The 72,089-nt window shown below is 42.2% G+C and overlaps 2 protein-coding genes and 1 pseudogene across 2 annotated transcripts in view; 2 read left to right on the top strand and 1 right to left on the bottom strand.

The window, feature by feature from the left end:
• Window positions 1–22,305: 22,305 nt before the first annotated feature.
• On the top strand, window positions 22,306–31,437 carry LOC117491097 (annotated as a pseudogene).
• Window positions 31,438–31,901: 464 nt separating this feature from the next.
• On the bottom strand, window positions 31,902–43,853 carry LOC117491096 (gamma-taxilin-like). Its single transcript, XM_034140947.1, has 11 exons — window positions 43,816–43,853; window positions 41,549–41,657; window positions 40,564–40,714; window positions 39,274–39,365; window positions 37,570–37,740; window positions 36,588–36,782; window positions 36,163–36,282; window positions 35,960–36,034; window positions 35,756–35,848; window positions 35,585–35,680; window positions 31,902–33,431 (listed from the first exon to the last, which is right to left on the bottom strand). Exons 2-11 carry the CDS (start codon window positions 41,639–41,641, stop codon window positions 33,024–33,026), a joined length of 1,494 nt encoding a protein of 497 aa, XP_033996838.1. The 5' UTR covers window positions 41,642–41,657; window positions 43,816–43,853; the 3' UTR covers window positions 31,902–33,023.
• Window positions 43,854–50,291: 6,438 nt separating this feature from the next.
• ccdc102a (coiled-coil domain containing 102A) overlaps window positions 50,292–72,089 on the top strand; it is a 68,170-nt gene continuing 46,372 nt past the window's right edge. Inside the window, exon 1 of the mRNA XM_034140946.1 lies at window positions 50,292–50,422. The gene's annotated coding sequence lies outside the window, so the exon portion shown is untranslated. The remainder of the gene's footprint in view (window positions 50,423–72,089) is intronic.

The raw sequence follows: 72,089 nt of genomic DNA, 5'->3' as shown, positions 1-72,089 counted from the left end.
GGACACTGTCACTAAAAATAAGGTCAAGGAACAGCGACGTGTTCTTACCAAGTCTCTTAGAGAGCTTCACTCAGAGTACAAAACAGAGGTAGGAGTGGCACATTCCATATCCTACAGGCAGTTTGTCCGTCTGCGTCCATTTTATGTCACAGAGCCAAAGGCAAGTGACCGCAACACCTGTGCGTGCATTGATCATGAGAATGTCAAGATTCTCATTGACAAATTACATAAAATTGGCATTTTAGGAAGCAAAAGCATTTCGGAGACACTCTCTCAAATTGTGTGTAATTTGAAAAACAAAAAATGCATGTTCAGGCAGTGTGCAAAGTGTTGCTACTGCGACATTGAATCAGCCATCCCCCAAAACACTGAGCAGATTACATGGCACCAATGGCAGAGAGAGAGGGTCTGCTCAGAGGGGAAAACCTATTCCCATTTTGTGAAGAAAGCTGTAACAGGAACATGGGAGGATCTCCTGAAAAGCTTTAATGAAAAGCTGGACGCACTGGCAAAGCACCAGTACATATGGATCCATCAAGTGGAACAGTGCAGGGCCCTCAAGAACAGCCTCCAAGACCATGAGGCTGTAGTCCATATGGACTTTTCAGAAAATTATGCCTGTAAGCTGAATGTTGAGGTTCAGTCTTTTCATTTTGGGGGTAGTAGAAAACAGGCAACAGTTCACACATGCATGGTCTACACAGCTGGGAAATCTCAAGCCTATGCCACCATTTCCGACTCCCTCCGACATGACGAACGGGCAGTATGGGGACATCTGAAACCTGTGTTGGATGAGGTCCTATCCAATACAGGGATAACTACAGTGCACTTCATGAGTGACGGCCCACTCACCCAGTACAGAAACCGAAAGAATTTCTACTTGATGTGTACCATGCCTTTCCTTAGAGGCATTAAAGAGATAACATGGAACTTCTCAGAGAAGGCCCATGGAAAGGGTGCACCAGACGGTATTGGTGGTTCAGTCAAGAGAGGTGCTGATGCATTTGTGTTGCAAGGAAGTGATATTCAGCAGCCTCAAGATTTGTTTTCCTTTCTGGAAAAATCTAATTCAAATGTAAAATTCTACTGGGTATCCGAAGATGACATCACCAGAGTGGATGAGGCTTTGCCGAATGACGTGCCGGTTGTTAAAGGCACCTTGAATATTCACCAGGTAACTGCAAACACCCCAGGGAAGATCATGTTTAGAGATGTGTCCTGTTTTTGCCATCGAATGGGACTTACCTGTGAATGTGAATCACCCTCTGAGGTAGACTTTCATGCCAAAACAGCTACACCCTCCACCACCATTTCAGAATCTGATGACATGGTTGGAAAGATGGTAATAGTGTCTTATGACAAAAAGCTATTTGTAGGGCAAGTCCTGAAGGTAGTTGGTGATGACGTCGAGGTGTCCTGTATGCAACAGTCTGGCAGAAAGAATTGCTTTGCATGGCCCCAACATCCTGATGTCATCTATTACTTTCAATCAGATGTGAAAACGCTTATCTCAGAACCAGAGCCATCTTCTAGTAGAAGCTCCAAATTGTCAGCTGAGGACTGGGATAAGTTCTTATCAGTCTGAAACAGTCAGTAAATAACACTGACCAGCCTTCAGTGGTACTGTGTATTTCTTAACACTAATGAGTTCATTATTTAGTAAAGTATAAATGGCAATAAAACAATGTTAAATTATATATTTCATATGCAATAAGAAAAACAGAATTGCCGTTATTGTTGCCTGTTCACTTACCTGTTGATAGCAGCTGAAATAAAAACATGGGTTGTTATTGTTATTATTCTGTTGTAGTGATGAAAAATAAACTTTAATCAGATACTTACTGGTTCATATTTCACTTGACATCATTATTGTGTTGAGAATGGAGAACGATGTTATGAGACTGAGTCTGTTTTTTGATGTCAATAAATGTAAAGTTCAATTATAAAGTCTTTGGTATCCTTTTGTTTAATTTAGGACTACATCCAGTTATTGGATATATGTGCAATGGCATATTGCAGTTGCAGTATGTCATACAGTAAAACGAAAGACGCCATACAGTAAAACAATGAATTTTACAACAAATATATAAAATAGTGTCTTACTTAATTAATGAAGGGAAGTTAATTATAATAAGAGGTTTTATATTATTTGAAAGCATTTTTACCTGCACTGGAATAATGTAGGAAAAAAATGTTGACGGATGAAAAGCTATTGCCTTAAAAGACAAAATATTTAATATTTGTAGTTTTGGTGTGAAAATGTTATACCTGGATATAGATTCCTGATAGATCAATAATTACATTTTTCACTATCTGTGACTGTGTCATTGTCATTGGAAAATAGCCTTGTTTTGCCGAATGACATTTTCAAGGGGTGTATACAATGAAATGCATAAAAATGCCTTATAGTGTTATCTTTTTCAGTGGGCACATTGAAAAATACATATTTGAATTCACTCAGAAAATGTTGAAACTGACTTGCTGTTTCATTTTAATTTTTTTGCCATTTTGAAAATATAAAATGTCACTGACCCATATACACATTTTTTTAACAAATAGCAGGTTTATCCATAGGCGTTTTTTTCCTTCTCCTCCATGTCAATAAACAAGCTTATAGCTTGACTCACGTTCAGAGTTCTCTTCATCATTACTAAAATATTAGTTATATCTTCAAAACTCTAAATATATCTCTCAATTCTCAATATTTGTTTCACTTTTCTTCAATCGCCCTCTCTCGCCGTCTGTCTTCGTCTATCTTCGTGTATCTTCATCTGTCTTCGTCTCGTTTCGTATCACTCCGTTTGCCAGATTACCCCACCCCCTCCCTTGTAAATACATCCTGTTGAGCAGGATCTACAGTTTCCAGCATAATTTTCAGTTTCGTAAAATGATAAAATACCACGAAGATATAAAAATATGTAATGTCCGCCACATTCAATTTTTCATACTTTTGAGCGTGCGAAAACAAAATATGTTTGTATCAACTTTAAATTATCGTATCTACGTTTTTACTGGGTGTATTTGCATGAAACAAAGACTGGCATAGAATTTCAAGCCAGTACTTTCGACAGAAGCAGCCGGCAATGTTGGCCAGACTGTTGTTTTGATGTGGTGCCGGCTTGAACAGGTAACATGACCTGATCACGCCGGCGTGACGGTCGACTCATAGGGGTCCATTAACAATGTTTTACCTTTGGTATAAGCAGGGGCGCTGTAAGCAGGGCCGCCTTAATGCACGGGCTGACCTGGGCTGAAGCCCAGGGGCCTACGGAGATCGGGGGCCTATCATGAGCCAATACATTTTATTTTTTTTTAATTCATTTTTTTTTATTTTTAAATCACACGATAAATACATTTTTGAAGCTTGTAAAGGGAAGAAGACAGCTCTCCCTCGCCACTCTGCTGTTCCACAGCGCCGATTCCCCTCCCTCCGGCTGAAATTATGAATGTAACGCGTATAGTAATCATAGATAACACGGCAGGGTCCGTTACAGTTTGTTTTCATCTGATTTCAAATAAACAAAGTCTTGGCTTTCAGAATATTAACCTGTTAAGCCCGAGAGACCCCGGTACCGGGGCACTGCCGCAACATCTTGCAGGAAACAGTGTCTGAGGGCATGTTCATTTAATAAACTATGAATGTTTTATATCCATGTAACGGGAAGAAACTCATCTAACTGATCATTTTATTTATTTTTCAAAAGAAAACCCAGAATGCTAACACTGAGCCTCTGAATTAGCAACGAGCGAAAAATGCTAACAGATTACTGCACCGAAAATCACTCACAAAACCTTATTATTTATCTTTTCACCACATCCATGACATCGATTCACATCGTGAGGTGACACAGAATCGATGGGTACCCTCATTATCACTGAATTATACGGATTTGCGACGTTATAAACAAAAACAGACATCAAAACAGGTGACGCTAGGTAGCTAAAAATGCTAACAAGGTTACCTTGGCTCTGTAGTCTCTCCAAAGTGGTCTTCAATGGCATTAAAACGATAAAAACGCTGCTGAAGTTAATCCATAGGTTAATCCAATGCGTCTGTGTCCCTTTGAAATGATTTCTGATAATCCATGATCAATAAAACGGATAATCCATGCTATTCCGTTTCTAGATGTCAGAGCTAGAATGTAGCTTCACTCTAATGCATGCGCGAAGCCCCCACCTTTTTTTTCACAATGAGTGTGTGTGGGGGACTCCTTCTTCGATTCTATTGGCTCTAACGGTCAGAAAGAGGTGTCAACCATCAACATCGAGCAAGGGGGGCCAGAGATATGGAAAATCCACCCAAATGACTCCAGAAGTGGTTTCTTTTTGCTAAATCTCTCTATAAAGGTCAAATGTCACTTGTTTTGCATCAATCTTGATACAGGGTACTTTATTATATGTTGTACTTTGGATTCCTAAAGCTTTTAGTCTACTAACCCATCATCCAAGGGTAGTTTTCACTATAAGTAAAAAATAATTTTTGGACTGGAGGCTGTCTCTTGATCACGGGCAGATCACGGGCCTCGCGTTTCAAACTACTGGGTCTTTATGCATGAAACAAATGGCGCATTTCCACCACACGGTCGGCCTCGGCCACACTCGGTACTGCTTGGCCGCGTTGGGCCTTAACAGGGCCGGCTCACTTCATGCTGCGCTTCCATTACAGTTTAGGAACTGGGGTAGTTACTATAGTAACGCAGTGTAGGCGGAGCCGTGACGTCATCTTCAATGAGAACCCCAGAAAAACAACACAGCCGTTAGCTGTTAGCACTCAGAGCTCACAGCTCCTTATATATGTTCAGAAACTCGACAAAAATTAAACAAGTACACACCACAGACTGCCTGTGTCATGGTGAATACAGTCGCTGCTTTATTTATGTCTGTATAGGCCGTTGTTGTGAGTGTGGACGGTCGGAGCATATACTGCGTTAGCTTAGCCAATCTCCATCTAGAAAACACGCATTTTAAAAGGTTTTTCGCCTGCCGTCTGTCTGCAAACTTGCCAAAGCATTAATTCATGGTTTTTACTAACCGGTATCAGTATGTTGTTACTTCGGCATCATTTTGAAACGTGTATTACAATTAAATCACGGTCAAATATGTCCATCTTGTTGTAGTTGTAGCCCCCTTGCCAGCGATCCTCTCTCTAGTTTAGCATACTCAGCCCGACTCAGCCCTGTTTGTTGGCCCCGATAGAACCACAATTTTGTCGGGCCAGAAAAGAGGTGAAAAAGTGGCCCCGGGCCGGGCCGGGCCGTAACTAGGCCTAGTGGAAGCGCAACCAAAAACGGGCACGGCACGACACGGCGCGCTTAAACCGCGCTCCGCGCCATGGTGGAAATGCGCCAAAAGACTGGCATATAGTTTCAAGCCAGTACTTTCGACGGAAACACACATACATCCTATCCTGTTGAGCAGGATCTACAGTTTCCAGTATTTTCCGTATGATAAAATACGGCAAAGATATTAAAATATGTGCTTCCATTTTTCATACTTTTGACATATATTTGTATTAACTTTATATCATCGTATCTCCGTGTTTACTGGGTCTTTTTGCATGAAACAAAGACTGTACTTTCGACGGAAACACACGACAATTTTGTCCGGACTGTTGTTTTTATGCGGCACCGGCTTGAACAGGTCATGTGATCTGATCACGCCGGCGTGACGGTCGACTCCAAAGGGTTAAATAATCATAATAATAATGTAAATGTTTACACTTATTTATTTGTTATGCTCATACTTTTACCTTTACAATAGTTTGCTTTAAAGTGGACCTATCATGCTATATTTGAAACATATATTGTAGGGCCATACCTATATAAAGCATGTCTGTGAAGTTTTTTTTTCAAAATACCAAACAGATCATGCATTTAAGCCATGCCTCATTTCGCTCTATTTGCTCTTTTCCAGCCCTGTTTTTGCAAGGGCTGATTCTGCTTTTGTGGCAGACTACAGCGCCACTTACAGGCCTGGCATATGTACTACAGCATCTCCAGCGCTTTAGAGCGGTCTCTCATTCCCCTGATAGGTGGAGAGTTGCCCATATAGGCGGAGCACCCCTTTTCTGAAGTCAGAAAAATTCAAATAATAATCAGATCCGTTGCAGTCCCGTTTTTAGAGATTTGGGTATGGAGGAAAAGAGAGGGTTGTGTTTTCTGACACTTGGTGAGTTCCCTGACACACCGGGGACACATATTCATGTATAAAAGACGTACAAAAGTGCATTTTGCATGATAGGTCCCCTTTAATATGCAGTATAATTTTTGTAATATTGTTGTGGTGTTTTTACAAAGTACAGTAGATCGAAGTAAATCAACTTATACATTATCATGTATTATATTGTGAATAAACTCAATTTGTGATTTTTATGGCAATAATATTACAAACATGTTCACTGCCTCAGCTTGCAATGTTTTAATTGTTTTATACCATTTATCAAGACCTGTACTTAAGTAATACATGCACTACTTTACTTCAGTATTTCCACAATGGTACATGGTCAATGTTTGTTTAAAAATGTTTGCAGTCGCGAAAGCTCTAAGCCAATCAGACATGGACAAAAAAAAGGATCTATGTGTCGAGGGGGAACTAGAGACGCCCTCAAAAATCGTACATCCAAAACGGAAAAAATATAATTAATTATTATTAATACGTTAAGTCTTGTTCATTGTTTTTCACTTTTATTAAATGTTTGATATTTCCACAGACCCTTTCATACCGGCAATGCGAGATAGAAACAACAGGAACTGCGACAGCATAAATATGCAAACCCAAACCTAGTTACATTTTACTGCTGGAGAAGAGCGATCACAGGGGGGGTGGGAGATCACAGGGCCATCAGGTGTGTAAACAAATGCCCCTTTCATACCAAGGCGGTTCCTGTTCTAGCTCCGTGCTTGCGCTCTTCTGGTTCGGAACCGGTTTTTCTTTTCAGCCCCCGTTTTGTTCACACCGTCCAGAGCCCGACTGGTGCTGCCATCATACGAAGCCAGATTAAATTAAATAACTATTTCTCAACCCTTATAATTTTCTCCATTTTCTTCATTGTGTATTAGAATATGTGTTTCAGCGGCATTTACCGACCGCTGCTGTGCTGCTCGCTGTTTGGCATCACAACGCTGTTATGAATGTTTCTCTGGTATAAAATGGGTGATGTTAGCATAGCAACCGAAGCTAAACTGACTATCTTGACTACTTGTTGCTATCCTATTGTGGCATAAGCCGTTTTCTACAGGCACATTTTACCGGCTTATTTTTCATTATGATTCTACTTGTGATAGTCGGAGATGACAACCTGTGCAGCCCATGTATTGATTCCATCCGATAGCTGCTATAATACAACACAAAACGTCTGCCTGCTCTCCACAATGATCAATGACAGCGAACGGATGGTCAAAGTAAGGTACAAATAAACAGAATCACACGAAGCCTGGTTAGTGTGGCCTGACTTTATAAAGTGTGTTTTTTTTTATTGCGTTCTAGTCACTTTGCTCAGTGCTACTGCTTGTTACAACTTGTATTTGCCGTACTCGCCATAAACTGTTTCTCAGGTTGTTGTTTGAGTCGGGCTGCATTTCCTGATGAAAAAACAAACCGATTGTTTTTGTAGTTGTAGTTGTAAGAAATTAAAATCAATGTTTAATGACGTAATTTTGTTTAAACATACAGTAAGCTTAAAACTGTTTTATTCTGAAAAAGTTTCCGGTTAGCATTCGTCTGTGGCTAACGTTGTTGCTAAAGTTTATTTTGAAAAGCTTTACCGGAAGAAGTCTCCGGATATCAACAGTGACGTTAGCTTCTGGTTTTATGTTAAAAACTATTACAGCCGTTAAAATGCATTAAATAAAAAGTCAGGAATGAGTCCATGAGGAGAAAAGGCGTGTGGAGTTATGCAATAAATACACAACGTCTAAATCCTCTGTTATGCGCGATATCGGACATAGAAGACAGAGGAGGGCGGACCCCCACGTCACAGCCCCGAGAGAGGAGGAGCGAAGGAGAGATACAAGCGGGAGAACCAACGTGTTCACGTCCTCTTTTCCACGGGACCAGCTGCGAGACAACATCTGCTTTTGTCTCCTCACTACCTCTGTTTGTTCCATTTCCGCGCTACTTAATTAAAGTACCCATTTGAACCTTTTGAGAGACTCCATTAGTCTCCTTATTTTAAGCTTCTCTCCTGGACGCGAGAGCAACGAACAGATATCAACATAGTACACCAACGTGGATTAAACAACATTATTTTGTTAAATAAAAACATGGTGATGTTTTGTAAATTATTACATGTCTCTTATTTAGCACGGAATGTGACATATCAACTTAACAAAGGTCTGCTATAGTAATCAGAGATAAATCTATCAGCTGTTTATTTCACATGAGTTCCAGTGTGGCAGCTTTTTAATCACTGCTCAGAATCCATGATCCATTGCAGCTGGTTTCATTATAATTTATCAAGGGGGCGTATCAAGTCTGAAACGTATTTACTACGTCATGCCAACACAGTCTCACGGCATTTCGTGTGATTCATGTTCACCAACACAATTTCCCAATTTTTTTCGTGTCACACATTACAATTATAAAAGCAATGTAAATAATAACAAATTAGAAGGAAAAATAGATTTAAAAAAATACAGATTTCAGTATTCTGACAGGAACGATTTTAGAAGCAATGTATTTATATTGGTAGTATGTTTTGTGCCTGCACCAAATAAATAACAAATTTGAAGGAAAAAAAGATTTAAAAAAATACAGATTTCAGTTTTCTGAGGCTCTGAGCCCCATTTATTTTCCTCGCGGACGGCAAAAAAACTCAGACATTATATACTATTTAAAATAAAAGGGTTAGGCTTAGGGTAAGATATTGAGTAAGAAAATGTTTTTATGAACCAAACAGCTTGCGGTCTTCCAAGACCCGACTGGACAAAAAGACGTGGTGCTGGCACGCAACATACTACCAATAGAAATACATTGCTTTTAAAATCGTTCCTGTCAGAATACTGAAATCTGTATTTTTTTAAATCTATTTTTCCTTCTAATTTGTTATTATTTACATTGCTTTTATAATTGTAATGTGTGACACGAAAAAAAGGGGAAAATCGTGTTGGTGAACACGAATCAATAGATTAAATTAATTTCGTGACTATAACACGAAATGCCGTGAGACTGGGTTGGTCATGCGGGGGGGTTTTCCTTTAAGCGAGGATCGACTCCGTGCCGGTCACGGCCCCACTGAGGTAGGGACTAGGGATGCCAGCGATTATTCGATTATTCGAATATTCGATACAGTCTCCATAATCGAAGATTATTTTTAAAATTCGATTTTATTTATATATTTTTTTATTAATATTTATGTTTTTCTTTTTTTTCCTGGTTTGGTTTCAACCAAAATATAGACTAATGCTAATAATAGTAATAGTATTAATAATTGTAAATGACCATTGATCACACCACCAGTTTGTTTTACTGTAAACTTGGAGGAAGCCAGCAGTGCAGAGTGCAGACTGCTGCTGCAGCCTGCTACACACCGACCCCGCCCCCTCCCTCTCCGTCACACGTGCGATTGATTTATTGGCAACAGAACAGTGAGAACACAACGAAAGATGAACAGAGCGGCACGTCCACAGAAGAGTTCCTCGTGGAACTACTTCGAACTGACAAGTGCAAATGAAGTCAAATGCAAGCTCTGCGAAAACGCGCGTACTTAGGTGCTACATCTGTATTTACTTGCACTATTTTAACTATTTTATCTGTGACCTAAGATATATACCCTTAATCGTCCCACAGAGGGGACATTTCCATTCTGCATTTGACCCATCCTAGTGTAAGGAGCAGTGGACTGCCATTATGTACGGCGCCCGGGGAGCTGTGTAGGGAACGGTGCCTTGCTCAGGGAGTGGACTTTGCCACCACCGCCCAATAAAAGCCTTGAAACCTTGAGGTACTCCTGCTTCCACTTTTTCCAGAAGGTGTTTGACAAGCTCTGGACCTGGCGCTACTGTGCCTTACACAGGTTCAAAGTCTCCTTGGGTTGTGTGAGTCACGCTCGCCTCATGGGTTAAAAGAGTAGCAGGTGAGAGTATTTCAGGAATGTCTGCATCATATGACATGGAAACCAGAGGTCTGGTGTTCATTATGTCCAGAACTTTGGCCATCTAAGTCGTTAGGATGTCCAGGGTAAGTGTAGTATCTCTATTCCTCACCAGCAGTGCATCAAGGATGCATCGAGCCACACCAATCTTTTTCTCTCATGCTCCACCCAGTGGCGGCCGGCCCATCTCTTCCCACATTCTAGATTGTCATTAAAAAAAAATGTAATTGGTGTTAGTTTAATGTATAATCTACGATAAAATAACGATAACAATTGTTTTACGATGTCTAAAATTACTGATAAGTCACGTGTTTCCTGCTTGGGGCGCAGAAATCTTTGCCCATCTACTCTCGTTATAAGTGGTGCATGCGCAGTCCGCACCTCTTCAATGCAAGTGATAGGAGCAGCTCGGGGCGCATCAAACTGCGCCCAAAGCAGCTGTTGACACCGCCAACAACTAGGGAGCAGCAGGAGCGCCAGAGTGAGTGATTGACGTTTGAATGAGAGAGAGTTAGACGGAGACGGTGTGTAAACAAAACTAGATAGCAAATATGGAGAAGGAAAATGATGTTTAATCACTTCAAGAAACAGCCTTTGAGAGGAGGACACTGGAGGGAAAGCTGAAAGTGTAAGCGCTCGGACCTGATCAGCCTGACATAGGCAGGAGTCAAGGACAGAGGAAGGCAGTATACATGCTCTTTTTCAAGGAGCTGCTTTAGCAAGAAGGCTAACTACCTGTAGCAACACCAGTGCTATATTTTGCTTCCCCTGCCTCCCTTTTCAAACGTCAGGATCAAACCAGTCTATGGACCAGACCCAGCATGGATCCAGACAAATGTGAGTGACTTAAAGCACATATCAGAAAAAACTAAAAAGTATGGACAAACTAGAGTCCACATAATGCTATGCGACTAGCCATGTTTAGGAAAGTAAACACAGTTCTCCAATGAAGGCTACAGGATAGGGATCAGTAAGCATAATAAGGAGGTTGACAAAAACAGGCACTAAAATAATAGACTGTATCAAGTGCTGTGTGCCTTTTGATATGGGCTTAGATATGTCTCATCATTTGTGTGAACATAAAAATAATTTGTGTGTAAATATGTGATTTTAAATGTAAAACACCATCCACAAATGCATTTAAAAGATTTGCAAACTCACAAATAAATTTGCAAATGTAAAACGGATCTGCAAATACGCAAAAATATTTTTACAAATAAAAAAAAGAGCTTTGAATATCTCTTTAACATTTACAACTCGACCAAAAATGCGCTTGTGGATCTCACATTTCTGCTTGTGGATCTCAAATCTCTCCTCGTGGATCTCAAATCTCTGCTTGTGGATCGTCTTTTTACACACACAGAGTTTTGAGACAAACTTTCTGCCGGTCTCGGCTAAAATCTACTCGTGTCACTCGGTTATTTTCGGAAACCACGTGATGGCCTGCTGATGATGACATTTCCGCATGGTTTTCAAAGTAAGAGCATGATGGTTTGTTTAATGCGCTGTTTTTTTAATGAACAGCGGAACGTTAGATGCATTCTTTATCACCATCATCATGTTATAGTGATACAGTTAGTTAGTTTTAATCTGCCTAGTTTTACCTTACCAGTGCAGTGGTAAGGTAATCTGTAGAAAAGCACCTTATTTAGGTCAGCCTTCATAGTAAGGCTACATTAAATGTTATGATATTCATCGTGTCCTTACCTACCTACCTACCTACCTACCTACCTAGGGGGGTCAACATTTGAGAGCAAAATTAAGAGATCTATGGATACATCTCTCAACACCCATATGAAACAGAACTGTAAACAGATGTACTTTTTCTTTAAGGATATTTTACTAATCACTCCCCTTTTAAACTGTATTCTTGTTTTACTGTCATATAGTATTTCATACCTGTTTTTCATTTATTCTCTTATTGTTTTATAGCCTAACTATAATGATCATATGAAGGTGTGCCTCGGAAATACTTGATTACATAAATGGTGATCAAACTGTTTTGAGACCCACTGAGATAACTTAGACTAAAGTTAACTATCTAAACACTGAGAGAGTCCTTTACCTCACTGAGCTGACGTTATCTGACAGGAGAGGACTTTCCTTTCACTTAGTTATAGAAACAGCTTCTAATATCCGTTAGCGCAGCAACAACAATCTTGCTCTCTCTCTCTCTCTCTCTCTCGAAATACTTGTTTACATAAATGGTGATCAAACTGTTTTGAGACCCACTGAGATAACTTGGACTAAAGTTAACTATCTAAACACTGAGAGTCCTTTACCTCACTGAGCTGACGTTCAGCAGGAGAGGACTTTCCTTTCACTTAGTTGTAGAAACAGCTTCTAATATCCGTTAGCGCAGCAACAACAATCTCTCTCTCTCTCTCTCTCTCTCTCTCTCTCTCTCTCTCTCTCTCTCCTCTCTCATCTCTCTCTCTCTCTCTCTCTCTCTCTCTCTCTCTCTCTCTCTCTCTCTCTCATCTCTCTCTCTCTCTCTCTCTCTCTCTCTCTCTCTCTCTCTCTGTTATCTTTGTAAAGAACTTTGTTCTAATGTCTTGGTATGTTTGACAGTGCAGCAGGAAGTGTTGTTCTGTCTCCACCTGTCTCTGTGGACAGAGCTGACACAGCCTCTCTTCTCTGGGCAGTGTTAGAAATTAAAATCAATGTTGATATGGCGTAATTTGAATTAAATACACTGTATTTAATTTAAATCTGTTTTATTCTAAAAACCGGAGATTCACACGTGACTTCTGGTTTTCCGCTGGTGAATTTCGTCATTTCCGGTTAGCACTGGGTTTAACACTCATTTATTGACGCTGGAATGAGGTTTAGTAGGGAATGTTTAAATAACCACAGACATCAGAGTGATGTAATTCAGCAGCAGAAACCGACAGGATTTGCATTGGACACGCCCCCGTCGACGCCGGCCAATAGGAGAAGACTACAGTTGTTACCCGGGAGGCGTCTATCGTTTTTCCAACCCAGTTTAGATCCCACTTCCGCATTACGCAAGCATCGACGCGGCGTTACGTCACAGCATCAACCTGGCGTCACATCCCTATGGTTACATCACTGCCTCACGCGACACACCCGCGAAATCTGAATCTGACAAGCGAAATACCGTCCTTTTAAACGCCGCATAATATACAATATAATAGTGCTTCTTTGTCAATATGACTGACGACCACACTTATGCAGTGCTGAGGTAATGTTAATTCATCATTTAATATTAATTCCTGATGGATATAAGAGGGATACATTAGCAAACATCTGTATATATAGCCTATATATATATATAATGTTTCGTTTTTTTGTTTGTCATGTAACATATTAACGTTTTGACCTTCTGTTTAGGATGTAAAGGTATCTATTTAATATTTTATTTAAAGGTAGACATTTATAATATGTTATAAATGTCTATTTTGTTATATAATACAACATATAACATTTGACATTAATAACATATTAACGTTTTGCCATGTAAAAATGAAATGTTGGGACATTTATAAAAATGTATTCCTTTACATAAAAGTGCTTTCCAGAGGTGTAAGAAGTGATAAGATCTTGTACTTGAGTAAAAGTACAAGTACCAGAGTGTAGAAATACTCAAGTATAAGTACTAAAGTATTAGCATCAGAATAGTACCTGAATAACTATAAGCTGTTTTTTTTGCTTTCATTTCAGACCTCGTGTTTTAGTGTGCTCTGGAGGCACACAGAACAATATAGAGGAGTACCCGCAGTTGAAGGTATCTGATAAGACCTATCTCTCAATACTATGATGAACATCAAATTACATTGAATGTGTTTGCTCATATCAATGCCTCACCTACACATCATCATCATCATCATCATCATCATCATCATCATCATCTAAACCAGGGGTCTCAGACTCCATTTACCTGGGGGCCGCTAGACGTAGAGTCTGGGCAAGTCTGGGCCGCTTCAAGTATTCCACAAAAAATGTATTCAAAAATACAACATTAACAGTTCTTCAACATCTTCTTAACATGAACGGTTCTTCACAACATAACTATTTACAGTTGCTCTTGCCTACTCCTTGCTGGTAGAGACCTGGCAGCGCTTCCTCTCACACAGCTGAGCCACATTTGGTTTGAGGGAGGAAGCAGTTGAAACCCTCAGTATGGCTTGAAGATGTTCATCAGTAAGTCTGGACCTGTACTTTGACTTATTGAAGTTCATGGTGGAGAAGAGCTGTTCACACATATGTGCTCCCAAAAAGGCACATGGTCCGCTTGAACATCCTGGAAAGCTCAGGGAAGGAGGGGGGCAATTCTCTCATGAACTGTCCAAGCTTGTCTGCTTTCCCATTCACTTCCCTGAACTTGGCTTTGAGCTCAGAATTGCACTGCAGGTCAATGAGCTCCATTTGAAGCACACCAGGGGCATTTTCCACATCAAAGGAGAAGGGGTCTGCAAACATTTGGAAAGTGGCTCTGTGTGTCTTGAAGTCTGCAAACCGCTGATCAAATTCCTCCTGTAGCTTCACAATGGCATCAACATACTTCTCACCACTGAATGCTGTGCCCCTGTCCATGAGAGCCTTGCATGCTGGGAAATGGCAGAGGTTTTTCTGAGGGAGCTGGGCTTTCCATAACACCAGTTTTGTAGAGAATGCTTTGACATTGTCATATGCTGCACTGACAAGCTGGCCCTGGCCCTGCAACTTCTTATTCAGTGCATTCAGCTCCTGTGTGATGTCAACAAGAAAAGCTAAGTCCATGAGCCATTTGGGATCACTCAGCTCGGGAACAGCCATCCCACCCTTCTCCAGCATGAATACTTTCAGTTCTGTTCTCAACTCAAAAAACCTCTTCAGGACGTTTCCCCTGCTGAGCCAACGTACCTCTGTGAAGTAGAGCACATCCTCATATTCTGACTCAATTTTCTCCAAAAAAGCACGGAACTGGCGGTGCTTTAAGCCCCTGGATCTGATATGGTTGATGCATTTCACAACGACAGACATCACATTGTCAAACTTCAAGCATTTGCTGCAAAGGGCCTGCTGATGGATAATGCAGTGCAGAGCAATAGCCTCCTCCACACCCTCCTCCTCCAGTTTTCTTTGAACAAGTGCCACCAGCCCATTTTTCCTCCCTGTCATTGATGGCACTCCGTCGGTCGTTATTCCAACAAACCTCTTCCATGGCAGACCGATATCCGCAATGGCATCACACAGTTGCTGGAATATCTCCTGAGCGGTGGTCTGGCCATGCATTGGTTTCACTGTAAGCAACTCCTCTGTCACTTCAAACTTGTCATCAACACCACGGACATACATTGCGAGCTGAGCGGTGTTAGTGATGTCCGTGCTCTCATCAAGAGCCACAGAGTATGCACGGAAAAGTTTGGCTTTGTCGCACAGCTGATCATATATGTCACTTGATAAGTCAGAAATGCGCTCTGCCACTGTGTTAGCTGACAGGCTGATGTTGTTAAACTGACCCTTCTTTTCCGGACAGACTATACTTGCAGCCTGCAATGTGCACTTTTTTACAAACTCGCCTTCCGTAAACGGCTTTCCCGCCTTAGCAATCATCTCACTCAGCACATAGCTAGCTTCGACTGCTAAATCAGCCTCATTGCTTCCTTTCTTGAAGAGATTTTGTTGCTTCCATAGACATTTTTTTAGCTCTGTGACTCTTTTCTCTCTCTCGTCTCCCAGGTATTTTGCATACTCTGCATGTTTAGTTGAGTAGTGACGTTTGACGTTATACTCCTTGTATACAGAGATTTTCTCTGTGCATATAAGGCATGTTGCGTTTCCCCTGTACTCGACAAAAAAATATTCAGTCTTCCACTTCTCCTGAAATTTTCTGTGGTCATCATCGACTTTTCTTTTCCCTGAAAGTTTTGATGAAGACATGACTGGGCGATATATTTTCCTTGCACTCGTGTCACTTTTGGATCACTCTGTGATAGATTCCGCTGCGCGCATTTGATTGACGTGTGGCGGAGTTCCCTCGAAGGGGGGAGGGGCGAGCAGCGGGATCAATCCAAAAATAAAATCTAAAAGCGCAAATGTAAACGCGGGCCTGCAGTCTGAGACACCTGATCTAAACTATACCACTTAATAACAGACTTATTGTCCAGATAAAAGACAAGGCATTACAAAGAATAACATGCAAACACATGCAGTACATTTAAAGAGAATATAAACATGTTAGCATAACTATACCAATGTTTTAGGATTTTGAGGGTTGGATTTTTATTTTTCAGACTTTTTAAGCCTGCAAGTATAATGTGTATTCTACTCTAGTTCTAAGTACAGTCAGTACATTTTAAACCTCATGGTCCTCTTTAGTTCTTCAGATCATGGCAAAACTCTTACTGGTATTCTGAGCTTACACAGTATTATGTGTGTGGATTTGAATGAATAGTTGTCTGTTTCCTTGTAGGGTTGGCTACCAGGTGAGTTCAGATACCACGTGTGCCAGTATGAAGAGGTGGTTTCACTGGGGGACCACACTGGTTTTGAGGCCACTTTGAGGCTGGATGTCCACACTGTGGAACAGGTCAAGGAGTGGGTACAAAAGCTGAAGGGGTCATCAGGGGTGACATGGAGGGTGGATGTTAAAAATGCACACGATACTCAAGAGTACTCGTGGGGAAATGAAGTGAGTTTACTGATCCACATACTTATTATTTCACGTTTTGCTTTTTTTACATAATATTGATATATATATTGATTTATGTTATAGGACCGAAGACCCACACATGCCTGACCTACCATTTAAGGTTATTCTAATAAACAGGCACAACCACAATCTTTTTGTTGCGGACGCCATCCGCCACCGAGATGTTGGGGAAAAGGCAAACAACATACTCACAGGGCTCTTTGAAATTGGCCACACTCCAACATCTGCACTGGCGGTCCTGAAACACGACCTCCAAATGGAGTATGGGCAGCGTTATGTGTACGTGTCGGCCAACAGGGAGATTTGCCCCGACCTGCCTTATGTACAGAGGTGGGTATCACATCTGGAAACATGGTCAAGATACCTACTACCCACTATATAAATAACGATGCAATAAAAACTATGATGTATTCAGTGAATACAAATACGCTTTTCTACTGCATATAAGTGACACCCATACCAACTAATTCATTTTCTACCCAGACTGTTCCACAAGGTGTGTAGGGAGGAGTATGGCACGCAAACAGGTCCCACGATGTTGGCAGCGCTCAAGCTTCAAGTGGAGATTTACAACAATAAGTCAAATGACACCTGTGCTCTCCTGGGAACAACTTCCCAGGGAGCTCCTCTTGTGGTTGTGTGTTCTCCACTCATGAAGAAAGTGCACCAACTGAAGCACAGTGGGGAGCTGTGCTTCATAGATTCCTCAGGGAATATGGACAGGGAGAACTGCAGGGTATTCCTCCTCCTGACCCACAGCTGTGCAGGTGGCCTCCCTCTGGGCATTCTCCTCTGCCAGTCTGAGGATGAGCAGACTATTGCTCAAGGGCTGGAACAGCTCAAACAAGTTGTTGGAGAGAAGGGCTTTGCTGGCAGGGGACACGAAGGGCCACAACTGGTCATCACAGATGACTGTAGGGCAGAGAGGGGAGCTCTGGGAAAAGCATTTCCTAAGGCCACACTTCTCCTGTGCTCCTTCCATCTGCTACAAGCAGTTTGGAGGTGGCTGTGGAGCAAGGAGAGTGGGGTCACTCACGGAGACAGACCGGCACTTTTTGCCATTGTAAAAGAGATGCTTTACTGTCAGGAGATAGGCAGTGTGGATAGGCTTTACAGCGAGGCAAGAGGGCATCCAGTTGCAGCCAGGTTAGTGTTTAATGCAGACAAGTTAGTGATGTTTTGTTTAGCCATATGAGATAAATTGACTTATTCTTATCAAATAACATCCAACACCCAATGTAATGAAGTGATTAAGCTTTACTGTTTGGATAATTTTTAATTCTTTTAACCAATTGCAGGTATGAAAAGTTCCTCAGGTACTTGGACCGGCTGTACGCCAGAAGAGTGTTGGGCCCTCAGTTATAGAGGCAGTTTCCTCACCAGAGGAAACAATACCAACAATTTTGCAGAAGCGGCAATGCGTATCCTCAAGGACAAAATACTGCAGAGGACAAAGGCCTTCAACCTTCCTCAGCTGTTTGATCTGCTGACCTCGAGGCTGGAGACCTATTATGAGGCACGCATTGTTGATGTTGCCCTTGGACGCTGGGAATCATTCCAGCGAGCAAAATTCCTCCCCCAAGATGGCAGCATTGCATATTCAGCAGGTAATGGATACAACAGCTGAAAAAACATAACATGCTATAGGTTTATCACTACAGAATCAATACGCACATATGTCACTTGTGTAACAAATACATTTATCCTTGTTTGACTTGTGATTTTGCAGATTGAGGACAAGAAGTTTGTGGTGAAGGGATCTACACAAACGTATGATGTAGACATGGATTTGGAGCTGTGTTCTTGCCCTGCAGGACAAACAGGAGCGCCTTGCAAACACCAGGCAGCAGTGATGAAACATTACAGCTGTTTGTCACACTCCTTTCTACCAATAAACCCAGAGATGAGAGCAGAGCTGATGAAACTGACATCGGCAGGTAAAGTCAATATTTTAACAATAACTGGTGTAATGAGACTGCCAACATTTCATGTTTTGATTACAAAATAAGGGATATACACTGTTTATTTTTTCATTTATGTTGATCCCTTAATGTTTTATAGAAACCATCTCTTTGGATTTCCTCCAACCCCTCAGACTTGAAAGGCAATCATGTCAGTCGTTTAGAAGTAAGTAATAAACTAAACTTACATTAATAATGGTGTAATTATATAAAATAATTGAAACTTTAAATCAAAATAACAAAGTAGTTCTATATTATCCATGTCCATCACTAATACCATGTGAGACACACATAATTGATGTATCTCTTGGTATCTGTAGTCGCTCATGAACCAAGCACTACGCATCGGGAGCAACAAGATGAAGGTTTGTTATGAACATTTCAACTGAACAACACAAGCACACACACACACACACACACACACACACACACACACACACACACACACACACACACACACACACACACACACACACACACACACACACACACACACACACACACACAGCGTTAATTAGAGTTTCAAAGTCTCAAAATGCTACAACTACTGTCACAAACTGGATGAATATACACTATATATATATATATATATAGTGTCATATACCTAGACTTTTCTTTCCCCTTGGACCATAACATCAGAAAAGAGGCACTGAAATAGTTAATACAAATTAACTGAATACTATCATATGCTACTCTTCACAGGTGTATTGACAGCACAAGTCCAGCCCTCCAGAAGTGTCACTGGTGATAGGCCACAAGAAGGTGAGTTGTGAGTGTGCAGGTTTATGTTCACACATCATTTTGGTGCTTAATAGATTGATGAATTAATAAATTGTTACTATATGTATAATATCAACTTAAAAAATAAACCTTTAATTTAAATATTTTTCCCTCTTAGATATCGCATCAGATGACGTCTCTCTTGTGGATAACATGATGGAGGAAATGAAAAGTCGTTGCCAGGATCCACATTTCACTGCTGGGCTACTGGCAATGGCTAAGCAGTACAATGTCCTGAGAAGCAACCCCTCCAAACTGCTGTCAGCCTTCCATTCCTTTGGGAAATCTGGCAGCCTGACCAGCAAAAGGGCCGCCATTTTAAGGCGGGCTGCCGGACGTCAAGGCCCGATGATTGGCTGCCAGCCTACAGCTGTTGCACGCAGGAAGTCAGGCGCTGGCTCAAGACGGCGTTTATTTTCTGGGCGCCCTGTGAAACAGCACAGTTTAAGTTTGGCAGTGGTGTTGAACACCAGCCATTCAAAAAAACATTAATGTATTTATTTTATCCCTCTGTTTAGAGGCAGGACACTTCAGTGCCCCTCTACACCCTCTGACTCCTCTTCACCCCCATCCCTCTGTTTAGAGGTAGGACACTAGTCAGTGCCCCTCTACACCCTCTGACTCCTCGTCACCCCCATCCCTCTGTTTAGAGGCAGGACACTAGTCAGTGCCCCTCTCCACCCTCTGACTCCTCTTCACCCCCATCCCTCTGTTTAGAGGCAGGACACTGGTATTCGGTGCCCCTCTACACCCTCTGACTCCTCTTCACCCCCATCCCTCTGTTTAGAGGCAGGACACTAGTCAGTGCCCCTCTACACCCTCTGACTCCTCGTCACCCCCATCCCTCTGTTTAGAGGCAGGACACTATTCGGTGCCCCTCTACACCCTCTGACTCCTCTTCACCCCCATCCCTCTGTTTAGAGGTAGGACACTATTCGGTGCCCCTGTACACCCTCTGACTCCTCGTCACCCCCATCCCTCTGTTTAGAGGTAGGACACTATTTGGTGCCCCTCTACACCCTCTGACTCCTCTTCACCCCCATCCCTCTGTTTAGAGGTAGGACACTATTTGGTGCCCCTCTACACCCTCTGAATCCTCTTCACCCCCATCCCTCTGTTTAGAGGTAGGACACTATTTGGTGCCCCTCTACACCCTCTGACTCCTCGTCACCCCCATCCCTCTGTTTAGAGGCAGGACACTTCAGTGCCCCTCTACACCCTGTTTGTATCTGTTTGTAAATGTGTATGCCTTTCTTTCTCATTTGTTTTTCACCTTATGTCTTTGTCATGTCTTATCCCATGTATGACCTGTACCTTGTAAGTGGGCTTTTTACCAAATCAGGCCTCAAGGTGTATCTCAAATGCTGAAATATAACCTCCCTGTTAATACAAATCCATTACCCTACATCACAGTATTAAATGACTAAAGGTCCACTGCCCTCTGCAGTCATGAAATCTTTCCAGAGGCTGGTGTTGATCCAACCTAAAGGACATCACATGACCCCTGCTTGACCTCCTGCAGTTGATGCAAACAGGTAAGTGGATCATGCAGTCAACTTGGGATTGTATCCTGGGACTTCAGCTCAGCATTCAGCAGTCCCCTGCTCCTACCTCACCCCTCCCACTGTCCCAGCCTTCACCTGGTGAGACATATACACCAATTAAAAGGCATGATTATTACACAGTCAACCCTTATTCAGAGTGCCTAATAAATGTATATATTTTTTTACAGTGCAGATTTTGGCTTTTTTGGGACCATCGCACATGTGTGTAAGTAACAAGTAATGCTGTATAATCTGCAACAACTGTCAGGTGGTGTTATTGATAATCTTTGCAAAAGAGCCCCCACCAATATTGATTTTGACAAATATCTTTTAATTGAAATATGGGAGCAAAAACAAAAGGGTAGAATTGATCATATCATATTATGTTATTATTATTGCAACTGTTTTTATTATATTGTGTTGTTTTGTTTGTGTGTGTTTATTTATACACACATATATATATATATATATATGTATGTGTGTGTACAAATGAATTAATATAAAGTGTATATGTGAGTGTGTGTATAAATGAATGAATAAATCTGTGTGTATAAATGAATAAATACACGTGTGAGTACGTATAAGTGTGTGTTTATTTATATATGTTTATAAATGTGTGTATATATATAAAAACAGTATGTGTGTATATAAATGAATTAATAAAGTGTATATATATATATATATAAAATAGTATCATTAAATAATGCTGTCAGATAAATGAAGTACACAGTAATAGTTAAGGTTATATTCAATATTCTGCACTTACACAGCTGATAAGATCTTTAAACGTCTTTTGTTTGTCCTGAAACGAAATTTGAGGATACACACAGGCCTATTTATAGATGATAAAACACCAGTAATACAATCTCAGGACTCTTCGATATGGCTTTGATTATAGGATCGTTTACTTTCAGTCAAACCAACTATCAATATTCTGCTTTACCGCGACAGCTATAACTGCCCGAAGATGAAGTATATGACGCTATCACGTAGAGCTACGTCGATGCTTGCGTAATGCGGAAAGTGGGCGTGGTTAAATCTAAACTGGGTTGGCAGAAACGATAGACGCCTACGGGCCGGACCTGGGCGAAGGGGTACATTGGCCCCCTCACTTCATGCCATCGGTCCGTTTGCTGTTGCCCTTAAACTCTTGTGATCCTATAGCAAAATTGTCTCTAGTTCTTTATTTTTCTCTTAAGTCATGTGGTAACGTTTATCTGCATGGCCAGAAGTAGAGTATATTTTCAGAGGATGTGCTGTCTGCGCAGCACCCTTTCCCCATGCGCAGTCCGCGCGCAGCATTGTCCCTCGTTGGCACTCGCACGTTGACGCATGCGTAATAGTTACAGAGATATTCGGCGCTGAAAAGGAAGGAGCCTACTTTTGTAGTGGTGTACAACCAAAGCAGTATTAGCTAGGGGAACAGGAGTGTCCACTAAAACAGCGTCTACTTAGTTCCTTTGCTTTCGAGCATCGTGACAAAGTGCAGAGTGTAGAACATGGCGGATAAAGAGGGTAGGTTTACTAGAACTACATATGGTGGCCCGTTTTCCTCGTGCACCGCTTTGTGTTAGCGGCACGGCCGTTTAACTCTGCTATGGATGCTAGCATCATATGCTAGCTTAGTGAAGCCCTATCAGCTGGAGTGTCGATGCTTTGAGCATGTCTGTGTGCTGTTTTCGGTTGTGTGTTTTAAAAAATAATGTCATGTCAGTAATATGCTCTGTTAATTCAGTCCTAATGGCCCAGACAGGAATGAATTCCATTGAAAGTGTGTGCATGTTGTGACGCTTGCCCACCAGCCCCCCCACCTACACCACACCGTGACGTCAGTGGGTGGTAGCGAGCTGTAAAAGTTATGAAGGGAAAATGGTTAATTATATAGAGTAACCTCCCTATCAGCTATTTTTATTGACGTTGTTATCAAACTTCTGTCACATATCAGCGGTTAACCTGTAAGTAAGATAGCTTGAATAGTTTGAAATAGACCCTGATGTAACCATAGCCTGTATCCCCTGCGCATCTCCCGGACTGAACCTCGTTTCTCCATCAGCACCAGAATGCTTATACTATGTAACCCTATCCTGTGTGTGCTTAAGACACAGTACATCAATCTCCTGATTATAAATACACACTAGTTGCCTCTATTTGCTGTACCTGACTCTCATACCATGTTGTTCTATTAGTGTATGACGATGCAGTGGAAGAAAGGGTCATCAATGAAGAGTACAAATATCTGGAAGAAAAACCACACCCTTCCTGTACGACCTGGTGATGACCCATGCGCTGAGGTGGCCTAGTCTTACCGTCCAGTGGCTCCCAGATGTCACCAGGTATTTACATTTTCCCCAATACTGATCCTGAGACGTGGTTTGAACACTAACAGCAGTGTCAACAAGTGTCGTGTCAATCTACTAATGGCGCATTTCCACTACACGGTCGGCCTCGGCCACACTCGGTATGGCTCGGTACGGCTTGGGCCGCGTTGGGCCTTAACAGGGCCGACTCACTTCATGCTGCGCTTCCATTACAGTTTAGGAACTGGGGTAGTTACTATAGTAACGCAGTGTAGGCCGGAGCCGTGACGTCATCTTCAATGAGAACTCCAGAAACACAACACAGCCGTTAGCTGTTAGCACTCAGAGCTCACAGCTCCTTATATATGTTCAGAAACTCGGACAAAAGTAAACAAGTACACACCACAGACTGCCTGTGTCATGGTGAATACAGTCCGCTGCTTATTTATGTCTGTATAGGCCGTTGTTGTGAGTGTGGACGGTCAGAGCATATACTGCGTTAGCTTAGCCAATCTCCATCTAGAAAACACGCATTTTAAAAGGTTTTTTCCGCCTGCCGTCTGTCTGCAGACCTTGACAAAGCATTAATTCATGGTTTTTACTAACTGGTATCAGTATGTTGTTACTTCGGCATCATTTTGAAACGTGTATTACAATTAAATCACGGTCAATATGTCCATCTTGTTGTAGTTTCTAGCCTCTTGCCAGCGCTCCTCTCTCTAGTTAGCATACTCAGCCCGACTCAGCCCTGTTTGTTGGCCCCGATAGAACCACAATTTTGTCGGGCCAGAAAAGAGGTGAAAAAGTGGCCCCGGGCCGGGCCGGGCCGTAACTAGGCCTAGTGGAAGCGCAACCAAAACGGGTACGGCACGACACGGCACGCTTAAAGCGAGCTCCGCGCTGTAGTGAACTGCGGCCTTATTATGGCTGTGTCCTCCGGCCCCCGCTGTCCTAGCTGAGTGGCTCTGTGCACCTGCATAACTTGACATGGTTATGGAGCTAAGGGTTCTCCCTTTTGGATGTTTTCCTTCAACATCCAGTTCTGGTGGTCCTCTCCTGGGTTCGCTAACAACACAACTGTGCATCAAAGTCAACATCTGGTCAGGAGTTGGACAGACACAACCCATTATTGACATTTTTATCGGAACTCTCTAACAGTCCAGGCTTGTCGGTGAGAACTTAAAGTATCACATTTGAATGGTGTACAAATAAAAAGCCTCATGTTGAACTGAAAGGGAAGCTATCTTTGTTACAAAGTGTAGATCTAAAGCCTTTTCTGTTTGGCTCTCTGCAGGCCCGAGGGGAAGGACTACGCTGTTCACAGGCTGGTTCTGGGGACCCACACATCAGATGAGCAGAACCACCTAGTGATTGCCAGTGTGCAGGTACCAAACGATGACGCCCAGTTTGATGCCTCGCACTACGACAGCGAAAAAGGAGGTAGTTACACCAGGAGTCACCCTGCAGGAGAATGCTTTTCACAACACGTCTGAATAGTTGCTTGTTAAACTAATAACCATTTGTAAGGTCAAGAGTGTAGGTGTGCATTTTTCATATAAAAATGGACAATGCCTATATTAGTATTACATTCAATGATTCACTCAAAAAACACACTGTGTGTTAGGCCTCGCATGCATTTCCCAGAAACTGGTTTGAACACTGTGTAGCTCAGATTTTTGATAAAGTTGAGGGAAAGTAATAATGGGTCATGTTTCATTCAATGGTTTGTGCTGACACTGTTATTCTGTCTTCCAGCAGGTATGTTGATGGGTGCCCTGCTGTTGGGGGGGGGGGAATGACTGAAGGCTCACTGCTCTGTTGGTGGAAGTGTTAGTATGTTAGTCTGGCTTCCGAATAATTTTAAGGTACAGTTTACATTTCCTTACACACAAAACCGGTCGAGCATACATTTCAAATAAAGCGGTATAATCTTAGTTTATTTGTTTGGGAGTCTCTCCTTTTTCATTTTAAGTCCAGTCCTGCTTTCAAATGGTGCCTGAGCACCGCTGCCCTAAGCTTTGCCCAAAAATCAGCTCTGATGATGGCACAATTACACATATCGGTTTCTGTCATCTGGAAATACAGATTTTGGCAAGCATGTCGTTCCTTGTAGTGAAGTCTACTGGCCCTCAGTAGCAAACAACACTTACTCTGCCAACATGATATCAAATACAGAGAGATGCTTTAACTGGGATTTAATGGCCAAAAACAAGTAATAATTGTTTGTTTGTTGTGGCCAATACCAATATGGTAGTTGCTAATGTGCATCATACAAAGGCAAAAGGTTGTTATGTTAGATAGTGGCCTGTATAATATTGACAAGCATGTGGCTTAGAAAAAACATTAAAAATGATCATTTTAAAATGTTTGACTAATGAACTGTTTCCCGGCAGATTTGGTTGCACTTATGAATAGAACAGAGAGACATATAGCACACATCAAAAAGAGAGAACAGGAGAGAAAATTAGTGAGACAAAAATCCTCTTTCAGAACCTAAAGATGTCGAGACCAGGCTCCACATCATGGCACGCAATTTCCGCTCACAACAATAATTGATCATGTATGAGCTAATAAAAGATCAGCCCCCACTAATATGAACTAACTGACCGAGCAAGGGTCAAGCATTGTTTGCGGGTGTCTGGTGTCAATGAACCTGCTTCGGGTGTACTAAAGTCTTATTGGATCTCTTATCAGAATTCGGTGGCTTTGGTTCTGTAAGTGGGAAGATTGAGATTGAAATCAAGATCAAACCACGAGGGGGAGGGTGAACAGAGCGCGCTACATGCCTACAGAATCACTGCATCATCGCCACCAAGACCCCCACCCTCTGACGTGCTGGTGTTCGACTACAATAAGCACCCAGCAAAGCCAGGTGAGATCCCTGCTGTGCTCGTCTACTGATGACTGAGTGCACGAGAATGCACATAACTCCAGGTAATCACACACCCTGAAGGTAAACACAGTCTTGCTTTGTGTGTTTCAGATCCCAGTGGGGAGTGCAGTCCTGACTTAAGGCTGAAAGGTCACCAGAAAGAAGGGTACGGCCTTTCCTGGAACCCAAACCTCAGCGGCAACCTACTCAGTGCCTCTGATGACCATGTGAGTGTACAACTGAAAGCTAACATGCCTTTTTACCCCTCATTTACTGGTTCTTTAGTGCAGAGAAGAGGCTGTGCCAGAAAAGAATCCCCCTTCACATTTAGGCTACCAGAACTACCATTTGGGATGTTTGCACCTGTTCCATGCCATAACTTCATTTCAATTCCAATTCATTGTGCAGCCCTATTAACGCACACAAAAATGGAAACACTCAAGTAAAGTTCAAGTACTTCAATACTATACTAATATACTGTACTCAAGTAAATATACTTGGTTATTTTCCTCGTCTTGGCTGTGTTTTAGCCTTTGCTGTATTCAAGACAGCAGTATTCATCCAAATGTTTGAAGCTTTATTGACTTATGTACTCAAAGTGAAGGAGCCTGCCTTCATACTAGACCTCCTTGTTTCTGTTACTCTTCATTCAATCCAATAAACCAAATATAACTTGACATAGCTGACAAACAGCTCCACTTCACATCATTCACTGTAGTTTGCCACATGTTGCCATATATTCATTGCCCTAAGTGTTATAGTTTTCTTTTTGCTTTTAAGGTTCTTTGTATATTTACATTTGTGTGTAAATACCTAAATAGTTTCTTAAAAATACCTATTTTCCTTGTATGTGTAAACATACCTGGCAATTAACTTGATTCTGATTCTTCATCTTCTGGACAGAGAGAAATGTGCTCTACTGTGACTCACTGTCGCTTCTAGAGGAACACGTGGTGTCACAGGACGAGCTGCTGCTACCTGCTACGCATGCTCATTTCAGGAGTGATCTCTGCCTCAGAAAACATGGACATCTTTCATATATCATCAAAACTGTAGCCCCTTCACATTCTGTTCATCATGTTAGTTCATTTGTTGAAATGTCGTTGATTTACCAATACTAGCTATATTGTTCAGATGGCACTTTTTGAAGAGGAAGATAAAAGCAGTGTTACTAATAGTGACACAGTGCCGTCAGACCAGCTCACCAGGATACCAGTACACCTGTTTAGTGCTGTAAGGTTAGACACAGTGAGGGGCTGAATGAAAGTCAAACGTTTGAAATGAAGCTGTACCGTTTACAACTCTCTGAATTCTGCTGAAATCTGGTCTGAACTCACTCAGCGAACACGTCTCCCACCAATCTGGATCAGTTGTTACAAGTTGACATTGCCTGCTATAATTGCCAGCCTGTTGAAAACGCAGCCATGCCACTGGGAATATGAGACTATCAGAATTGAAAACAAACTTGTTTAGCAGGGATTCTATCATCCCACTCTTTTAGTGTAAGTTGCGATGACGGATGTTGGTATGAACAGTGATAACAAGGGGTAAAAGAACTGACTGTGCTCCCCCATTTGTTACTCTGCAGACCATCTGTCTCTGGGACATAGGGGCGGGCACAAAGGAAGGGAAGATCGTGGACGCCAAGACCATCTTCACCGGTCCCACAACAGCCGTGGTGGAGGACGTCTCCTGGCACCTGCTCCACGAATCCCTGTTTGGCTCTGTGGCTGACGACCAAGAAACTCATGATGTAAGTGTGAATGCTGAATGTGCAGTTTGTGGTCTGGTTCTGCTCAAAGTTTGATTTCATAGTTTTGTGCTGCTGACTCTGACTCTTGAACCCTGCACCAGATGGGACACTCGGTCCAGCACCACGTCCAAAGCCAGCCACGGCAGTGGACGCTCCACACTGCTGAGGTTCAACTGTCTGAGCTTCAACCCCTACAGCGAGTTCATCCTGGCTACTGGCTCCGCTGATAAGGTACAGGAGGAACAATGGACTCTGAACTCATAAGTTTGAATAAATGTGACTGAATATTTCATGCTCAGCTTGTTTTGTATTTCAGACTGTGGCACTGTGGGATCTGAGGAACCTCAAACTGAAGCTCCACTCCTTTGAGTCCCACAAAGATGAAATCTTCCAGGTAAGAACGTCAAAGCTTCAAAATGTTTTTTATTTGTTAGAAATGTGAGCCTGCAGTTAGAAAGAAGGTGTCATTATATAGAAAACACAACTAGGTTAGGTTATGATAAGCGGTCAATTCAATAGTCATAGTCTAAATGTATGTAATCACAACAGACCAAAGTCAGGGATTGAAAACGTGCTCCAGCTAGCTTGTGCTGTGGGTAACAATGTAAATGAATCCTGCCAGCTAGTGAGCACGAGAACTACCGGCTCCTGTTCCTGCTTTGAACCAGGCCATGGTGCTGAGATGAAGTCTAACACTAAGATATAATGTACTTCACTTTGTTGACACAAGCGCGCTGTACATTTACCGTTAGGCTTTATCTTTTGATACCAGAACAGTCTGATATCCGTCTGATGGACAGAGGTCTGTGGCAGTCCACAGAAACGGTGCTTCTGACCCCAAACAAGCAGACCCCTGTTTGTGTGAATGTTTTCATTTATGGAGCACAATCCCAAAGTGTTACTAGTTTGAAACGGTTTTGTGAGTTTTTACAAAGTGTCCATGCATGTACACCTCCATCACACTGAGGTGCAGTGACTGAGTGTCCCCCCCCCCCTCAGGTACAATGGTCTCCTCACAACGAGACCATCCTGGCCTCCAGTGGCACCGACCGACGCCTCAACGTCTGGGACCTCAGGTAAAAACATACCCATAATCCATTTCTTTAAATGTACATGCAATTGTTTTGGACAGTTTTAACTAAATATTCAATAAGCACTCTGCTCTCTGGCAGAGCAACATGCTGATCATGAATGCTTCATTCTTTCCCTGACAGCTTCTCTGACCATGAGTAGGGCATTTAACACAGGAACAAAACAGTCAATGCTCTGAAGTCTCTAATGGACACTCAAAATGAAGCGGGCATTTCTGTATTCAATTTAGCAATATCACTATTTGAGCCCCCCAGCTGGTTGATCATGTATCAGTCTACCTCTAATTCTGACTTGTCTGTTTCCTAACATCACATGCATGTTGATGCTAATGTTTACTTTACATTTGCCAAACTGAAAATCCCCAGACGAAACATTTGATAACATCGAGCGTATATTCAATCGCTAAGGGATAATACTGCAGGGTATTCAAGTTGGTAACATATGGCTGTAATGATATGCTAAATAGCTTAATACAACAACCAATTGCTTTTAATAATGGTGACCAACGCTCTGGTGTTAAAGAGGAAAAGGCAGACTTTACATGCAGCACATGCTGTTGTGTCAATTACACCTTTTGATCACTTTTCTTTCATCTAGTAAAATCGGAGAGGAGCAGTCGGCAGAAGATGCTGAGGACGGCCCCCCCGAGCTGTTGGTGAGTGGTGCTCTGAAATGACTTTTGAACACACACACAGCAGGGTGTGAGGTGACGATGATAATGTCTTTTATATTCTCATGGTCACATGAGAGGTGTGTTGGGTTAGGACAGGTCACAGTCCCGCTTGCCTGTTTACCTCTGGCTCTAATTTCCTCCATCAGTTCATCCACGGGGGCCACACAGCCAAGATCTCTGACTTCACCTGGAACCCCAATGAACCCTGGGTGATCTGCTCCGTGTCCGAGGACAACATCATGCAAGTCTGGCAGATGGTGAATACAGCCGCCGTTCACACTTCAGCTTCCTGATGAGATATTTTAGGGTTAGAGGGTTAGTTAACCCTAGTGTTGTAGTCGAGTCAGTCATCATTCCCTGTGCTCGAGTCCAAGTCATCACTACCTTTGCTCGAGTCCAAGTCATCACTACCTTTGCTCGAGTCCAAGTCATCACTACCTTTGCTCGAGTCCAAGTCATCACTACCTTTGCTCGAGTCCAAGTCTGAATCACCCAAGGAGAGTCCGAGTCGGGGGTGTTTCTCTGCACATCTTTAGACTGAGAATAATGGGGGCGCGTGGTATGGGAACTCGCCTCACAGCTGCTCGAGACTATATCTCTGTCGGGTCGTTAATGTCCAAGTCCGGGTCCATCAGTGCGCGAGTTCGAGGACTCGAGTACTCCAGTCTGATAAATACCCCACTGATGGATGTTGAAGCTTTTGTGTTAAAAGCAACAACACAGTTTGTTTGCCACAGAGATTACATTCTGCAATACTCCAACCTCTCATTGCTTTTTGTGGTGATGATGCTAACTATCACTGTAGCCCTCCAAAGTAGGATCAGGGGTTCTGATATTTAACACTGTCAGATGTGTGCTTTGTCTCTCTACAGTTTGTACATTAATGTGTGTGTGTGTGTGTGTGTGTGTCCTCCCTCTCTTCTCCAGGCCGAGAACATCTACAATGATGAGGAGCCAGACAACACCCCCGCTTCAGAGCTGGAGGCTCAGGGATCATAACCCAGCTTGGCATTGGTCTCCCTCCATCAAGCCCCCCCCCCCCCATTCCCTGAGCTCCACACCCAGCCCGTCGTTTCCCTCTCTGACTTCAAGTGAAAAATGAAAAGTGTACTCCCTCCGTTCTAAATGAACAAAGTATAGAGTTAGAGACAGCCTGGACTGTGGCTCTGCAGCAGAACAGCAGGAGGAGGTTCTGCCTGTGGAGGTGCTAGTGCCTCCAGAGTTCAGGGAGCAGAAGCCCCTGTTGTTAAGGTCGGATCATCTTATTGGGCTCGTGCAAAAACAACATGAAATCAAGAACATCTCTAGCTAGTAGGCTGCCCTTAAGACACACATATGTTCTGAAACCTGGACAGTAGAAGACTGAACTGAAACGGATCCACATCTGTCCAGAGTGAAAACCGTTAAAAGCCAACCATGGTCATGTCCACGGGAGCTTCCGTTTCAAACTTATTTTCCCACGTATAGCTGTTATTCCTCTTCCATCATCTTTTGAAGTGGCTGTTCTGTGAAGAGGAAGCTGTGTTCCTCTTCACAGGGTACATAAGCTCTTCAGTTTGGTAGGGTGAAGGCTGTGGGACTAAATTAGTGCACTTGAGGGAAACGGACATATTTTTGCTTTTCCTCTTTTTGTTGTTACATAATGTGAAATTGTTCTTGTTTCACGCACCACAAATTGCAATAAAACTTTTATAACTTTTCAAAGAGAAGTTTCTCATTTATGTGAATTTTGAGTTTCTTTAAAGGTGGGGTATGTCATTTATTTCAGAAACACTTTGTTATATTCCATGGAATGCTCTTAACATCCCGATAGCAATGAATAATGCTTTGACAATAAATACATTAAATGTCATCTGTGTTAGCCGTAGTACTGTAAAAAGCACGACCAATCATTTTAGCCGGCCCGGCTAAAATAACTGGATGGCCTACCATCTGTGCACAAACTTATCTCGTGCCCTCATTGTTCGTGTGTGTTGGAGGAGGGGCTCTATAAGGAAGTCTGAAGGAAGAGGCAGATTTTTTCCCGTTTCTAGCGCACTCGAGCTGGTTTCTCCAAAATGACCTACCCCACCTTTAAACAATGTTTTGAAATGAAACCTTTAGCATGGCGGTAAATGCATATGGAAACTCCCATGTACCTAACTCTTACATCCAGGAAATAATTATTCAGGAAATAAATCCAACGTTTTTGCAAATTCTACAAAATGTTTATTGAAAATCAAGACCGGACTTTAAGAACATTGTACAATCAAAGAGTGGGTGTGGGCAAATCTCTTTCTCCCCCAACAGAAATAGAGCTCTCAAGTTGTGGTGACTCGTCCTCCCCTTCAGCCTCACCTGCAGAGGTAGATTCTGACATTACCCGAGTCAGTCTGCGGCAACGCCAAAGCAAGAGCAAATGATTCAATTGGACTGAAAAGTCTTCCCTCAGACTACAGCCATCCTAAACCCTAACACTAATTACACAAACCACCTTGGTTTTTAAATACACACAATGGGGGGGGAAGTAGGGGTGGGGGGGGTCAGATAATAATCAATGGGACTGCAAGGCAACATCTCAGCGCAAACTACACGGTGACACATGGGCTACCCAATTATGCCTTTGTTCTTGTTTAAGGAAGATTATGGTGAGGAGCAAAAACCTGATTCTCACTGACTCTACAACTCCAAAAGGAGACACTGTATAAAGTGATGGTTAGGAAACCACACATTCAACTGGAGGTGTATGATATCATGAAGAGGAAACAATGGCCACATTCCTAGATCATTCTATAAAATGTCCAATGTAAATGGAGATGAAGCAGGTAAGAGGGTTATCAGATAAGTGTACTGAAGGTTGTGGACCTGTTGCAGCACAGAGCTGCATTGTGATGTATTGCCTTGGTAGGGGATCAAACGTGATCTTCCACATGATCAACTGTATTGGACCTGCCAGAGGACATATGATGGCTCTTTTCTGTACAGCCTGCTGAGCTGACCATATGGAAATCAAATGAGTTTGTTCCAAAGAAATCTCTTTATATTGCTTTAGTTGTTTCTTCAGTGGGCATCACACCAACAACAACATATGTGTCTTCTTCTGTATCATTCATTTGAGTTCCCCACATCCCCCATGGTAGCCTACATCTTCCCTTAAGACAATACCTTTGTTTTACAATCATTTAACTAGCCAACTAAATATATATGGGGAAACCAGGAGGGGCTAGTCTAGAATACAAATAAAATAAAGAAAAATAAATCTAACCCCATGAATTTGCTTTACAGGCCCACCCCCCCTCACCTACACACAGGCCTAAAGGCGGGTCAGTCCTGGGGGGAGGGGGGCTGTGCAGGCTGGCTGCTGGGTGGAGTAGCAGCAGTGGTTGTGTGAGTAGCAGCCAGTGTGGGGTCCAGTTCAGGAGATCTGGGAGCCTCGTGGATGCCCTCTGTCTCCAGCCCCTCTCCCTGTGCCTCAGCCTCCTTACTGACGAAGGGCTCCCGTGGCAGGGCTTCGGGGGCCTGTGTGGTCTCGGGGGCCTGTGTGGCCTGTGTGGTCTCCGTGGTCTCCGTAGTCTCGGGGGTCTGCGTGGTGTCCGTGGTCTCGGGGGTCTCCTGCAGGAGGCTCAGCTGGTTGTTCAGGTCGTTCCTCTCCTTCTGCAGCGCTCTGCACAGCCGCTCCAGCAGCTCCAGCTTCCCCTGCAGCGCTTTGAAGTGTCCGTCACGCAGAGTTTTCTACAACACAACAGCATGTTCCTCACACAGGGCATCAAACAGCAGCTTCAACACGTGAGGGAAGCTTAGTGTGAGGCGGTGTCACAGCTCTCTATCTAGAGCAGGGGTTCCCAACCCGGTACCGGTCCGCGGAGGTGTTACTGCCGGGCCGCGAAATAGCTGTGAGTTTATCGTAATATTTGCAGAATTATAAATATATAAAAATATTTTATCATAATATTTTTTCAAAAAGTGTTTAATTTTCGCACCTATACCAGTCATATTATTTCATCCAGTAGCTATAGTTAATCTTTCACCAGAAAACCGTTGAAAATGGCTTTTATGATGTTCCGAGGGATTCGGCGGCTCAGCCTAAGGTCTCAGCCTCTTGTGCGCACGAGAATGTTACCGGTGCGCCAAGTAGGAAGAGAAGCGCACAGGAGACAACCGTTTGATTGCAGACTGTTATGTTTATGTGGGGAAATGGTGGTGCATACATTATTTGAGATATATTTCAAACTCGGACTAGAGGAGCTATTTGTTTAAGCACCGGATTGGCAAAACAGGAGAGTAAACCAGTCTGCCTTGATCTATGAATTCATGTCCGGGACTCTCACGGTATCTGCTGCCCGCAGCTGTTTTATAGAAGGAAAACCTCCTTCACTTCATGAAATGGCTGCAGCATCAGGAGGCAGCGGGACGTATACTCCGCCTCTGAGAAGTGCAGCACCAGCGGGTAAAGAGCTGTGCCTTTTTACGCACCGCCTTCGCTGTGTTTAACTTCATCAGAACAGCTTAAGAGTGACTGCAGGCTGCTACGTGTTAACCACACACACCTCTACACACATCTCTACACACACCTCGACACACATCGAACTGCCCGATTACTCCCCCTTTTATTAGTTTTATGAAGGAGATGTCCAGTCAGTCACCAAGGCGCATGATGTGTGTGTGTATGTGCTCTGCTCAGCTCTGTGTTCGGTGTGTTTGTGTCTGTCCGACACCGGCATTTGTTTCCAAATGTTTATGAACAGTAATTTACACACATATGGCTAACTCCATATATGCGGCTGTTCCCAAAATAAATTAGTTTAATCTTAATCTCGATGTAGTGCTAAATGCTGTCGGAGTGCACCGGAACGAACGACACTATCATAATATCTTCTGAAAACAAATGCCAGTGTTCATAATGCGGCTTCTCCTCGTTTTCCCAGCATTCACTGGATTATCCGTAAATCATATAAACAAAACCAAAACGTTGATTTATCTGTGTTGGTTTAAAAACTGAATAACGTTGGTTTTTTGGTTTTCCGAAAAACCAAAAAACAACACCGGTTCTTTTTTAAACTTTGTTAATATGTTTTGGATGCATATTGTTCTAGTATTTGTTCAGGCTGTTACATACAAGTAGCCTCTGTTGCTACCTGCTGCTGGTGAGTAAATATTAAAATCAGTTAAAATTGACAACCGGTCCGCGATTTTTTTTTAATGTATCTGCCGGTCCTTGGCACAATAAAGGTTGGGAACCCCTGCGTTAGAGGAGTAGAAGCTAGCAGGTGGAGCCTCACGTGTTCAGATAGTTTATTTTATTTTAATTTGGAAAAGAGGACATCGAGAAAGGTTCATATTTCCATTATACACACAATTCCCTTCTCTAGAGAAAAAGGGAGAATATGACTGAACCCAATAAATGAGTTTAATTAAAAGCAATGATTCTGGACTCATTGAAAAAAAAAAAGAAAAAAAAAAAAAAAAAAAAAGAGTAATTTCTGTATTTGAAGAAGAATTTAGAAATATTCTTGTTGGCTCTCTTTTTGACCGTTGGCTAAGAAGATGTGTGTGTGTTCTAGCACATCACTCTCCCTAATACAATCATCTTTCATGTGTGTGTGTAAAAGATTAGACGTATTGGATAGAACATGATAATCAGTGAGCTTGAGAAGTGTTGTAACACTTGTTTGGACAGAGCCAGGCTAGCCGGTTCCCCCTGCTGCTTTATGCTAGGCTAGGCTAACCCTGTCCTGACCCTGGTTCTGTCCCTAACTCAGAGATGTGACTGATCTGCAGCCTCTAATCTCACTCTCACACAGCCTGAGAGATTTTCCAATCATTTGTATCTTTTCGTTGTCCTTACTACTCCCACTCAACCCAAATCAGAGAGCGTGATGAGTCACCTCCTCAGCCATCTGCAGCAGAGCCTGGTTGTTGCTCTCCCATTTGGTCCTCCACTGTGTCGTCTCCTTCTCCAGTTTCTTGATCTTCTTGGTCATCTGGAGAGAAAGCCATACAGTTAACAGCTGTGAAAGCAGCGGGACCCAAACTCTAGCCAACAGGAAGTGTGTCACCTTCTCCATCTCTTGTCTGAAGGTGGTGAAGACTTCGTTGCTTTTAGCCAGAGTGCTCTGAAACTCCTCAAACTTGTCCATGTACAGGGAGAGCTAAGAGAGGAGAGCAGAAAGGACACATGTCAGACTTTGAGCTGGGTTCACACCAGGCCACGGCAGGATATTCCCCCTGTACGTGGTGTGTGTGTGTGTGTGTGTGTGTACCTGTTGTTTGAGCTGTGTTTCCTGCTCCTTCATCAGCTCACACTTGCGTCTGGACTCTGTGGCGTCTTGCAGCAGCTGAAGCATCACAGCACAGTCAGTTCATGATCCTAAATACTTTGTGACACCAGTGATTGAAGCTACCTGCTATTTATTTGCTATGAAGGGTGCAGCCTCAGAAAGAGAAGAGAAACAGAAGAACTCACAAAGTCTCTCTCCCTCTGCTGCTTGTCCTCCACCTCTCTCATCATCTCGGTGATTCTCTGCAGCTTGGCGTCCATCAGCTGCTGCTGCAGCTCCTTGTGCTTGAACACCTTGTCTATGTGCTGTCGGGGGGGAATTATTCAAAATGTAACCAGTGTTTTTTTTAATCTTTTAGCTACATTTTATACAGATACACAAACCCCAGCCCTAACTCTTAAGAATATGTGCTCCTGATTTACTTTTGTTTCTATTTTTGCCAGCATTGCATTGTCTTCTTGCCCTGTGGGTTAGTGTAATGGCCGACATGTTTAAGCATATTTGAATTTCTGCTTTGAATTCAATTCCACATGCAAACCAAGTCAAAGTGAGAAGAGGCTCACACATAGGGACTGAGCTGTTTTAGAGGCAGCAGGAGTAGCACTCGTACCTCTTCTCTGAGCTCATACTGCTCGATGAGCTTTTTCAGCTTCTCAGCCAAATCCATGTTCTCCTGCCTCAGCTTGGTGTTGTGGGAGCTGTGCTGCTCCATCTGCACCTCGATGTCGCTCAGCGTCATCTGGAAGTGCAGCATGGCCTCCTTCCTCTGCTCCTCATACTCCCTGGACCGCTGGGCGTTCTCGTCCTGCAGGGGACAGGAGGGGACAGAGAGAGAAGGGACATGGTATTCTGATTCGGATGAGATATCTTTTCTTTTCACTATCTCTGTAAAGCCACTTTGAGCACCAACATTCAAGGATCATCCATACCATTAAACAAACACCACATTCCTGCAGTGCTTCATCCTGCATGTGAGCAGTAAACTCCGTTTGGCTGCAGCCTGGATAAACACATCTTCACCTTCCTGACATTTAAAGGCTATGAGTTATTAGGCAAATCTTTTTTAGAAATGGTTATTCTCTACCTTTAAGCAAGAGGTGAACAATGAACGTTACGATAATAACTGTAAAATGATGACAGCGTTTACTGAGTTGGGTGGGGTTCCTGAAGCTATTTGTTTTATTTACCATGTTTGAATGGTACTGATATGAACAGTAGTAGATGTATTGCATAACTTGGAACCTAAATTCCAACCTTTAACCTAATGTAATAATATATATTTATTGCTGTCCATGTTTTTAAGGCCTGCATGAGACACGGCGATAAGAACACACGGGACAAAGTATCCAAATGTGCTTTCAGTAGTCCATTTATGAATATATTGTAGTTTCAACATCAGTACCATCTGCGAGACCTTCATAACTACATCCCCCAGTGTCAGTACAGTCGGATCTGCCCAGCACTTTGGTTGTCTTTTCCAAAGTCCTGTTGAATTCTCCTTCACTACTTCAATGAACCGCATCACTATGCTAGCCTATTGGAGCGCAGTGTAGACAGAAGATGGCGGCAGATGAGTCGGTGCAGCAGGCTACCTTCAGGGTCTTGTTGTGTCTCTGCAGCTCCCTGCAGAGGCTCTCCAGCTTGCTGCGGGCCAGGATGGCCTTGCTGTGCTCCCCCTGCAGGTGGATCTTCTCCTTCACTATCTGAGACTGTTTCTTCTGCACGGCTTTAAGACGCTTCTGCTGGCAGCGGCTCTCCTCCAACTGAACACAGGAAACATCAAAAGGATTGCATCATTATAAAAAAACTCTCATATTCTGTGCTTATACATGTGGTTATCAGGAGTACCTACCAACCCATCAAAGGTGAAATACAACCCCCAGTCAGTTCATCATCAAGCAATTCACATTTGCCCACCTTCCTATGTCAGGCCGATTAGAAAAGAATGAAACTACCTTTGCTAAAGAGCAGGGAATTGCTCTGCAAATAATAAGAGCACAACGGGCTTCCCCAGACTGAGGTGAACACATAAATACTAGGGCTGTCAGTCGATTAAAATATTTAATCGCATGATTGTCCATATTTAATCGCGATTAATCACAAATTAATCGCACATTTTTTATCTGTTCTAAATGTACCTTAGAGGGATATTTTTCAAGTTTTTAATACTCTTATCAACATATGAGTGGACAACTATGCTTTATATGTTTGTTTATTATCATTTGAACAATGACAAATATTCTCATGAATATTAAACACAACAACCTCTGAACATTACAAATATTCTCCTCAATTCAACCTGGAAACCTCTCTAATACAATAATACAATACTGTGTGTGTGTGTGTGTGTGTGTGTGTGTGTGTGTGTGTGTGTGTGTGTGTGTGTGTGTGTGTGTGTGTGTGTGTGTGTGTGTGTGTGTGTGTGTGTGTGTGTGTGTGTTGGAGCTATGTGCAGCTCAAGGCATATATGCCTGTGTGTATGAGCTGTGTTGCGTGCACTATCCGTGCTGAGTGTGCTGTCTGGCTACCTGCATAAAGTCAAGTGCTCGGCGCAGTTGTCGGCGAAATGTCGCTCCTCTGTTTTCATTGCTCTGTAGCTCAGCTAGCTAGCACCAGATGCTAACAACAACACGTAAGGTGTGCTTCGCTCGCGCCACACATACACACTCCCTCCCGGTCCTCCCGATGGCCAGTCCGGGCCTGCCGGTGAGCGTGGAAGTGTGGTCTGCCAAAAGCGGGCAGCAGGAGCGGGGCTGTCAGCATCAGCTTGTAGATGGTATTTTAAACTCGATGCGCTCTGAAACTACGGCGGCCGAGGACAAAAAATACACATGCGTTAATCGCGTTAAAATAATTAGTGGCGTTAATTTTTTTTTGCGTTAACGCGTTATTAACGCGTTAACTTGACAGCCCTAATAAATACACACAGTACCAACATTATCTTTTTGGTGTTTTTCTTTTAAATATTTTCTAGTAGAAACCCAAAAAGCTCATTTAAACCCCTAAAAAAAACCTTCTTGATGAAAGAATTGTTATGTACTAAGGAAATAAATACACTGAACTATTTCATTGTTTAACCGTTGTGTCTCATTAGTGGTAAACAAAGAAGGCTAGTGAACTTCAACAAAACTTTATCACCAGAGAAATATGTCAATTTAAAAGCTGCACAGCGGTCTTTCATTCTTAGTACAGGACAATGATGCCCTCGTTCTCTAAAGAACCTGAGCTTGTTGGAATATTAGATATCCCTATTTAGAATTTAATTCTAATTGTTCAAATGCACATCTTCAGCTCACCAGGTCTGCATACTTCTTGCACAAAGCAGCTAGTTTCTCCTCAGGAGTGGCGAGGGAATTCAGGGCCTGCATCAGAAGAACAACCTCCTTCCCTGCAACGCAAACCACAAACAGAATCACACAAGCTGACTGAACCGGAGGTTTAGCCTGCGCAGCCCTGGAGACATGTCATTCCATCACAATATAAGCATAACGCTACAACATCAAAGAGTGAAAAGGTCTGGACACTGTCCGAATGCCCGCTTACATTTCTGGATGCTGTAAGACAACTACTAAATCAGCAATAAATAGAGAATAGGTTTCATATGATGAATACATATAATAATAATAGTTTATGTAAAGACTGCAGCAATATGTTTTCCTCCAAACTTTCTACAAATATTTTAATAATATAGTAGTATATTCTTGTATTGTAGATATATTGTCTGAGTGTTAAAGTAATGGCTGTGTAAGGGATAATGCAGCGAGCCGGTCACTAATGCGCAGTAACCCTGACGGGGGGACTAGGATCCCAACGCCAAGGGGGGGGGGGGGGGGTTTCAATCGGCCCGAAGGGGTTCTCTTCCCATTAATGACCAGCCCACTGAGTTTCATCCAGTTTACTAGACAACTATATAAACCAACAACATGTCCATGTCCACAATACAAATAACCAAGCGTAAGCAATACAAATGATTGTTTTGCTTACGCTTGGAAATAAAGGTCCTTTCGACTGTAGAGCAACGGCTGAAACTGCGGCGACTGTCCAAGTCTGTTCACATGTTCTTTTCTGTCTTTGCCACAGCCTTTAGTCTGTCGTCTTCTTCTCTCTTCTTTACTGGGGACACTTTAGCCCTCATGAATGCAAAGATTATGCCGTCCACAAATATAGAGATGAATATTCAAATGAATTAATTTAGTTTGGAGGAAAACTATAAGCGTTTGGTTAAATTGACTGGACTTCTTTCTGTGGATTGATATGACTGCACTTGGTCCCTTTGCTTAGAGCTTCCTCAGTAACAGTCTGCTTTTGATGAAGAGCAGACTTCTGAAAGTCCACATTTACCAATCAGAAATGAGTATTTAACTAAGCTTTGTATTATTAAGTGATACATTAATTCCAGTGAGTATTGTGGGTCTGATTTAGTATGTTGGATGTGAATTTTATATATTTAAAGAAAGAAATAAAAAAATCATATATATATACTTTTATACTAAGACATAAAGTCCACTCTCTATAATCTACTTGCCATCACATGTGTGAATCAAGGTGCATTTCTCAAAGTGTCCGACACACTGCAGTGTTCCTACCAAACGCCTTGTCCTCCCTGCTCTTCAGGTCTCCCCCGGGGTCCAGCTCCGTCTCTCCCAGGTCGCTGGGGCTGTCCTCTCTGCCTGGAGTCTCCCCCCTCTCCTCCTCAGCACAGCACAGGCCCAAACCAAACGCTGCCGCCACCTCCTCCTGATCACACACACACACACAAATGATCACGAAGCAGCAATATATAGCTCTTCCACCAGGCAGCTTTACTGGAAAGAAGCCGGGGTTCAGTGCCTTGCTTAATGCTGCCTCAAAGCACCTGCTGCTCAGGGGGGGAATGTTGCTCATTACACAACTGTGCTTAATTCTTTCACCCTTAAGTTTCCAATGAGGTCTGAGGTTTCAACAGATGACTTTTGTCACCTCTATCTGGTAATAGGCTGCACTTTCAAGGCTTTGCTACCCCTCAAAGCAGTTTTACATATACAGGTCAGCATTCACACAGTTATACAAAGGCAGGGGCTGCCAAACAAGGTGCACCTCCTCAGAGAGACTCACATTCACACACATTCCCTGCCCTCTGAGCAATGTGGCATTAAGTATCTCGATCAAGGATTAATCGACATGTCGCCTGAAGGGGCTGGGGATCAAACCACCGACCTAAATATTGGTGGACGACCAATCACCTCCTCAGTAACATTCTGTTGGTTGAATGGAGTATTGACAAGTATTGATATATCTGATTTTTTCTTTTTTTTTAAATGATTACAAATTTGTATTTTAAATGTTTAAATACTTTACTGTAGGTTTTTGATGAAGAGAAAAAAAGATTTGTAAAAAAGGATGGTTTTGGAGTTAATAGCCAAACCCATGTATTGAAAGAGCAACGGTGCTAAAAAATGACACGCTATTTTTAGAGAAACAGTTGTATCTAATCCAGTGCAATTTACAGGATATTTCAAACAAAACTGTTACTTGACAATATCATCAAGAGAGAAGAAGACCTCTCATAAAGCAGAGGGTAATAGTGCTTACCTGACATGGGCTGTCCAGGTCGGGGGGAGAGTCGCTGCCCCCCACTATTCTTCTGGTCGCAACATCGAGCTCACAAACTCCCGTTGCCTCCATTAGTCCTGATGACAAGCTAGACATTTAAGGTAAAGCAAAATTGTTTGAAAATATGAATTTCATTACAGTATGGCCATAAATCAGGTGGGTGAGGATTAGGGCTGGCTCATTTCATTTTAATTTACTCAAAAATCTCCTTCCATTACTCAATTCAAAAGGGGCTTTATGGTAGTTTCAGGTAAGTGTTGCCAAAGCATCAAATACAAGACAAAGTATACAATATAATTGATAATAATATAAATACAAAATTAACAAAATATTACGTTTGTTATGTATATTATATTTTGTAGAAGAAGAGATGAACAACTTCTATCTTTGAATACACTCGGTGTGTGTGTGGTCTATTTGTACAGCCATATCTCCATACCGCCACACTGACACTGTCCAACTGTTACTGAGTGTGAAGGCTAAACATCACAGAAAAGGCACATGACTCGATTGCTAGGGTTTAACCACAGACAATGATGAACTATGTATTTATTTTAATTGTTAATATTACCAGAATGTTACATTGAAAACTTAATAACAGCATTCTCGCAGCTGAATCTGATCATCTTGAGTACTTTCCCAATACAGACAACGCAGTGTTGTTATTAATTGTATTACCCAGTTTGTTGACAGGGACAATGGACAGACTAACTGTCCCAGACTAAGCTACATGGCTACATGGGATCAAATCTGAGCTGATGTTCTACAGGCGTACAGCATCAGGGGTAGGGAAACAGCACATGACAGCGATACAATGTCAAAAGTACATCCTCTCTGAAACTGGACTTAGCTTTTGTAGTGTGGCTGGTTCCATGCAACAGTGGACATTTAGTTTAGCGATGCAATAAGACCAGACAGCCAAATGTCAACCACGTGTGTGTGGAGCAGGCTGCCTCTGTCACCCGGCCATCCCTCAGCCTGTTACATTTCATGGCAGTAATGTGAATTACCCTTTGATTGTAAGGTATAAGCGGGTCTTCCCAACCACACATAATATAAATGATGCAGATGCCCCCTACTACCACGCCGACTGAGTCATCTCATGCCTACACAATACAACGTTTACTGTTCACGTTAGCTTAGCTTTAGCTAAGCAGCGTCGCACAAACTGTCACATTAAAGGCTCAGAACAGGTGATTATCTCTAGACATGAAATAATAAACTACATAACCTCGAGGACACAAAACACAGTCAATGTAGCTAATTCACTTTGTCGTGTGTTGGTGTGCACTGTGTAAACTGATAAAATGAACAATGTTAAACTTCACGAGCCTGTCAAACCCCAACATATCTGATAAGCAGTGATATTAGTGAACGCCACAGGTATAATGGACTGTAAGCTGAACAGATACGATACACAACGGGTCGTTTGACATCAGAACAAAGTGACCCACACAGAGCACCTGAGACCGACTGCTGTACCAGCTACTAAACGTGTTGTTCACTTAATAGACATACAACTTTGGGATTACGGCCTTCTTATACTTTAACGATGAGTCAACTCAAGTGTATAACGTCAAATATTTAACAAAGGGATACTTAACGGGGGTTCCGATGATCCCGGGAAGTAACGTAAAATAACGTTAACCAACTCCAAAAACTTTTGAATACAGATAAAATCGAGTTTAATTGCTGAGCCGAATTGAAAGATACACCATTCTACATAAATGCGTTTAAATTGATAGAGTTAAAGCAATGTGCTGTATAAGATCAGCGATGCAGCCGTAAACCTGAGAGATGTTAAAGGGAGTCTGGTGTGACGTCCCATCGGTCAGCGCGTACGGTTCCTGGTTATGATAGCTAGCTATCGTTCGTTAGCTCTACGCACAGCAAGCCTTTCACTGTTTATCACCTGAAATAAACTGCCGTTAACATATGAAGTATGAGGGTCAAGCGTAAATCGCTCTTAACACCAGGTATTCGGGGAAAGGGTACATCACAATTCTAATGTAAGCTTACAAGTTTGCTACTGTTAGCCGAGCTAATGCTAATCTTGTGCTAAAAGCTAGTTGGTGGCTAGTCCTGATGGTTAACACTGAAAGTGAACTTTACTTTAGCAAATATCAAATGTGGGATGGAGAATACACAAGTCACAATTTCCGGCTGATAGTGACCGCTAATATACACCTTTTGAAGTTATATAGAAAAAAGCAAATACTGTGCTAAAAAAGCTAGAGCGTTTTTACCTGTGTTTTTACACTGGATGGAAGCAGGACACTGTCAGATAACTAGTACACTTCCGGTTAAATCTTTTCAAACTACAGCACTAGTCGAACTCGTGCAAAAAACATTATAATCTAGTATAACAATTGTACTCAGTTCTCTATCAAATGCGTGGCAACACACGTTTGTTTCAATGTTTATCAGGCAATAAAGAAGATGTTAATGTCGCTAGTTATTATGTAGGATTATTATAATAATCATACCATAATCGTTTTTGCTACTCTGGTATGTGAAGTAAATATCCAATTTGTTCATCTAATACTATGAATAATATTGATGAATTTCACAGCAAATACACTTTTAGGCTTTTAGTTTGAAGGAAGTACACTCTTAGTTCCGGTAGTAATCTGACTACCTTGATGCAGCTGAAGTCAAAACCAAAAGCAAAAATCTAATGTATAACTATCTATCTATGTACATATATCATATATATATATTAGGGCTGTCAGTCGATTAAAATATTTAATCGCGATTAATCGCAAATTAATCGCACATTTTTTATCTGTTCTAAATGTACCTTAGAGGGATATTTTTCAAGTTTTAATACTCTTATCAACATATGAGTGGACAACTATGCTTTATATGTTTGTTTATTATCATTTGAACAATGACAAATATTCTCATGAATATTAAACACAACAACCTCTGAACATTACAAATATTCGTGTGTGTTGTGTGTGTGTGTGTGTGTGTGTGTGTGTGTGTGTGTGTGTGTTGTGTGTGTGTGTGTGTGTGTGTTGTTGGAGCTATGTGCAGCTCAAGGCATATATGCCTGTGTGTATGAGCTGTGTTGCGCGCACTATCCGTGCTGAGTGTGCTGTCTGGCTACCTGCATAAAGTCAAGTGCTCGGCGCAGTTGTCGGCGAAATGTCGCTCCTCTGTTTTCATTGAAACAGCTCCTTATATCCGTTAGCTCAGCTAGCTAGCACCAGATGCTAACAACAACACGTAAGGTGTGCTTCGCTCGCGCCACACATACACACACCCTCCCGGTCCTCCCGATGGCCAGTCCGGGCCTGCCGGAAGAGCGTGAAGTGTGGTCTGCCACAAGCGGGCGGCAGGAGTGGGGCTGTCAGCATCAGCTTGTAGATGGTATTTTAAACTCGATGCGCTCTGAAACTACGGCGGCGGCCGAGGACAAAAAATACACATGCGTTAATCGCGTTAAAATAATTAGTGGCGTTAATTTTTTTTTTTGCGTTAACGCGTTATTAACGCGTTAACTTGACAGCCCTAATATATATATATATATATTTCCATATTTCCATATATATATATATATATATATATATGATATGATATGATATATATGCATCATATACACATGCAAGTATTGCTAATGCCATTGTTTTTAAGTTTTTGTACATAGTCCTCAGTCTCAAATGCTTAAATTGTTTATGGAGGCATTACAATTTAAGACTGATAAATTAACACTGAAAACTCCTGTTTTTTTTGCATTACTGTAAGTCATACTGGGATGTTTGCTGAAATAGATTGCATGTGGCACAGCCCTACCTAGAAAAAATTCCACCAGCCGCCACTCCTTAGACTTCAATATTCATTCTGATGTATCATCTGACTCAGTCTCATTTCAAGACTCCATTTTAAAACCATACTAAAAAAGATGCAAACCAGTTGGAGGTAGAACAAAGCACCTATGGAAATGTATCATAGTCAGTAACAATGTGAAGTATTTTGTTTGTATGAAATGGAAATGAAAATACAATGTTATAGTCTTATATTGAACATAACTCACGGTAGCATTTAGGCCTAGGTGTGATACAAACTGGTTTTGGAGGCGGGCTTGTCTCCCTACTTCCGGCAAACTATTCTGAAAATATGAATTATAATAAGATGCAATAGTCATGGTTTAAGATAGAGGAATGGGGGGTCAATATTGACCATTCATGACTTTGTTCTATTTTGTTAGCATCAAGAGAAAACTGTTTAAAAACTTTAAACAAAATAAAGTTTGAAATGTTTTTATGGTAGACCAGTCTCATGCCATAGGGGGGCGCCAGTGTTTTCTTATGAATGTGTCATTCTCTTGACCTAGCTGATACTGTCTCATAGTTGCTGTGTCATTTTCGGTTTAGCATTTATTTAGGCTGATCGAGCCAATTACTTATTGGCCCAGTGTAACTTTACTAGATTAGATATTTAAAACTTGTATAATTACATACATCTATTCAGTCTAGGAGCTGTTTGACAGATCGTACGACAAGGGCACATATTTGTCAAAGCAAAGTTCAAGAGCTGCTCCCCAAAGTATCATATCATGCTATAAATAATAACATGGGACATAATGGGAAAAGCACACTTGCTCTGTCAAACATTTACGTTGTGCATGCACAGAGCCGGCCCGACCCATTAAGCGACATAAGCGGCCGCTTAGGGCCCCGCAGTCACTAAGGGCCCCCAGTACACCGTCGCCGTGATAAGTATGTTTCATTAATGTTGTTAATATGCCTAGATTGCCTACTCTCAAAGTCATGCATTATATTATTGAGTCAATAATATAATACATTAACCGTGCTTTACCTGAGCCTCATCATGACACTAGAGAGGACGTCAGGATTGTAATTTCCCGTGTTCAGTGAATGCAACAGAGGCAAGACACCAGACCAACCAGAGAGTTGAATGGAAATAAACATCTGTCTTATTGGCTGACAGCTACTTATCCTGTGAGCTGTGACAATGTTTAAAATAAACTGTCAGTCGGACTCAGAGTTTTTTGAAGATGGACATAAGAAAAAACATTTCTTAAAAAAGACGACAACTCTCAAGTGGTGGCTCACCCCCCAGAGCCACGACTTGAGCCAGGTAAACAAGGTATGTAAATGTCAGTAAACTTCCAAGTTATGCGAACATGTAAGCAAAGCATAAATTACAGCTACGTTGTTGACGTTACTTTGAATCGCGCGGATAAGCTAAACCGTTAGCAAGTAGCTATAGCTAGCCAAGATATATTAAATAACACTTTGTCATACAATCTAAATGTTGTGTTTTTTAGCGTTACCAGAGGCCTGTACTACGAAGCTGGATTTTCGCTTAGCCGGCTAACTTCAGGGAAATCTCGGGCTTTCCGGTCCTACGACGCTGGTTCTCTTTTTAGCAGGCTAGATTTCCATGGTAACTTATGCTGAGCGGCAAACCTGCTCCGGAGCAGGTTAGGTGGCAGGCTAAGAGATCAACTCAGTGAAAGCACCGCCTGCTGACCAATCAGAGCTCCGTGTGCGGAGTTTAAAGCGATCAATTCATATTACAGGATAGAGGAAATACAGAAAAACTGCCATTGCAGGAAAGACGGCCGGCCAAAATCAACTGACTGTGTGAACGTGAAAATTAATAGAATATCCCCTCCCATCTTCAGAGCAATCTGACTATTATAATATTAGCGTTAAGAAAGCTTACTTAAATATCTGGCCACGACATAAGTAACCGGATCAGAGTAACATTAAGTACAGTCCGCGGCACTGTGAGTGCAGACGTCGATGTGTCCCATTATCATTCATATCATATCACATCATAATGTATCATATATTTCCTTATTTGAGTCAGCTTCTTGAGCCGTATCTGGCCGTGCAACACTCACAGTGTCACATACTGTATGCAGAAGTATTATTTAAGCAACACATTAAGTTGACGAAACACTCGAGTCAAATTCTCCTAAAGTCAGATCCACTCGTGTCTTGGACGGGGCAGTGATTTCATAAACCTGTTAATGTACGCATTCAAACACTTTTTCTTTTACCAGCTGTATTCACCTTGCAGGTGCAGCTATGTGGCTTTTATCCTGGATAAAGTGTTTAAGTCATGGATGTTTAAAGTTTTAACTTCTTCATATTTGACTAATATTAAAGTTCACTTTTCATTCAGGAAGTATGACGCTGCGCTGTCAGTACGCTTGTCCGTGTTTGAGATTGGTCGAATGCTCCAAATACCACCCCTTTCATGTGAACGCGCACCTAACTAGATAGGACACGGCTGGCTTGAGCGATCCACTTGATAACCAGCGTCGTATTACAGTTTAGCCAGAGCGCGTATGTTTGGATTGGGCCAACCGGCTAACTCAAACATATCCAGGTTAGGTTGAACCAGCTTCGTAGTACAGGCCTCTGGTGATTTCAAAGAAAGCTCTCTGGAAAATGTTGACTTACTGTTTGATATGAAGCTAGAAGCTACCTTACAGTACACAGTTGATCCTGAGTCCTGTCAGTTAAAGTGTTTCATAGTTAGCTTAGCTAAGCATCAACCTAGCACTGAAATATATGGATGTTATGTGACAGTATTTCTGAGAAAAAGGTCAGCTGAAATGGTGGCCATAGTTGCCACTGCTTTACGTGTCGACAGCATGTTTGAATGTATTTGCAGCAGTAAATGTGGCTGTTTGGCCACTGACGTTGCCATAACAACACCTGAATTTAAATGTGCAACCTCTTTTTTGTGACAGATTTTGCATGAAAATTATAATTCTTCTGAATGATATTCCTATTGACAGCTAGTTTCTATGTGAACATTATGAGATGGACAGCCAGAGAGAATAAATGAAAAACAGTTATGAAATACTATATGACAGTAAAACAAGAATACAGTTTAAAAGGGGAGTGATTTGTAAAATATCCATAAAGAAAAAGTAAATCTGTTTACAGTTCTGTTTCATATGGGTGTTGAGAGATGTAGCCATAGATCTCTTAATTTTGCTCTGAAAGTGCACCAGATTGATGCTTTTAACTTCAATATTTAAAAACAATTCTTCCCGGGGGAGCAAGCCCCCGGACCCCGTCCGCGCATTTAGTGTGAGAGAGAGAGAGAGAGAGAGAGAGAGAGAGAGAGAGAGAGAGAGAGAGAGAGAGAGACCGGTGCCAGCAGGGACCGTGTTGTTAGCATCTGGTTAGCTAGCTGATAAACGGACATAAGGAGCTGTTTGTTCCACAACAAGCTGGAGGAGAGTCCTCTCCTCTCAGACTGAGAGACTCAGGTGAGCTAAAGGACTCTCTGAGTGTTTAGATAGTTTACTTTAGTCTAAGTTATCTCAGTGGGTCTCAAACGGTTTGGTCACAAATTATTCAAAAGATTATTTCCACGGCACACGTTTATATGATCATTATAGTTATAAAAAAAATAAAGAGAATAAAGGAAAACAGTTATGAAATACTATATGGCAGTAAAACAAGAATAGAGTTTAAAAGGGGAGTGATTTGTAAAATATCCTTAAAGAAAAAGTAAATCTGTTTACAGTTCTGTTTCATATGGGTGTTGAGAGATGTATCCATAGATCTCTTAATGTTGCTCTCAAAGTGCACCAGATTGATGCTTTTAACTTCAATATTTAAAAAATATATTCCCGGGGAGCATCCCCCCGGACCCCCCTAGAGGAGGTTAGGTCCCCCCCCCACTCATAAAAAATAGCACTTTACCCCTGCCTATATGCCGTGAGCTGATTATCGAGCCTTCATTGTAACAGTCGCGAGTGTACTGTGTGTGTGCGTGTGGGGAGTGTTGCAGTAGAATATTCCACTGTAGCGCCGCCGCCACTGCGGGCTAAGCCCCGAATGTTTTCAGGTCCAGGCGACACCCCTGTGTGTGCTTATGCTAACATCATAAGACAAAAGTTGGTTCCGTGTTGTGTGTAGTGAGAACGCGCTAGAGTGAGGGGGGCCCACAAGCCAAAGCTCGCTTAGGGCCCCCAAAAGTCTAGGGCCGGCCCTGTGCATGTGTGTGTTGCTTTGTTATGGAACAATTGTAAAGTTCAAGCTTGTCCAATGTGAGAAAGCTGATGTTCTCTGTTTTCCAATATTGGAAGACCCCAGTGTTTTTGCACTGCTGGTCTGACAAAACAACACATTTTAACTGATCTTCCTGTTGACTTTAGGAAGTTGACATGAAGACATATTATGTTCTAAATGTGTGATTATTGATATAGAATAATAACACTTCATTTTTTATTTTACAAAAACAAACATGTTTAAAATTCAGAATTTGATTTGTATTATTGATAGTTGTGTGATACAGGCGTTCATAAACGATCATAGCTTCCATTATTACACATTTGTAGAATATATCCTTACAAATGTGTAATAATGATTAATTACCAAAACATTTTTTTTGCACACGCTTGACCAAAGGGCAGGTCCCCGGAACCTCGAGTGAAGATCCGTGGCGCTTTGTTCCACAGCTGGAGGTGAAGTGATAGGAGCCGGAGGCATCACATTCCACAGCTCTTCTCCCGGTGCTGTAGTCATTTCAACTGGGAGGTCTCCACTTAGCCAGCCAATGAGCACACGTCTGTGTGTTGGAGACAGAATCCGATTGTCTCACAGCAGAATATTGTTTTTAGATCGGCCGCCGATTGGTCGGACGCGTTGTTCAAAGGCTCGAGACCCGCCCGTTTTCTCTCCCAAGTGAGGACGACGTTTTCCATCCAGACCAGAGAGAAAAAACGGCAGAAAGAGAACATCTACCACACCGGGGTTTGGTCAGAAAAAGGAAAGCCTCAGCTGCTATACCGGGATAAATATACTGTACCAGGCGGGGATAACAGCGGTGTTCACCGGGGCTCCCTTCACGGTACGTTCTGCCCTGCTTTTGTTGTTATAGCGGCTGATAGTTTGACTGAGTCCACTGCTTTGAGACACACTGGTGTCAAATGACGCCAATAATTTTCATCGGCTTTTGGAGTATCAGTCACCAAATAATAGACATACAGAGTGCATTGAAGGTTTAATTACTTTGCTGCTTTGTCCGTGATGTCTCCTGGTCCTCACATACAAACTACAGAGACACGAGTTTGGACTGTTGAAGTCTCCGTGAAGTTCACACAGCTTGTTCCTATGCTCATGGACTTTTTCAAACGTCTGACTTGTTTTAGTAGATGTAAAACTGTTCCAGAGAGTAGCCTGTATAGTGAAACTCAGTCCCAGCTCCGACTGGGCAGAAGGACTTCTCCAGAAATCACGTGTGTCTGTACATGTGTGTGTATATATGTATGTATATATATATATTATATATATATATATATATATATATATATATATATATATATATATATATATTCTCAGCTGCCTTATTCTGCAGAGAAATATATGAAGTGTTCGAGAAAGTTTTTTTTTTTCCACATTAATGTCAGAATCAGATTCATGTTTATTAGCAAACGAGGGATTTCCTTGGTGTAAATGGTGTCGGCATAAACACAGTTAAAGAAGATCAATTGTCAGAAAAGCACCATCAAATAAAACAATGATAAAAAAACGATTAAAATGGAATATAGATTGGGTATACCAGTTAAACGTATATCATATAAATACTATAAAGCTTGTGTTCTCATTACGTATTTCAGTATTTTGAGCATGTTGCTTGGACTACAGACTTGCAAAGTTTAAAGCCAATCAATTGGTCAGGGGAAACAGAGGATGAATTCAATTCTATCAAACTCCATTCAGTGATTTTTGTATTTGATTAAACGTCCGGCATCACCAGGCGCTAGTATTGAACATTTCCAAACTATTCCTGGCCCTAAACAAAGGGGATTGGAAATTCCCTTAACAGTGTCGAGCAGTGATTCAATGATTTACCATAGTAAGTCAGGAGTGATCCAACAGGGTTATGTCAGTGTCCTTCTCACATTAGAGCTGAAACCGTATGTCGAAGATCAAATCATAATTTAATGTAATTATTCAGTGATTTGATTAATCAATTAATGAATTTATTTGTCAAGCCAAAATACCAAGTTTTGGATAGTGTGCCGTCGATGGGTTTCATTCCATTTCAAAAGTGCTGTTTGACGCTCGGCGTAAACTTTGCGCACTGCCACTCCAACATCCAATCACAGAGCTTGAGGACTAATCACAGGGTTTGTCGAGCAAAGCGCATGGTGTAGTCTCAAACGATAGCTGAGGATTATGGGTAGTGTAGTGTCTTCGGCCATCCTAAACTCCGATACAACTATTTGTTTCTCAGAGTCGAAGGGGAAAAACACAAAATGTTGTGCAATTAACAAGGATAATCTGGTGTTTTTGAGTTGATGAGTAGTGCAGATATCACTGTAAAATCAATCGACAGTAAGGAGAATACTTATTTCCGGGTGTAACATTCTCCGTTATCCAATGGGAATGGACGCTCACATTGCCTTTAACTGCCGCCGACATGAACGGATGCGGTGCTTCCATGAGCGTCAAATACCGCTGCCGATGGGAAAACATTGCAATCAGTTAAAAGCTCTTTGCGTCTGTTTATGAAGCTGAAGGAGACTCGGCGCGTCACAACTGCACGCCAAAGGACCCTGACCAAGCGTCGCTATTGGACTATCAGGGAGTGAGACTGTGTTGGCAAAATTAGTTTATTTTGGGGATTGACCGGATGCTCTGGCCGTTCCACTTCCTGCCCGGCGCTATTCAACGCCTTGCGTCTCTGTGCATGGCGCGGCGCAGACGGACCCAGTGGAATCCAGGTGTCAGGCCTTGTAATGTTTGGGCTGAAAGAGACTACTACACTAAAGCCCCAAGAACCCCTAAATAATTACAAAAATGTACCCCCACCTCCCACTTCAGACCACTTCATCCCAAGGACTCCCACATTAACAGATTTTATGTTTGTGTGCTGCGTTCCAGCAGCAGGAGAAAAACATTTGTTTTTTATTTCTTTGGCAAAATATTGTGGGTGGTCTTAAGCCCGCTGAGTTAGCACAGCTGAAGACTGTTGATCTCTAGTTGTTATCAACAAAACTGCTGCTAGTTTTCATTTAAAGCTGCTTCCCTCGCTCCAGCACTTTCACTCTCTGCCGTGGACTTTATGGACACATGCAGAGAAAGAGACACTGAAGGTTTGACCATCCAAATCCCCTGCTCCCCACACTGAAGAGACACTGAATCATATCAAAACCACATGAAGGAAAGGAAAATAATCTGAGCATCCGGAGGTACAAAACACCCATATGTTAACTGTAGTCTTGTAGTCGAGACCACCTTATCCGAGACCAAGACATTACCAAGACCAGAGAGTAGCAAGACCAAGACGAGACCAAGACTTTAAGAGGTCGAGACCAAGTCAAGACCAAGACCAAGACCAAGAACCAGACTACTGTGAATCCATCACTACACGATACACCTACAATACCATGTGTAAGATACCATAGTCAATTTCATCTGAAAGATCAACATCATCATAAAAAGATAAGATACAAGATATAAATTCAACTTCATCATATTTATTCAAAAAGTTATTATTTTCATATAAAAACAGTAACATAATAAGAACATAATATAAAACAAATGTTATGGTATATAGGTCTAAGCAACAAACAAAAAACTAACCAACCAGGAACCACCTTTTTAGACAAACGCAGGATGAAGGAAAACCCTTTAACACACACACACACACACACACACACACACACACACACACACACACACACACCACACACACACCACACACACACACACACACACACACACACACATTCTCTCTCACACACACACTCAGGAGTTTGTGGTCAGTAAAGGCCCTGTAAGCCACACACACACACACACACACACACACACACACACACACACACACACATCTTCACTGCAAGATTGTTTGAGTGTAGCAGCCAGTATAGACCAGTGTCATGTTGTGGTGCATGAGGGCAGAGATTCGTAGTCACGTTATTGGTTGAATTTTTTTAACAGGGCGTTTAACATCCAATCACATCCCCAGCAACAGCCGTGGTCTTGACATAAAATCTCGAGACCTATAGGTCCTAGACCGAGACAAGACCAAGACCAAATGCAGTCGATTCTGAGACAAGACCAAGACCGTTAAAAAGTGGTCTCGAGTACTACAACACCAGTTAACTGTATGCAGGCAGGTGGAATAGACTTCAGGGTTTTTTCTAGTTTCTAGTTTGAGGGCGCTAACGTCACTTATGCCCAAAATTAATACATCAGAGCAAAGCAATAGTTTCTTCATGTCTTAAAGCTGCTGACTCATATTGCACCTCAAACAACAAATAAATCCAGAGTTACGGTTTCTTTACTTCCTCTACAGAAAAGAGGACAGTAAAAGAAATGATCTGATTCAGAAATCAGTTTCAGTGTAAGCCTGCTGCCTGCCACTCGTCCAGCAGACCGACCGCACATCCATCCCCTATTTATTTGGAGCTCCGTAAAAACAAAGCTGTCTCTGCCGTCCGGCGGTCCATTTGACACGAGTTTCATATTTTTCGAGATATTATACAGTTTTTGAAGAACAGAAATATTGTTTTCTGGCAGCACTTTAAAATGTTACGGGGAAAATCTGCATTTTGGTATGAAGGCAGCGCCTCTGTTACCTGGTCAAGACAAAACCTTGGACTTTAATGTAGATTAAGTAAGGGATAATCTGCAGCTACCGTTCATAAAAAAAAATAGGATTGAATTGAAAATGATTTTATTGGCTTAAAAATGATTGTATTGCTTCCGTTCAGAAAAAAAAACTGTTCCACGGCGTACCAACGGCTGGTACTGCCACAACAACAACGTAACTTGAAATGAACTAATCGATGCAACTGTCCAAGTCTGATCACAGTTCCACTAACAAGCCCTTAAACACTGCCGAGCCCATACCGTGTTCCTGTTAGTGTTTACTTCCTGTCTATTTGTCTTCTGATGATTTATCTGACGTCCAACTTGTAACCTGTTTTCTTTCTCTCCCTTAGTCCTCCTTAGCAACAGTGATGTTATGCTTAGCAGCGGTGTGTTATCGGGTATTCACAACCTCTGAATGTCCAAATTGACCAATCAAAATCGATTATTCGACTAAGCCGTGTAATAAATCTGGATATTGAGGTTCTCAGTGCTGTCCCTGCATGTGTCTTCCTGCATGTCATTAAAGTGTCCTGAGGTTCAGACAGCAGACAGACCATCTGTTCAGCTGCTTCGTCTGCACTCCCTCTTCATCTCCGCCTCCATCATCATCCTCACACACTCCTTTCCTCCATTCCACTCAACTCAGTGTGACTTATCGGCCCTGTGTGTTGAAGAGAGAATCCCTCCGTCTCTACCCAAATACACACACACACACACACACACACACACACACACACACACACACACACACACACACACACACACACACACACACACACACTCAGTCATGCATACTGGTGGTTGTCATGGAAACAAAGAGTTTCTGAAGGCAAAAGACAGAACAGCAGCCATGTGCTCCTGGTTCAGACACCAGAATCTGTGTGTGTGTGTTTAGGGTAGAGATTCTCTCTTCAACACACATGTTTAAAGGCGATGGATTATTGATCATCTCATAAAATGAGTTTGTATAAAAATCTGGGTTTCTTCAGGGTAGACTATTACTAGTACATTATTTTATTTGTGTGAGCTAATGAGCCACTTCATAAAATGACAGCTGTGTGAAAGGATTTGGTATGGTTTGTTCTCTCCAAAAGGTCTGTGTCCCCTGTGCGTCCAGCAGACCTTTTGTTTGTCAGTCTTCCTGTGTGGAATATCAACATCCTCTCATTCGTCTCTGAAGCTCAGGCCAAACCAGAGCAGCCGAGTGTCCAAGCCTCCACATCATTCTGTCCCAGCCCTTATCTCCGTCTGCCTGACTGTTTGTCTGCGCGGGGAGGAAGTGTATTTCACTTACAATAAGACCAAATACAGTGATGCAGTGATGATGTATTTTTGTAGGCCAACCCAGAAGTTAGCTTGGCAAGGACTCCCTTGATAAAAAGAAATGGGATTATTCAATTGGATTTTGGAACATCAGTGGGGACAGTATGTCAAAATCTCCTCAGCTTGTGTTGTGGTCTTATTTCACGCATCTAACCAAAATGTTCAAACAACCGTTGAATTTGAAACAAGCTAACTGAAAGTGGTCAAATGCCAACTTTTTTATTACTTTTTAAAAACATTATTAATCAAGAGTCCTTTACAAACCGTTAAGGCAATCATTTTCCAGTCAATAAGATTAACCTGTTAAGCACTGAGCCTGTTTTTCAGGTCTCAGGCTCGAAAATGACATTCCCAGAACAAATGACTATATCTTCCCTTCTAAAAGGGTTAAATTAATAATCTTTTTTCTCAAAGTAATGATAAACCTGTGAGTTGGATGTAGAAAAGTCAGAATCAATATAGATGTTTTTTATTTTAAAGAAAATTCAGATTGAACATAGTAAAAAACTGTAAATTATAGTGTCCGTCCAAAAATTATTTTTTACTTATAGTGAAAACTACCCTTGGATGATGGTAAGGTAGACTAAAAGTTTAGGAATCCAAAGTACAACATATAATAAGTACCCTGTATCAAGATTGATGCAAAACAAGTGACATTTGACCTTTTTAGAGAGGTTTAGCAAAATAAACTCCACCTCTGAGGTGATTTGGGTGGACATGGGGGTTTTACCGTTTCTCTGGAACCCATTGGTCGATTTTGGTGATTGACATCTCTTTCTGACCGTTAGAGCCAATAGAATCGAAGGGGAGTCTCCCCACTCACACACATGGTACGAAAAAAGGTGGGGGCTTCGCGCATGCAGTTTTGCATCAGAGCGAACCTATGCTCTAGCTCTGACATCTGGAACGGAAAAGCAGTTTTAATGCTTATGGATTATCAGAAATCATTTCAAAGGGACACAGACACATTGGATTAACCTATGGATTAACTTCAGCAGCGTTTTTATCGTTTTAATGCCATTGAAGACCACTTTTGACCAGACTACGACACAGGTAAGCCATGTTAGTGTTTTTAGCTACCTAGCGCCACATGTTTTGATGTCTGTTTTTGTTTATAAAGTCGCAAGTTCGTATCATTGAGTGATAATGTATGTACCGTTCGATTCGGTGTCACCTCACGATGTGAAACGATGTCATGAATGTGGAGAAAAGATAAATAATAAGGTTTTGTGAGTGAATTTCGGTGCAGTAATCTGTTAGCATTTTTCGCTCGTTGCTAATTCAGAGGCTCAGCGTTAGCATTGTGTTTTTTTTTGGATTTTTTAAATGATCAGTTAGATGAGTTTCTTCCCGTTACATGGATATAAAACATTCATAGTTTATTAAATATTAAGATGCCCTCAGACACTGTTTCCTCAGATGACGCGTTTTTCCCCCCGATATCGGGGGTGCGGTGTAGAAGAGGTTAAATGGTGCAAATATAGTATAGAAAATGTTTTAATAAACAGTTTCGTCTTTAAAAGAAACAAAAACAAATTCAAGAAAGTCAATTAAAGAGAAATGTTTCTGTGCGTTTCTTGCCTTCATTTGATGGAGTGATTTTGCAAAGATTTTAAGTTTGTTCTTCCATCCAGTGATGGGGGGCTTAACCTTTAGGTATTTGCATATATGTATGAAACAAATAAAAGTAAAACTGAACTGCAGCTTTCTAATGGACTCTTGAGGACTGTATCACTGGTCTGATGCAGTGAGCAGCTGTGTACCTTCAGTAACCCCGGCTGCTTAAACACATTCCTCCCACTGTTTGCCCTCCTCTCAGCATCTCCCTTCTACCTTGCTCCTTTCCTTTTGTTTTCTTAAACTCTCGGTTCACACGCTCTGCCCTCTCTGTCTGCCTCTCCCCCCTCCCCTCCTGCTTCACTCTAAGCTTTTCTCTCCTGCTCAGTGACTGACAGGCCTCACAAAGTTCACAAAGGTCAAGTTTGTGTCATCATGGGGTGTGTAGATGCATCCTAGACAAACTAAAGCCAACTGTAATGCCTGATCTCGATCAGTTTAAGCTAGCATAAACACAAAGATGCACCAGTTTTGGATATTTCACATGGAAAGTGAGATGAAAGAGAAAGATTACAATTTTATTGAAATGTATCTGTATTAGATAGAGAGTTACATTATATAGTCAAAAGTATTGGACCACCTACAGGAGCTTTTATGACATCCCATACCAAACTCTTAGGCATTAATATGAAGTTGGTCCCCCCTTTGCAGCTATAAAGCCCCTGACACACCAGGCCGAAATCGGCCGTCTTGCGTTGTCTGGCGACAACGGGTTCCTTGTCGCCCAAAGTCAATTTGGTGTGTCCCGAACCCTCGGCTGTGACACGCCTTATTTGGCCTTTCACGGTCGACACCCGGCCGATTCAACATGTTGAATCGGCCATTTGTCGGACACAAGCTATCGGGCCAAGAAACCACTCTGATCAGCTGTTCAGCTAGCAAATGAGACGCGAAACGGAAGTGAGGGACGTAAACAAACGATTTAAGAAGGCACAGGACAGCAGCTAAACACCAGCAGGTGATACTTAAAAGACATCAAACATAGCCCTTAAATGTCCTCTCTTACCTCCCACACATAGCAGGGACATCTCTGATATCGGCGGGAGCGTCCCCGGCTGTCCTCTGCTGAGAGCTCCGTGATTTGTTTGGTCAAGTCCGGTTTTTCATCTCATCGTAAATTTAGCAAGAAGTGGCCATTATTACATTGCTGACTCAATAAACTACACACCCGCCAGAACACTGCGATCATCAGATGCAGGTCTATTAACTGTGATTTTATAGTATGTCTGCACTTTATGTGCTCATTTCATCATGCATGTATTTTTATATTCTAAAACATGTTTTCGATGGACGAGAGTGAAAATGGAACGCACACGCTATTTGTTTGTTTATATCAGTCTGTTCTTCTTCTCTGTCTTCCGGTTGTTGCCTATTTTGAATGACGAATACACACTACCGCCGCCTGCTGGTAAGGAGAGTTATTGCCACTCACGCATGCGCAGTTCGTACGTGCTCGGCTGAAGTCTTTGCGGTGATTTCCAGTGCGACACACGGCCAAGACGCAGGAGAACTCGTCGATGGAACTGTCGGTGTCGGGTGTCGGCGAGATCTCTGGTGACTGCCTGGTGTGTCAGGGCCTTAACAGCTTCCACTCTTCTGGGAAGGCTTTCTACAAGATTTTGGAGTCTGTCTGTGGGAAGCCCTTTCATCCAGAAGAGCATTATGAGGTCAGACACTGATGTTGGACGAGAGGCTGGCTCTCCATTCTAGTTCATCCCAAAGGTGTTCAATGGGGTGGGGGTCAGGGCTCTGTGGGGGACAGTCAAGTTCTTCCACACCAAACTCATCCAACCATGCCTTTATGGACCTTGCTTTGTGGGGCTCAGTCATGCTGGAACAGAAAAGGGCCTTCCCCAAACTGTTTCTACAAAGTTGGAAGCATAGAATTGTCCAAAATGACTTGGTAGGATGAAGCATTAAGAATCCGCTTTTCTGGAACTTATGGCGCATTTCCACTACAGCGCATAGCGCGGTTTAAGCGTGCCGTGTCGTGCACGGCCAATTTTTGGTTGCGTTTCCACTTGGCGTAGTTCTGGCTAGCGGGTACTATTTCACAGTTTTTCTGGCCCCATAAAATCAGTGAGCCCTTTAGAACGACCCATTCTTTCATAAATGTTTGTAAAGGCAGACTGCATGTCTAGGTGCTTGATTTTATACAACTGTGGCAATGGGACCGAATGAAACACCTGAATTCAATGATTAAGAATTGTCTGCATGTCGTTGAGACTGATAAAAAGACACAGAACCTCAAGTTGTTCCTGTAATCATGGCCAGCAGTGTGTGATCTGCCTCTATAGAGACACTTTAATAAAAGATCAGCCAAATGAAATGTAATGTAATCCTCTGTGGTAAACAAAAGATTCATAGAGGTGCTTTTGCATGATTCAGATACAGATATGACTAATCAATGAGTCTAAAAAGTGGTAGGGTAGTCGACTAGCTCAGGGGTCTGCAACCCGCGGCTCCCAAGCCGCATGCGGCTCTTTAACCTGTTAAGCCCGAGAGACCCCGGTACCGGGGCACTGCCGCAACATCTTGCAGGAAACAGTGTCTGAGGGCATGTTCATTTAATAAACTATGAATGTTTTATATCCATGTAACGGGAAGAAACTCATCTAACTGATCTTTTTTTTTTTTTTTTTCAAAAGAAAACCCACAATGCTAACACTGAGGTTCCTTCTCAGGTCGACTATTTTCATTTCCTCGGTCGTCCGTCCTCGGTATCACCAGAAGTTGATTTGTCTGCGCCATCTTGAGTAGCGTCCCATGGCTCTTATTTCTGCCGGAGGACCGAGGATCGAGGAGCGAAGAGCGATAATGGAGGAGCTATAACCGAGGAACCACCAGACCATCCTCCGGTGAAATCCTCAGATACTCTCCCCACCGCCTCGCACTGATCTGTTGCTTCTTGACATGAGAGCAGTTTACCAGCGGAGTGAAGAAAATACATGAAACTCACGGGACTCACTCCTCAGTTTATACTGTGTTTTGTTTCAATGAATGCATCATTCAGTTACAAATATGTGATATATCTGAACAACAAAGTGGAAAAAAATTATTTTATTCATTTATTGGAAACATTTTCATGGTCGCTTCTTCGTTTTACATTTTCATTTATTGTCATTTCCATTCCGTCAGTCATTAAGTGCTATTTAACATGTTAATTTGCTACATATCCACACAAACAAAGTGTGCAATCAAATGAATGTTAATCTAACTGGGTTTTGATAGATAACATATCTCTTTTTCTTCTCTGAATTATTTTATTTCTATTGTGCACTCTAATCAATATTAATCCAACTATTGTTCGTTTATACATTTTAAGAATGGCGTTTATCTTTTTTGAGAATGAGTTCTTATTTTATTTAATGTATTTGGGTCTACAACAGATGATACAAATGTTTGTGTCAGTAAATGTGTACTAACAGAGGCGGGGGTGTTTGTGAAAATAACGGGGACAGAGCTGCTGTCAGAAGAACAGCTGTGCGGCGTCATCACAAACGGACGTCGCTTCACGTGACGCTCCGGAGGAAAGGACGTCCCATTGCTCTTAAAACTCATTTCCCTGCTTCTCGTGGTTTCCTTGTGTCTCTCCATGCTTCCCTGGTGGGAGGGACTAAACGCAGGGAAACGACGCAAGTGAGGGACGCAAGGATTCCATTTAATCGACCTGAGAAGGACCCTGAGCCTCTGAATTAGCGACGAGCGAACAATGCTAACACCTTACTGCACCGAAAATCACTCACAAAACCTTATTATTTATCTCTTCTCTACATCCATGACATCGTTTCACATCGTGAGGTGACACAGAATCGATGGGTACCCACATTATCACTGAATTATACGAATTCGCAACGTTATAAGTAGGGATGTCCCGATCACCTTTTTTTGCTCCCGATCCGATTCCGATCATTTGATTTTGACAATCTGCCGATACCGATTTTTCCCGATCCGATCTTTATGCAATGCATTAAGAGGAAAAAAAAGGTAACAGATAACGGCTGGTCATCCAACGCGATGAATTCAGCTATCTTGGCTGTTATTTTTTTGGCCTTTTCACTGTTCTGGGGTAGTTTCTCTTTCCTTTTAAAAGTCTCTGAAAGTGTCGGTTGTTTCAGTGCCGTTACCTGAGTGGCCGCTGTGTACTCGTCGTGTTGTTGTTGGTGGTGTTTGTATTAGATTGGTCATGTTGAACGTAGCTCTGTTCTTTCCACCACGCGGAACCTCCGCCTTGCAAACATTGCATCTGGCTGTTACACTGCCTTCGCTTTCAATTTTATAATACTTCCAAACTCCTGACATTTTCTCTGTCCCGACTCCCGAGTCACCAGCTGAACGTAGCCTCTTGTTAGCTTACTGCTACTATTAGACACTGCGCCCACTCTGTTGCCAGATTTGAGAGAAATAAGCAACCAGGTCTATGAAAACAAGCCCAAAAGAAGCAACACATACATGATGTTGTGTAATTTTAATCCAAAACTAAGGCCTCAGGATGACTTTATGACGTGAACATGGTCATTTTTGTTTTGTAACATTAAATAAAATGTATAAAAATATTTTATAAAAAAAAAAAAAGAAATCCGATCCCCGATTTTTTTCTCCCGATCCCCGATCACGTGAAAATCACGTGATCGGCTCCGATCCCCGATCACGTGATCGGATCGGGACATCCCTAGTTATAAGCAAAAACGGACATCAAAACAGGTGATGCTAGGTAGCTAAAAATGCTAACATTTTTACCTTGGCTCTGTAGTCTCTCCAAAGTGGTCTTCAATGGCATTAAAACGATAAAAACGCTGCTGAAGTTAATCCATAGGTTAATCCAATGTGTCTGTGTCCCTTTGAAATGATTTCTAATAATCCATGACCAATAAAACGGATAATCCATGCTATTCCGTTTCTAGGTGTCAGAGCTAGAATGTAGCTTCACTCTAATGCAAAACTGCATGCGCGAAGCCCCCACCTTTTCTTTTCACAATGAGTGTGTGTGTGGGGGACTCCCCCTTCGATTCTATTGGCTCTAACGGGCCGTCTCCACAGCAGCGTTAAAAAAATCTTGGAGGTGGGCGTATCTGAAGCTTGAGGATTTTTTGCGAGCAACCAATCACATGAATCTCCCGCCCGGGACATACGAAGCAAAAAAGCCCGAAGTAAACTGGATATAAACTCCCCAAAACAGGCGAAAACCTACCACTGTCTCTGCCACCTCCCTCCATGCCTGGCTCCTCCGGTTTATATCCCGGTAGGTCTGGTCATAAAGCACCGGGTGATTGATTCGCTACCGCTAATTTCTCCTCCATTTTTTGGAATATGAGGAAATGATCTGCGGTATGTCTCTCCCAGCATACACGCCGTTTGATTGGCTAGAGCTTGAACTGTCAGATTTGCGTACACGGGATTTGATTGGCTGACGCTTCCACCTCAGCCTCAAAAGTTGAACATTGTTCAACTTTGAATCCTCAAAATCCTCAAAATCTCCGCTCGCCTGCCCACAAAGCATTTCGGCGAAAAGTGAGGGAAAGTGACGTCACCCCATTCAAAGTGAATGGGCAGAAGCGTTTCAAGATTTTTTAACGCTGCTGTGGAGACGGCCCGTAATGGTCAGAAAGAGGTAGGGCTGTGCGATTATGGCAAAAATCATAATCACGATTATTTTGGTCAATAATTGATATCACGATTATTAAAGGTGGGGTAGGTAAGTTTGAGAAACCTGCTCGAGATACACTTTTTGTTATATTCCATGGAATGCTCTTAACATCCCGATAGCAATGAATATATTAAGTGCTTTGACCAAAAATCCATAAAAAGAATTAATCTGTGGAAGCCGTAGTACTGTAAAAAGCACGACCAATCATTTTAGCCGGCCTGGCTAAAATAACTGGATGGCCTACCTGCCTGTCAGCCTTCCATCTGTGCACAAGCTTATCTCGTGCCCTCATTGGTCATGTGCGCGTTCGTGTGTGTTGGAGGAGGGGCTCTGTAAGGAAGTGGCAGATTTTTTTCCGGCTGTGTATTTTCAAATTTTAGCGCACTCGAGTTAGCTTCTCCAAAATTACCTACCCCACATTTAAATACGATTATTCATGACTTTGAAAACATCCATTTATTGAACTTTTAAATACAAATAATAATTTGAACAGTATCTTTTTAACTGTTGATTTCCCTGAACATATAATTCAACTGAAAAACCAATACAAAAATAAATAAAATAAATGATACATTTATATCTACATTTAAATAAATGATATCAAAATAATAAATACCAATAAACAAGATCAACAAATATTTTGTAGCGCACTTCAACAAGCTACTAAACATATATAAATATGATAAATACAAATACATTTGATCAAATATGTTGCAGTGCACTGTCACAACCTAGCAAAGCAAAATAATCGTTTTTTTCGATTATGTTTTCGTAATTGTGGCAGGCCAAAATTGTAATTGCGATTAAAATACGATTAATTGCACAGCCCTAGAAAGAGGTGTCAACCATCAAAATCGAGCAAGGGAGGCCAGAGATATGGAAAATCCACCCAAATGACCCCAGAAGTGGTTTCTTTTAGCTAAATCTCTCTAAAAAGGTCAAATGTCACTTGTTTTGCATCAATCTTGATACAGGGCACTTATTATATGTTGTACTTTGGATTCCTAAAGCTTTTAGTCTACTAACCCATCATCCAAGGGTAGTTTTCACTATAAGTAAAAAATAATTTTTGGACGGACACTATAATTTACAGTTTTTTACTATGTAAAATCTGAATTTTCTTTAAAATAAAAAACATCTATCTTGATTCTGACTTTTCTACATCCAACTCACAGGTTTATCATTACTTTGAGAAAAAAGATTATTAATTTAACCCTTTTAGAAGGGAAGATATGGTCATTTGTTCTGGGAATGTCATTTTCGAGCCTGAGACCTGAAAAACAGGCTCAGGGCTTAACAGGTTAAGCCCTCTACTCTGGCTCCCTTGAGCTTAGACAAAAAATAAGAAGGAAATAAAATGAAAGTATTTGTAGGACTATTTATATTTTGTTGCACGGTTGAAAATGTTTCGTATCTTGTATTTTGAGGTGATACTGTGACACATAAATACAAAACAAAACGGTTTTAATTAGGTCAACTAAAATATGCGTCACATCCTGCTACGGTCCAGCACCAGCACCTTTTCTTGCAGGCGAATAACCTGACCCCCGGCTCGATGAGCGAACTATGGATAAATCAAAGAAAAGAAAAGTATCGGAGGAACACAGAGGCTTTAATTCTGCGTGGTTAGAGTTATCTGCTTTCACAGCAAACGATGCTGGTTTACCGGTATGTTTGATATGTGGAGAGGAGTTGTCAAAGGTGCTGCAGCCTTTACGTACTGGAGGAAAAACACGGAAGAGGAAGACAGCTGACGATCTTCAGTCATAATTCAATCAGTTTAACTCTTTTTAGGGTGCAGCTATATGTTTTATTTATAAGTGGGTCAATTTTAATTGTATTTTCTTTCCTTCAAATGTGCAGAGGACTCCCCAAGTGCTGTGTTTAATTTATTTTAAAGTGGACCTATCATGCTATATTTGAACAATATATTGTAGGGCCATACCTATATAAAACATGTCTGTTTAGTTTTTTTTTTCAAAATACCAAACAGATCATGCATTTTAGCCATGCCTCATTTCGCTCTATTTGCTCTTTTCCAGCCCTGTTTTTGCAAGGGCTGATTCTGTGACATAGCTTTAATGCAAATGAGCTGCAGCTGACCACGCCCCCCTGCAGGAGAGGGGAGCGTGCTTTGAGATCAGCTGCTGGGCTGTCAGAAGAGGGGGAGAAAAAGAGATCTCCGTCCTCCGTGTTTTATTCTTATATGATTATATAGAGTCATTATTCATTTCTTTTAAAGCTCAATAAATAACAAAGAAGATCTTTGACCGGCACTTTTCTAATTTTGTCCGGAAGTTTGAAACTTTAACGGACATGTTGACCGGCGGAAAAAAATCGAACTGAAACTCTGCCGCACGGTCCCCTCGTTCCTTGGAAGAGGCGGAGAGGTGGGTGTTTGTCATCTGCTGGTGGACTACCGGAGAGAATTACAGTGCTTGCCTCGACGGGGAGGGATTGCATTGAATTAAAGCAGCCGGAGCAAATGCTTGCCTCAGGAAGGGAGAAAAAGAGCCACAGCGGAGAATAAGCAGAAGGGCAACCATGGCAACCATGCGCGGGAAGTCTTCTTTGCTGCTTTTGTGGCAGACTACAGCGCCACTTATAGGCCTGGCAAATGTACTACAGCGTCTCCAGCGCTTTCGAGCGGCAATGGCCGGCCGTGGCCCAACTCCACATTCCCCTGATAGGTGGAGAGTTGGCCATATAGGCGGAGCTCCTCATTCCTGACGTCAGAGAATTTTCAAATCTCTATCAGTCTGTATCAGATCCGTTGCAGCCCCGTTTTTAGAGATTTGGGTATGGAGGAAAAGAGAGAGGGTTGTGTTTTCTGACACTTGGTGAGTTCCCTGACACACCGGGGACACATATTCATGTATAAAAGACGTACAAAAGTGCATTTTGCATGATAGGTCCCCTTTAAAGTAGGCCTGTGTATTTTTTTATTATTCTCCTTATAAGAGTTCTTTGTTTCTTATTAGAGGTTAACAGTTTTATATAATGTAATAACTAATAAATTCAAAAATAAGCTATCAAGCTATATATGTTTTGCGGCTTCAGACAAAAAAAAATGGTTGGAAAAGGGGTCAAATTGGCTCTTTTGGTCAAAAGGTTGCAGACCCCTGCCCTAGCCGGTTGTCTTGTGGTGACTGTGCCTACTGGTGGTCGAATATAAGTCACACACTCAGCAGTGTAACTACTGTTAATAAACCTGAGGTTTGACAGGTTGCATAAAGGGTTATCACACTGAAAACAGAAGCATTTATGAGAGCTACAGTGTGAGTGTAGGCAGTGTTTTATTCTTGGAGGGAATGTGTTGCCATCTGAGTGGAGGAGTGTGTGTGTGTGTGTGTGTGTGTGTGTCTGTTTAGCTGTGTTTGTTTAGGACTCGGTAATTATGGCTGGCAGCAGAGTTTGAGTTGGAGCAAACAGAGGAATGCCTTTGGTGTTCTCCTGTCACTGAAACTTTGCAAATACCTGTGTGTGTGTGTGTGTGTGTGTGTGTGTGTGTGTGTGTGTGTGTGTGTGTGTGTGTGTGTGTGTGTGTGTGTGTGTGTGTGTGTGTGTGTGTGTGTGTGTGTGTGTGTGTGTGTGTGTGTGTGTGTGTGTGTGTGTGTGTGTGTGTGTGTGTGTGTGTGTGTGTGTGTGTGTGGTGTGTGTGTGTGTGTGTGTGTGTGTGTGTGTGTGTGTGCTTTGAGTATGCATATTAGATTGATTGCTTGCATGGTTGACCTTTATACATTGCTGATATCCCCAAGCAAGCCTTCACCTCTGAGATTTTGAACACACACACACACACACACACACACACACACACACACACACACACACATAGATCATTCTCTTTCCAGGCTCCTTAACAAGGAAGATGCCATAAATTGTCGTGTAGCAAACGCACAGCCTTCCTGTCTGGGAGGAACAGAGTGACATCATGCTGCTGCTGGCTCCTCTGTGTGATGTGTGTTCCAGATGTAGGATAGCAGCAGATGCTATAGAGTGGCGAAGTCACGCCCACTTACTTCCGGGTAATGGGACCTTATTTCGGAAAAATTATGCATTGAAGTCAATGGAGAGAGAAAACTTATCTTTCGATCCAGTTTGAATTGTGCCATGAATTACACATATGATGTTTGTCAATCTTAAAAAATTATTTCCATGTCAAAAAAGTCACAGTTTGTCGTAAAACTGTTGAAATATAAGACTATGAAAAATACGTAACTAGAAAGACTACAAATCCCAGAGTCGCGTAAGTGATGTCACAATTGTTTTCCTCCACCATTCAGATACCTAAGATCAGCGCAATATAGATAGAATCTATCTATATGGCGCTGGCTAAGATAAGATAACTTTAACAAGATGCCTGTGTGCTTAGTACCAGGTTGTTATTATACCAGCAATGGGTCTTGCTCGTTCTTTTGCTTCCCGTCTGATGAAAGGACCAGGAGTGGCTTGATCAAGTTAGCTACCTAGCTAGTAGCTAGCACGTTAGTTAGCATTACAGCCTTGTCATTTTTATTAGCCTTAACATGAAGTAACATTAAGTAACCCAAAATGTTAAACAGTAAGAGTAGTAGTCATATTTCGTGAACCCTTTGAATAGTACTGTCACCGGTGTGATCATTCTATAATACACCATTTAAGCCCGGGGGAGAAATGCCAACGCTAACGTTAGCATCGGCGATCTTCTCTACTTCATGCTATCTGCACAAATGGTTGACATTAAACATTAAAACGACCAGGCAGTTCAGAGAGAATCAAAGGAAGGCAGGCAGTCAGCTTTGCATGACATTCTTCAGGACGTGTTTCATTGTGGTGATAGTGAGGGTAGTCAATCGTTTTGTTGACAAGACAGTAGTGACGGCCATCTTGGTGACGTGTGTTGTTGACCAGAGATGTAGTTCATTGAGCACACAAACAAATGTGTTACTTCACAGTTTTACGACACATTTTTTTTTTTTTGACTTGCAAAATTATCTTTTAAATTGACAAACATCATATGTGTAATTCGTGGCACAATTCAAACGGGATCGAAAGATAATCTTTCTCTCTCCATTGACTTCAATACATAATTTTTCCGAAATAAGGTCCCATGGAGGTCCACCGGAAGGGGAGGGACTTCGCCACTCTATAGGCTGAGGCACTGACGGGGGGGAGGGGGGGTCAACATAAACAAAAACAAAGAGCCTTATCAAAAGGCGCGTTCACACCGGAGTACTTTTCCCCGTACTTTTCCGGTTTAGTTCCGTTAGTACCCCTTATTTTGCGTTCACACCAAAAAGAGTACTTAGTGCCGGGAACTTTTACCCCCATTTTTAGTGTCTGCTAGAGAGGTGGTACTCTCCTGGGGAGAAAAAAGTACCAATTTCTATTGGCTGGGCGAATTGCAAACCACGCCCCGTAAAACTCTGAAAAGTTTTGTGAAGCCGCCATTGTATTTGCTGGCATTAGCATTATTAGTAGGGATGTCCCGATCCGATCACGTGATCGGGGATCGGGAGAAAAAAATCGGGGATCGGAATTTTTTTGTTTTTGTTTTTGTTTTTTTTTATAAAATATTTTTATACATTTTATTTAATGTTACAAAACAAAAATGACCATGTTCACGTCTTAAAGTCATCCTGAGGCCTTAGTTTTGGGTTAAAATTACACAACATCATGTATGTGTTGCTTCTTTTGGGCTTGTTTTCATAGACCTGGTTGCTTATTTCTCTCAAATCTGGCAACAGAGTGGGCGCAGTGTCTAATAGTAGCAGTAAGCTAACAAGAGGCTACGTTCAGCTGGTGACTCGGGAGTCGGGACAGAGAAAATGTCAGGAGTTTGGAAGTATTATAAAATTGAAAGCGAAGGCAGTGTAACAGCCAGATGCAATGTTTGCAAGGTGGAGGTTCCGCGTGGTGGAAAGAACAGAGCTACGTTCAACATGACCAATCTAATACAAACACCACCAACAACAACACGACGAGTACACAGCGGCCACTCAGGTAACGGCACTGAAAACAACCGACACTTTCAGAGACTTTTAAAAGGAAAGAGAAACTACCCCAGAACAGTGAAAAGGCCAAAAAAATAACAGCCAAGATAGCTGAATTCATCGCGTTGGATGACCAGCCGTTATCTGTTACCTTTTTTTTCCTCTTAATGCATTGCATAAAGATCGGATCGGGAAAAATCGGTATCGGCAGATTGTCAAAATCAAATGATCGGAATCGGATCGGGAGCAAAAAAAGGTGATCGGGACATCCCTAATTATTAGCATTAGCATTAGCTAATGAAGCCAGTCCCCAACTCCGGGGACTTCCGGCCGGGGACTTCGGGTGGCAGTATACGCCGTGAAGTTGTTTGCGGCCTGCCAGTAAACCCAAAGCAGAAGAAGAAGAAGTGACGTCAGCGGCTCATTTGCGAAATCTTCCCTCAGGGAACTTATTCCGGTGTGAACGCGATCTGTACTTAGTTCCATGGGGGTAATAAGTGCTGGCACTAAGTACGGCAAAGTACTTGGTGTGAAAGCGGCTATTGAAGCGAGAAAAACCTAACATGAGAGTTTGGAAAGCTTGTTTGAGTGATTTGCTTGCATTTAAAAGGTTAATCTCGCCCCCCTCCGACGTAAGCATGACGTATGCGGTTCTTGCTTCTAGACCGACAATTTGTTCGAGCTTGGTTAGAACCGGTTTTCGGGGAAAAGAGCCGCCTCCGCTGCGGTGTGAACAGGAAAAACCGGCGCGTATCAGGCTCAAGCTCCGAACCGGCCCTGGAACCGCGTTGGTGTGAAAGGGGCATGTGCGGGGCCACACTGAGTTTTGTGTCAGGCAGGCTGAACCCTGCTTCCTTGTGGGAAAAGATTGGAGCCAGACAAAATCCTGGTCATCTAATGCCGCAGTTCCACTACAGCGCGGAGCTCGCTTTAAGCGTGCCGTGTCGTGCCGTACCCGTTTTTGGTTGCGCTTCCACTAGGCCTAGTTACGGCCCGACCCGGCCCGGGGCCTTTTTCACGTCTTTTCTGGCCCGATAAAATTGTGGTTCTATCGAGGCCAACAAACAGGGCTGAGTCGGGCTGAGTATGCTAAACTAGAGAGAGGAGCGCTGCAAGGGGGCTACAACTACAACAAGATGGACATATTTGACCGTGATTTAATTGTAATACACGTTTCAAAATGATGCCGAAGTAACAACATACTGATACCGGTTAGTAAAAACCATGAATTAATGCTTTGTCAAGTCTGCAGACAGACGGCAGGCGAAAAACCTTTTAAAATGCGTGTTTTTCTAGGTGGAGATTGGCCAAGCTAACGCAGTATATGTTCCGACCGTCCACACTCACAACAACGGCCTATACAGACATAAATAAAGCAGCGACTGTATTCACCATGACACAGGCAGTCTGTGGTTTGTACTTGTTTAACTTTTGTCGAGTTTCTGAACATATATAAGGAGCTGTGAGCTCTGAGTGCTAACAGCTAACGGCTGTGTTGTGTTTCTGGAGTTCTCACTGAAGATGACGTCACGGCTCCGCCTACACTGCGTTACTATAGTAACTACCCCAGTTCCTAAACTGTAATGGAAGCGCAGCATGAAGTGAGTCGGCCCTGTTAAGGCCCAACGCGGCCAAGCCGTACCGAGCCGTACCGAGTGTGGCCGAGGCCGACCGTGTAGTGGAAATGCGCCATAAGGCTATTCAGACAATACTAAACCCACCGCACTGTTTCAACTGCAGACGAAAAAACACATTATCTTAGTTAAAGGAAATGCATTTTATTTAAAGCCCCGGCCAACAGAGCATGCCTTGAGGCAATATGTGGGTAGGGCTATCAGCGTTAACACTCATCAATCTGGCAACCTTAACGTGACCCTTAAAAAACAAAACAAATTTGCCAATTGATCACACGTTTGACCCAATTTGCTCCTGTAATAGCAACGCTGATGTTTGCAATGGTTCGCATGGCAGGCATGGTGCTAGGACTGTTTTAGGGAAGAAAGCTTTTAGATGTGCAGCTCCACTAACTTGGAACAGTCTGCAAAAAGAATGGAAAATTACCAATCTGGTACCACTACATGTTTTTAAAGCTCGGTTGGATGCTACACAATCAGATGCTGTTGGTACCTGTACATGTGGATAGATATGTAAATTGTAATCCCTGTAATTTTTGCTGTATGGTGTCCTTTTGTTGTTCTGTTGTTTATGTTTTTATGTCTTCATGTGGAACCTACTGCTGCAGGTCTCCCTTGAAAAAGAGATCAATGATCTCAATGGGATTTCACCTGGATAAATAAAGGTTTTGATGGCAGTAAAAAGATCTGCAACAACCTACATGTATAACTGACTGGAGACCAGTGGACATCAGTAAGGACCATCACTGCCTCGCTGTAACGGCACACCTGTTCCATGACAAATATTCTTCAAGTGTGGTAAAAACGGAGGACATTTTGCTGACCCATGCAGCAGTTTTTTGAAGCTGCACAGGAGTGGGAGACAGCAGACAGGGTCTCCAGGGTCACAGGGTCACAGATTGCTCTCGCAGTACGATAGCAGAGAGATGTCCAGTCTCACTGCTATCTGGGACAGCAGCTTTGTCGATGCTTTAGCTTGAATAATTCAGAAATGATCAAGATGTTGTGATGTCAGTAAAACCCCTCTGATTTCTCTTGACAATTTGTCGTACATTTCTTAATTACAACACTTCACCCAAAGTTTTGATAATACAGATTCTTGAGATTACCATGATTTAAAAAAAAATATTCGATTGACAGCTCTAGCTTATATGAGTACCGAGACTGGAGCATAGAGCCCACATAGCTCATGAAGTTATACGTATAACACAATATAAAGTTGATAATGTGAACAACAACACTACAAAGGCAAAGCTGATCATACAGTAAAGCTGGTTCCACAAACGTGCAGTCCTTTACTGTTTTCATTAGCCATTAACATTCTTTTCTGTTTAGTGTGAAAACCAACTATAAGAGTCTTAAGATGGTTTTTAGTTGCATAATAATTGATCAGCAGAGTTGTTTAAGGTTTTGAGAATTTGGCTGTAAACCGAAAACATGAGTAAAAAGCAGCTAACAGCTGCAGCTTTAGACATTCACTCATGTCAACGTACACCAACAGCAAAGACAGTGAAATACAAACCTGCCAGTAGTTCATTGCCATTTAGGCAGTGGAAGATGAGAAGTTTCACTATGAAGGTGTAACCTGCTCAGCCTTAATATCTCTTTCCATCTCTTTCCTGGGATTTCATCACTTTCCCCAGCCGCCTTTGTACTGAAGAAGAAAAAGAGTTGTGACCTACATCTATTTACCTAATTGTATACATTATTCAAAGCTCT

The sequence above is a fragment of the Trematomus bernacchii genome, unplaced genomic scaffold, assembly GCF_902827165.1.
Source record: "Trematomus bernacchii unplaced genomic scaffold, fTreBer1.1, whole genome shotgun sequence".
NCBI classification, from domain to species: Eukaryota; Metazoa; Chordata; class Actinopteri; order Perciformes; family Nototheniidae; genus Trematomus; species Trematomus bernacchii.
Note: the sequence above shows the minus strand (reverse complement) of the source record. Positions and strands in the feature narration are given on the sequence as shown.

Bases quoted from the DNA above. Each gene is read 5' to 3' on its own strand.
- LOC117491096 (XM_034140947.1), bottom strand. From the start codon at position 41,641: ATGGAGGCAACGGGAGTTTGTGAGCTCGATGTTGCGACCAGAAGAATA. The intron at 36,283-36,587 runs GTACGAGTGCTA...CCCCCCCGACAG, and splicing joins AGTATGAGCTCAGAGAAGAG to CACATAGACAAGGTGTTCAA. The intron at 35,849-35,959 runs GTACACACACAC...CTCCTCTCTTAG, and splicing joins AAACACAGCTCAAACAACAG to CTCTCCCTGTACATGGACAA.